General features: G+C 35.2%; 2 protein-coding genes across 2 annotated transcripts; both read right to left on the minus strand.

The window, feature by feature from the left end:
* Positions 1-292: 292 nt before the first annotated feature.
* LOC127545982 (zinc finger protein 665-like) lies at positions 293-9605 on the minus strand. Its single transcript, XM_051973457.1, has 3 exons — positions 9367-9605; positions 8945-9040; positions 293-7061 (listed from the first exon to the last, which is right to left on the minus strand). The coding sequence occupies exons 1-3, from the start codon at positions 9395-9397 to the stop codon at positions 4825-4827; spliced, it is 2364 nt and encodes a 787-aa protein (XP_051829417.1). The 5' UTR covers positions 9398-9605; the 3' UTR covers positions 293-4824.
* Positions 9606-12638: 3033 nt separating this feature from the next.
* LOC127545992 (zinc finger protein 483-like) lies at positions 12639-32072 on the minus strand. The gene is made up of 3 exons (XM_051973467.1): positions 31312-32072; positions 28098-28192; positions 12639-14680 (listed from the first exon to the last, which is right to left on the minus strand). Exons 1-3 carry the CDS (start codon positions 31781-31783, stop codon positions 14639-14641), a joined length of 609 nt encoding a protein of 202 aa, XP_051829427.1. The 5' UTR covers positions 31784-32072; the 3' UTR covers positions 12639-14638.
* Between the last annotated feature and the right edge of the window lie 27732 nt (positions 32073-59804).

Below are 59804 nucleotides of genomic sequence, written 5' to 3' on the forward strand. Positions count from 1 at the left end.
GATTTCAGAGATCATGAAGTCCAAAATCTTTCATTGTACCTATGAGGAAACTAAAGCATAAATCAATTAAATGACTTGCCCACAGGCATACAAATAATTTCTAAAGTAACTTTTGAATCCTTCTTATTAACTCTAGTTATTAAGTCTAGTGCTGCATCTACTACACCACAATGGTTCTTCAAGACTTCAATTCCATCCTCAGTTTCATGCAAATATTAGTAATTCTTTGTAAATGTTAAAATTCTACCAAGTGACAGTATCCTTTAAGTACCACACTTAAATTTTCACAATATTGATTTATAATACCAACCTTTAATGTTTCACCAAAAGGTAATTCATCAATCGAAAGAATAATTTCATCAAACTCCAAGACAAAGGGTATTTATAAAATATTAGTAAAAAGAATTATACAAATTAGCAGTAATAACAACCAAATGTGTTAACAATTTGTCAATTGGTACCAGCAAATTGGACAAGCAAATAAAGATGCTACAAGAGCAATGACATTTCACTTGCACATCAATAAGTAATTTTATAACAATATTCACTTTGGCACTATCAAATAATCATTAATATGTAGACGCATATAGAAGTAAATTAGAATCAACATAGTAAAAGTCAATTCACACACACACACAAAGAAAATTTTAAATAAAAAAAATACTCAATACAAAGATAAAACTGATAACTTCATTTCTAAAAGAAAAATAGATAACAAAAGTGAACTTCAAAAGGAACTTGTAGATTTCTAAGTCATGACTAACACAAAGGGAGGACCAGATATTTTCCCTGATCTTTACCATCTCTCAAATCTCTCCAAAAGAGAAATTATGCTTAGAAATAAAGCAATTTCAGCTGTCTCCATTTGTCTAGTTCACAGATCCATTGTGCTACAGTATAAAAAAGGTTACCAGTGCACCCTAAACTAGACCAAAATATAATTGGAAAAGTTTAACAATAATAAGAAAATACAACCTAAGTAATGTTAATTGGGGTTTACTAAGACATCATGTAGTTCACAGGTTTTTTTCCACTTGGTCTAAAATACAAGGAAATCAAAGGTAAAAACTCCATGAACTTAATGCCTAATTCATGCTTAATCACAATCCTTTTCATTATCCATCATGCTATTAGCAGCAAGGATGTACAAGATAAACTGACCCAGGGGCTTGCAAACCCACACTATGACCCTTCTTCCCCCAACATCTTTCCAGTAAGAGATCCAAATTGCAGATATTTGCTGAGACCATAATAACCAGCGTTGCAACAGAGAGGAGAGAAGAACAGAAATAACAGGGCAGGAACAGTGTCTAGGCTTGTAATAGAGCTCAACTTTTATGTTGGCCACCCTCTCTTCCCAGTGCTATGAACACTCAAACCTAAAAAAGCAGGGATCTGTCTAGGCTACATCATCATCAGTATGGCAATAATGCACTATTAGGCCAAAAAACTGAGGCACGAGACAATGGGCAAGGTATTACATATCTGAAGAAAAAAGAACAACATCCAATTGGGGTCAACTGTCTCTGCAGAATTTAAGGCAGAAACTTAACTGCCAAGACATGTAGATGGTTCAGTGGACAGAAAACTAGATCTAGAGTCAGGAAAACATGAATTCAAATCTAGGATCAGATATTTATTGTGTTATACTGCCTAAGTCACTTAGCCTCTTTTGCATCAGTCTCATTAGGTATAAAATGAGGATAATAACAGCACCTATATCACAGCGCTATTGTGAGACTCAAATGAGATAACATTTGTGAAGTTCTTAGTACAGTGCCTGGGACATAGCAGGTGCTGAATACATGCTTATTCTTTCCCTCCCTCCTTTTTCCTTGATGAATCATGAACTGTTCAGCATTGGAGGAGGCTGAGAACCTTTGAGATCCATCTACCAAAAAAAACCACCAACAGAGGAGAGGGAGTCAGAAAGTGAGCAACAGGGAAAAACTAGTTGAAATTCCCAAACATATCAGGAGAAAAGAAAACCCACAGACCTTGAGCATAAACAGACAAACGGAGAAGATAACAGCAGAAGGAAATGTGGTCTTCCAAAACAGTAAATGAGTTTAGGCATCTATGAATAAATAAAATTTAACAAAAGGAAATTAATTTGATGAGACAGGTGACCCTATAGAGTTTGAGGGGTATATGGAATCACAGCATGCTCTTCCTGAGAGAGTGAAAGAGAATGAAAATGTAAGAACAGAATTTATGGCCTGCATAGCAGAATTACTTGGCAGAGTAGAAAGACTAAAAAGAGTAGAAAGTGGTAAATATCCACAAAAATACAAAAGAGAAGACAACTTATTGGGAATGCAAATACAAAGAGTAATCTGGAAGAAGAGAATCTAAAAGCAATTAACATTAAAAGAAAACATGTTCACTTGATCAAAATATTCTGATGGTAAAGACAAGATGTATAGAGTTAATTTAAGGATTACAGTCTCCTAGGAAACAACTCAAAAATCCTGAATACCACAGTGGAAAAAATGATATAAGAAAACAACCCAGAATTTCTAAATACAGAAAATAAAGCACAATCCAAAGAATCCATAGATGGTCTACAGAAAAAAAACCCAAAGCTGCAACTCCAAGGCATATAATCATCAAATTTAATGATTCCATTAAGATACAACAAATTCTCTGGAAACTAGGAGAAAGACCTTCAAATACAAAAGAATTTCAATTCTGTTCCTACTTGAAAATGCAAGAGAGAATGGAATATATTCTGAAGGACAATGGAGCTCAAGATCCAACCTAACATGACATATCCTGTAAAAATAAACTTAACCACAAATGAAAAAAGATGTACTTTCAATAATAAATGAAGGTTAGTTAAAATGTCACCCCTCCCATTTCAAAGACTATGGTGCTATACTTTGATATTTCAACCAGACAAAAACACTTCTTTATTCAGTCAAATCCTTTACTGAAAAAAAAAATTCAACAATTTACTAGATAAGCTGAAATGATGCAGAGGGAACGCATTTAGATTGGTTAAGAAAACCTGGTTATATTATATGAATCATCTTTCACCTCCTTACGATATATTCCTAGGAATGGTATCATGGGGAAAATGGATACATACACATACCACAAATTAACAGTACTAAATTATATGTGTATGTGCACACACAAACATATTTATCAGCACTTTTTTGTAATACTGAAGAATTAAAATGAAACTAGGTCCCAATTAAGTATATTCTAACTAGTATTTCACTTGTTCACAGAGAGAAATTAGATGGAGCATTTGGAAAAGATCAGAAATCTGGAGCAGAAACATAACAGTGAAGAGAATTCCCAACTATTCATACTTTGCCAAAAGTGGTATGTCTGATAAATTTGTGATTCACCTCAAAAATTATTTCAATGTGCAAAAGGTAGAAGAAACATTATTTCGAACATCCTGGTTAGTATTCTGGGAGGAGAGGAAGAAATGGACTAGTATTCTGAAATAGTTTTGATCAACAAGAAAGAATTGATCTCTGAAATAGAAATGACAAGAGTATTGGAGGCTAGAAGCTATTGAACTTCAAAGTCTGTGATGCTAGAAATTAAAGCCCTTAATATGTGCCCTTAATTCAGCTTTCAAAGGATACAAAAAAAGAACAGCCTAAATGCATAGGAAGGGAAGTTAGCCCATGAGTGATAAAACACAAATACAAAATTAAGATACAAAAAGTCTAATGAGAAACTGTCTGCACAGACTGGTAGAGATGCATGAGAATTGTATCACTAAAGTTCTTTTAAACTTAATAATAAAGCTGGCATTTTTAAGTGCTTTAAGATTTGAAAAATGCTTTACAAGTATTATCTCATAACTACTACTATTATTCTCATTTTCCAAATGAGAAAAGAGCCAGTGGAAGTTAAGTGATTTGCTCAGGATCACATAGCTAATAAAGATCTGAGATTGAAATGAGTCAAGTTTCCTGATTCTGGGTCCAACCCCCTATGACTTTCCTATCCACATTATTTTCAAAAACTATTAAAGAAGATGGAAAAGATGAAAGCCAAAGAGAAAAATCTATGTACTCAAACAAAAATGAAAAGCAGAGAAGATAAATCCAAGAAAATACAGAAGACAATCAGGCAGCATCTCAACTATTTTAAGTTATCAGGGCAGTTAAATGGTAACCTAAGATGCTAAATAAACAAATGAGTGCTGAGGCAGCTAAGCAGTGCAATGAATATACTACTAAGCCTGTAAGCCTGAAGTCAGGAAAACCCGGGTTCAAATTCAACCTCAAATACTAGCTATATGATCCTGAGCAAGTCATTTAACTCTTTGCCTCAGGTTCCTGAAATATAAATTGGCAATAATAGCATCTATCTTTAAGTAACTACTATAGGAATACCTATTCTTTTCCTTTCTCTCTTTACCTCAGCCAACATCAATAATTTGAATTAATATTTATGGGAATGGAAGACTTAGGATTGGAAAATGATAAGCATTTCAAGTTTCAGAAAGTCAAAAATGTAAAATAATCTAATTTCTATTTCTGGAAAAATCATATAATACTTATTAAAGGATAATTTATAAGCCAGAAGGGGGGAAAAATATGCTGTTTAAAGTTGGTGTGGCTTTAAAATAAACAAATTAACTCATTTGTTTTTTTGAAAGGGTACCAAGACCAGTAGAACAAAGAAATACTGTAGACATGAGACAAGTTAGTTTTCAGCAAAGTTTTTTAACTTACTTCATTTGTAATTTACTTGAATTCACAAATATTAAATAAATGCCTATAATGTATAAGGCATTCCTCTGATATGGAATAATAAGTGCTTTGGGTAAAGTCCTTTCCATTTACATTACACTTAAAGTAATTTCACTCCATTATAATTAAGTTGATGTTGAATAAGCTGTGTTTTCCGGCTGAAAGCTTTCCCACAATCAACACATTTATAGGATTTCTCTCCAGAATGAATTCTTTGACGTTGAATAAGGCCTGTTCCTGGGGAGAAGACTTTGTCATATTCATTATATTTACAAGATTTCTTTTCAGAATGAATTCTCTCATGCCTGATAAGTCTCTTCTGCTGGGCAAATGATTTTCCACATTCCTTACACTTAAATGGTTTTGTTCCATCACACTGATGCTGAGTTAAGTGTGTCCTTCCACTAAAAACTTTTCCACATTCAACACATTTATAGGATTTCTCTCTGGAATGCATTCTCTGATGTTTAGTAAGGCTTGTCCTTTTAGTAAAGACTTGCTCACAATCACTACATTTATAAGACTTCTCTACAGAATGAATTTTCTGATGCCGAGAAAGGTTTGTCTTTAAATTAAAAGCTTTACCACAGACATTACATATATAAGGTTTCTCTCCAGAATGAACTTTCTGATGTTGAGTAAGGTTCGCCCTATGAGTAAAGACTTTTCCACAATCATGACATGTATAGGGTTTCTCTCCAGAATGAATTCTCTGATGTTCAGTCAGATAGGCCTGTCGTGTGAAGAGTCTTCCACAATCATTACATTTATGGGATTTCTCTCCAGAATGAATTTTTTCATGTTGAAGGTTTGACTTCTCAGAGATAATTTTCCTACAACCATTAAGTTTAAAGAATTTTTCTCCAAGATGACTTACTTGATGTTGAGAAAGTTGTGTCTTCATAGCAAAGACCTTCCCACAATCATTGCACTTATAGAATTTCTCTACAGAATGAATTTTCTGATGCCTAGCAAGGTTTGTTTTTAGAGAAAAGGCTTTCCCACATTCATTACATTTATAGGCTTTCTCTCCAGAATGAGTTTTTAGATGCTGAGAAAGATTTGTTCTCAAGGTAAAGATTTTTCCACAATCATTACAGGTATAGAATTTCTTTCCAAAATGAATTATTTGATGAATATTAAGTTGTGAACTCTGGATGAAGGCATTTCCACATTCATAACACTTAAACAACTTATCTCCACTATGGGTAAACTGATGCTGAGTAAGGTGTGCCAATTGGGTGAAGGCTTTGCCACATTCATTACATTTATAAGGTTTCTCTCCAGAATGAATTCGCTGATGTTCAATAAGGTTTGCCTGTTTGTCATAAGTTTTCCCACATTCATTACACTTATGGAATTTCTCTCCAGAATGAATAGCATGATGAAGATTAAGCTGTGAAATATGGCTGAAAGCCTTCCCACATTCATTACATTTATAAAGTTTCACTCCAGAATGAATTTGCTGATGTTCTATAAGGTCTGTCTGTTTGTCATAGGCATTCCCACATTCATTACACTTATGGATTTTCTCACCAGAATGAAAAGTATGATGAAGATTAAGTTGTGAAATCTGGCTAAAGGCCTTCCCACATTCATTACATTTATGAAGTTTCTTTCCAGAATGAATTTGCTGATGTTCAGTAAGGTTGGCCTGTTTATCATTGATTTTCCCACATTCATTACATTTATGGATTTTCTCTCCAGAATGAATAGTATGATGAAGATTAAGTTGGAAAATCTGGCTGAAGGCCTTCCCACATTCATTACATTTATGAGGTTTCTCTCCAGAATGAATTTGCTGATGTTCAGTAAGGTTTGCTTGTTTATCATTGGTTTTCCCACATTCATTATACTGATATTTCTCTCCAGAATCATTGGCATGATACACATTAAGCTGTGAAATTTGGCTGAAGGCGTTTCCAAATTCCTTATACTTCAATCTATACTTCCCTATGTAGATTCTTTGATATTTATTTAGTTTTGAATTATCTTTGAAGTTCTTCCCATGCATATCATAGTTACTAAAACTATTTACTCTCTGTTGTGTAGTTAGGGTTGACTTTAGAATAAAGCATCTCCCAAAGTGATTAATTTCAGAGTCTCTTGCTTTATTTGAAGTGTTTTCATGTCCAATTGTTACTTGTTTCAAACGTGTTTCCTGGGGGTCCTGCTGCCTTCCTTGTGAGTCATGACTTTTGAAAATTTCATTGCCCATTTCAGGATTCAAGGAATTGTGCTCTGTAGTTCTTTCTATTTTTGTCTTCTGGGATGATTTATCCAAAGAACATTCCCTCTTTGAATCTGACTCTCTGGCTTCAGGTTCGATGTCCTTGTCTGAAAGAAAATTTAAAATATAAATGTCCCCTTAGTTAGAAGAAAGTTGCTATCATGGTAATGGAATAGCAAAATATGGAAAATATCTCTTCAAATAACTCATACTCCACATTCTAACAGCAACAAAGTACTTTCCTTACAGAATCACTATGAATAATATATTACAAGTTTTATCATCACAAAGAACTCTATTCTACCCACCCTCTACCTTCTTAGTGCCCAGGAAAATAAAAAGAAAGAATTTTGCTTAGCCTAGGATAGAAGTACAATAACATTCTGAACTACAACAGAACTCAGACAGACAAATGAGAAGCAGAGTACTGGGACAGAAGCTGTCCTGTATGTCACTTCGCAAAGATTAAGGGAAAAAACCTCGTATTTATCTGAAGCCAGTCCTATTCTCCAAGAAGTCACTTGGGGCAGAAACTGAGGCCATAAAATGGTGAAATACCAGTGAGAGAGGAGGCTGACATAGCTGTCAGGTCCAACAGTCAGGAAAGACACACTCAAAGGAACAGAAGTAATTGATAGAAACTGGAAAATGAATGGATGCCCATCAATTGGAGAATGGTTGGGTAAATTAGGAGTTAAGATTTTATTTGTCAGAAAGTAATTGATAAGGACTTTGAGGGGAAAAGACTGAAATCTTTCAAAATTCCAGAAAGAAGAAATTCTAATTAAAGATCTTGAACATCAACAGATAAAGTAGCAAGGAAGATATTAATAACAGAAGAAAAAATCTTGAATCTGTAATGTTAAGTATCACTAATGGAACAAAAATGATAATAACTAATTAGAAATGCAAATATAAAGAAGAATAATATAAAAGAAGAAAAGCAAAAAAACCCTACAACATAATTAGCATATGAGCAAAACACAATGATATAGAAGACAGGATATGTAGAGGCAATTAAAGAATTTTAGGTACTCAAGAACATGAATTTAAAAAGACAACTTGAATATCATAATTCAAAAAATAAAACAAGAAAATCACCCAGAACTTACAAGCACAGAACACTTCCCACTTGGACTCTATTATATTATATTTTTCTTTCTTTTTTTTTTTTTTTTATTATAGCTTTTTGTTAACAAAACAAATGCATGGGTAATTTTTCAACATTGACCCTTGCAAATACTTCTGTTCCAACTTTTCCCCTCTTTCTTCCCTCCATCTACTCCCCTAGATGGCAGGCAGTCCCATACATGTTCAACATGTTAAAGATTATACTATATTTTTCATACAACTGTAAGATTAAATCATAGCATTAATTTCACCTAAACATAATACAATACTTTTTACACTTTATCTACAAATAAAATCACAACTCCTAAGCTTAAAATAAAATGAACTAACAAGGAGTTGCCTGTTCCTTTTCATGAAAAATTTTCAAGCAAGGCTGGATTACAAGCAATGGCCATGTTATAGAGGGGATTCCTACTCAAGTATGAGTTGAACTAAAAGGCCTCTAAGGTATCTTTGAATTCTGACATTCATCATTTAACAAGGCAAAGAAATTTAATATGAAGATTATGAAAAGATTTCTGGATTTAAATAGAAAAAACTAATGATGACTTTAAATGCAATTTTCATAATATAATATCGGCTAAAAGCTCATGTTTCATAATTTAAAGGAAAATGACAAAAATAAAATATCTTAACTTCTGAGTAGCAGTTTCTTCACTTGTATTGAGCACACATTACTTGCTGGTAATGAAAATATATGCAACAGCTCAAACCAATTGGTTTTACTCCTCCTCCAAAAACCTAGAAAGTTTTGAGGAAGGGTTGTTGGAAAAACATTTTATAAATGTTTTCTCCCTGACTAAACATCTGAGCAGATGCTGGTTATTAATTCCCATTTGATAGTTTTTCATTTACGCACTTGGACAGATGTTTCTTGAGGCTTTGTTCTTTAACACACATGGCACTTCTCCATGCTCCAAATGGAAGATCACATCAGGTTTAGAAACAGAAAGTCCTATATGTGAAAAAAAAAAAAAAAAAGCAAAATTGACATTCACACCAGAGAAGGAATCATATAAGAGTATAATCCAAACCCTTTAATAGTTACAGAAGACTCAAAGGGTACAGCAAAAGATTTCAGAAGGATACTCAATAGTAGATTTTTAAAAGTTAAAGGGATAATGGGCATAGAATTGATTTCATTTCAGAAAAACACTAAAGTCCTCATCCAAAGTACAAATCTCCCAATCCCAGAGGTATCTCACATTATACAGACTCTAATCACTGGTGAAGCAAAAACATCCCAGAGTAAAAACTGAGAGTCACAAAGGAAAGATTTACCAAGAAAGGCCAAGTTATTATAGTTTTCCATCAGCACATCCTTATAGAGGTCTTGCTGACCAGAGTCCAATTGTGCCCACTCTTCTGAAGTGAAGTCTGGAGCCACATCCTGGAATTTGATGGTTTCCTGAAAGAGCAAACATATTTCTGCTTGCCTGGTACAAACTCCTTTATAATCCTAGTGATGAAGATGGCAGGACTAGAGAAATTAATAGGGTACACAATAAGTAATAGACATTTTAGCCTGCAGACTGATTTTGAATCATCTATCTATAGTATACATAATTACTTATTGTAAACATGAAAGAAGAATATGTACTGTACTTTTAAGGAATACTGAATTAAAAAAAAAAACAATGAACCCTGTTAACCAATATGAACTTATATTTCATAATCAGCATTATTGTTTGTTTTGCTAAAGGATCCTTAGGTGCACATAGTATGTGGACAATGCTATTAACCTAGTGAAAAAGTAATTGATGCTTTTCTTCCAAAATTCCATAAGGCCACTGATTTAAGACAATTCATAAGATATACTTGGCTAATAGAAATCATATTGCTTTATGATAGTATATGATAATATATATCAATCATATTTCAATATTAACTTCTAATTGATACAATATAGCAATTATATTCAACTATGAAAGATTCATTTTTCAATAAAAATACAAGTCTCACACATTTTCTAATTAGAAAAATTTTCTCATCATGTATTTATTAACACATACTCAGGGCTAACACTGTGCTAGGTGTAAAGGATACAGGCTTAGGAAAAACCTATCCCTGCCATTCAGAATTATAGTTTTTTGGGAATAAAAATAATTAGGGACAATAAATGCAAAATGTGCAATAAAAATAAGAAGTAACTGGAGGGGGCTAAGTGTGAAGAGTGCTTACAATAAGGGATACTAGATATATGTATAGAAGAATATATATATATATATATAGAGAGAGAGAGAGAGAGAGAGAGAGAAGAAAGAGAGAATACATATATTCTATACATAGAAGGTAGCATCTGAGCTGAAATTTGAACGCATCTAGAGATTTATGAAAACTCTAAGTGATGAACAAGGACATTTCAGTCATGAAGTCTATATGTCTATGAAAGGTGCAGGTAGAAGATGGAATTTAACAAAAATAACAAAAGGCCAGGTTGACTAACATGTAGAGCTTCCATGTTAGACCCTGATTATTTAGGCTTTGATTTCCATTCTTATTTATATATTGTAAAGCCTAGTTTATATTATCAGTAGAACATAAACTGAGGAAGCGTGAGATAAATTAGGAAGGAGCATAATCAAGATAGTCTAGTAGGAATGTGAGATTTTAGTGTTCTATTCATGGCAGAGGCACATGAGGGTGATTAGGGAGGTATAAGGTTCTATGAACTGGAAAAGCAAATGGGGGGGAAGGAAAAGGAAGAAAAGGAAATTTGTATTTATATAGCATCTACTATGTGGCAGGCACTATAGTAAGTGCTTTACAAATATTATCTCACTTGAACAGGAAGATTGTTAAGTTTAGCTAATTAGATGGGGCTTCACAATTTAGTATTTGGACCAGACCAAAGGTCACAAAAACAAGTGTGCTCCAGAAATGGGATCCAAATATATTATTTAAGACTACAATATAAAATCTAAGAGGCTGTGATTTTGGTATTAGGGGACTGTTTTTGATCTACCAAAGAAGGATAAAGTAACTGAAGTTTGAAGTATGATTAAGAAGGACAAGCAAAAGTTGTTGTTCAAGGAAATATGACTAGAGAGACTGATTATGTAGAGGAATAAAGGTACCTACAGTATAGGCATCCAGGACTAGAGGAATAGAAAAGCTAGGCCTCAGAACTCCGATAGAGGAGTGGGAAAGTAGGAACAAGATACTAGGTTCAAAACCTGTCTTGTTCATTCACAATGGAGTACTGGAACCTAAGAATGAATAATAGAAATGTGAACTGAGTATTATAACTCATGAGGATGAAGATACTGATAATTCTTAACAACAAAACATTATCTGACTCACAAGTTTCTTCAAGGATAAGAATAGATAAGCTATTGTAATATTTTGAAATTTCTATATGAAAATGTTTCAATCAGATATTTTCTACAGAAAGCATCTTGCTCTTCTAATAGTCAACCATCTGCCTTGGCCACAAACAAATAAATCTTTGGGAAAATCTCACTATAATAATAATTGCAATTATAAAAGTATTCAAATGGTTCTAGAATCTCATCTATTTGGATGTTCCCTCTAACAGTGCATATCACAACCCATCTACACTGGGCTATCCCCTACGATTCTTGTTCACATCCTCACATAAACACATCACAAAGGGTTCATCCAAGGTGTTAGGGGATTTTCTTTTTTTTCTCTTGATATCTTACTAATATTATTAGGAATTCAAGCTGTTTAGCTCATATTTGTATATTGTGCTTCCCCCCTCTCCCCAAAATTACAGAGGTATTGATATTTTATTTTTACCATTGCTATAATTCAGGTAGCAAGATGGCCTAAGGGAGAACTCAGGACATAGAGTCAGGAAGACCAGAGTTCAAACTCTCAGACTCAGATACTAACTGTATGACCCTGAGCAAGTAATTTAACCTCTTTGTTAACTCATTGGTAATATGGAGGTAATAATAGAACCAACTTCCCTGGATTGTAAAGATAAAGTGAGACAATTTCTAAAGTGTCTTGCAGAGGGAGCTAGGTGGTGCAGTGGATAGAACACCAGCCCTGAAGTCAGGAGGACTGGAGTTCAAATCCGGCCTCAGACACAAATACTTCCAATTGTGTGATCTTGGCCAAGTCACTTAACCCCAATTGTCTCAGAAAAAAAATAAAAATAATTAAGTGTTTTGCAAAACTTAACGTACTATATAAATGTTAGCTGAATGGATACAGCACTTGCCCTGAAGTAAGAGGACCGGATTTCAAATGTAGCCTCAAACACTTACTAACTGTTTGATTCTGGGCAAGTCACATAATGCTGTTTTGCTTCAGTTTTCTCATCTGTAAAATGAGCTGGAGAAAGAAAGGGCAAACCACTCCAGTTATCTTTGTCAGGAAAACCCCACAAGAGGTCACAAAGAGTCAGACACAAGCAAAAAGAGTCCAACACAACTGAAATGACTGAACAACAATAAAATCAATATAATCATTATATTGGCAACTTGAGATTTGTATATCTCTTCACTTGCTTATCTCACATATCTTCAGCATCTCATATGTCTTTTTTTTTTTTAATAAAAAGGATGTTTTTCTTATTTACAGATTAGGTGAGAGGCTTGAAAGATCAGGTTGGCATTGCTGTCAAGATGGAATCACTTTTTGTACTGAGATTGCTCTGACTGCCCTTTGTTTCAGATAAACCTGACAAACACTTTTAGGGATGAACCTGAACCCCTACAAGATACCAAAATTTCTGAAGCTGTCAACCACATCATAAAAGTCAGTTGCATCTTCTTTTCCCTCTAAGAGGACATAAGATTTATGGAGAAGTAAAGGAGGAGGAAGAGAAATGGAATAGAAAGAGAAAATGGAAGAGGAGCAAGAGAAAAAATGGAGGAAGAGGAGGAAAAGAAGGGGAAATGGAAAAACAGAAAATGAAAGATGAGGAATGGAGGAAGAGAAGGAGAAAGTAAAGAAGAGGTGAAGAGAAAACAAAGAAAGAAGAGGAAGGGAAATGAGAAACAGGAGGAGGACAAAGTGGAGAAAACAGGTTTAGACATCTACTTTAAGGTCTGATTTCTTTTGGACCAAATTTTTTGTCAGTTTTTGAGTTCCATAATGACAAAGGTATCTTTACCAATATAGAAGAACACAAGCCATAATAAATTAACAGATATTGTTAAAGAAATTATTTTTTACTAGAGTCTATTGATGGAAGAATCCTATATTTTCTTTGCCTTTACAAAGCACAAATAAGCATATCTATCTAGATATGCTTCTCCAACTACAGCAAGAGACATGGCTTCCCTTTATGGCTAATGTTCTTTTCCAAGTTTCAGGGCAAAAAATATACACATGAAAAATAATCTCGTGAAATTACAGCCACTTAGTAAAGATAGAAGGAAATGTTCCCAACCACTTTCTCTTGCACCGAATGATATGAAGGAAATGTAAGTCAAAGCAGGCAGTGAAAGCATTTTGCTGGAGTCCTGTAATGATAAGAATTTAATCTTTTTTTGGGTGCTTCTCTAGAGCTTGTATGTGAAAGTCAAATTTTTCTATTCAGTTTTGATCTTTTCATTATGAATATTTGAAAATCCTTTATTTCACTACATATCCATTTTTTTCCCCTAAAGGATTATACTCAGTTTTGCTAAGTAGGTAATTTTTGGTTGTAATCCTAGTTCCTTTGCCCTCTGAAATAACATATTTCAAGCCTGCCAATCCTTTAAGTTAGAAGTTTCTAAATTTTATGTTATTCTGACTGTGGCTCCATTATATTTGAAAAGTTTCTTTCTGGCTGCTTACCATATTTTCTCCTTCACCTGGAAGTTCTGGAACTTGTCTATAATATTCCTGGTAGTTTTCATTTGGTGATCTTTTTCAGGAAGTGATTAGTAGTTTCTTTCAGTTTCTATTTTATCTTCTGGTTTCAGAATATTAGGACAGTTGATGATGAGGCTCTTTTTTTTTAAATCATGGTTTTCAGGTAATCCAATAACTTATTTATTTAATATTTTTTCTCAGTTACATTCAAAACAAAATTTTTTTGACATTTGTTCTTAAAAATTTTTTTTGACTTCTAGGTTCTCTCCCTTATTCCCACCCACAATTAAGAAACCACATGTGAAATTATGCAAAATATTTCCATAAAAGACAAGTTGTGAAAGAAAACATAGATTTCTCACTTTAATGAAAATAAAACCCTCAAGAAAAATTAAGTTTAAAGAGAGAGAGAGAGACAAAGACAGAGAGAGACAGAGAGAAAGCGAGAGAAAGGGAATGATGCTTTAATATGTATTCAGACACAATCAGTTCCTTCTCTAATTATGGATAGGAATTTTCATCATAAATTCTTCAGAATAATCATGGATGATTGTACTACTGAGAACAGCAAAGTCACTTACAGCTGATCATCCCACAATTATGCTATTACTATGTAAACAGTACATTTTACTTTGCTTGAGTTCAGAGTACTTTCCAGGCTTTTTTTTTTTTTTCTTCTGAGAGCATCCTGCTCATCATTTCACATAAGACAATATTCCACCAACAAACACATACCACAGTTTATTGAGCTAGTCTCCAACTGATGGGCATCCCCTCAATTTCCAATTTTTTTTCCTTTTCCTTTTTCTTTTTTGCCCTACGAAGAGAACTATTATGAATATTTTTTTACATATATGACATTTTTTTTAATCTTTTGGCATTCATGCCTAGTAGTAGTATTGTTAGATGAAAAGATATGAATGAATTCATAGCCCTTTGAGCACAGATCATATCTTTTGATCATTTATTAATTGGGGAATGGTTCTTACTTTTTACAAATTTGACTCAGTTCCCGCTATGTTTTAGAAATGAGGCCTCATTAGAGAAACTTGCTTTGAAATTCTTCTCACAATTATTAATGCTAACAGCATTTACCCCCATTTATTCTCTCTGCTTTCTCCCTGTACCTCTTCACAAGTGTGTTGGTACCCCCTCTTCCCAATATGCCCTCTCTTTTATCACCCTTCCCCCATTCCCCTAACTTATTCCCCTTCTATTTTCTTGCAGAGAAAGACAGATTTCTATAGCCCTACTGAATGTTTGTTATTTTCTCTTTGAACCAATTCTGATGAGAGTAAGATTCATTCACTCTTCTCCTCCCCTTCTTTCCTTCCATTATAAAAGCTTTTTCTTGTCTCTTTTTAATTTATTTTTAAAAGCTTTTTATTTTCAAAACATGTGCACAGATAATTTTCAGCATTCACCCTTGCAAAACCTTGTGTTCTAAATTTTTTCCCCTCTCTTCCCTCCATCCCTACCCTAAATGGCAAGCAATCCAATATGTGTTAAATATGTGCAATTATTCTATACATATTTCCATAATTATCATGGTGCACACGAAAAATCAGATCAAAAAGAAAAAACATGGGAAAGAAAACAAAATGCAAGCAAAGAACAAAAAGAGTGAAAATGCTTTGTTGTGATCCACATTTAGTCCTCACAGTCTTCTCCTTGGGTACAGATAGCTCTCTCTATCTCAAGTCTATTGGAACTGTGTTGCCTCTTTTTTGAAAAGTCAAATAATTTGCACTATTACATTTCCTCCTTTTTATTTTCTCCCAGTACATTCCTCTCTGACTCCTTAACTTCATCATTTAAAAAAAAAAAAAAAAAAAAAAGATATTATCCCTTCATATTCAACTCACCTATCCCCACCTATTTATACATACATACACAAACACACTCTCCTTCTGCCATAATGATAAAGGTCTGAGTTACAAGTATCATCCTCCTATACAGGAATATGAACAGTTAACTTTATTTAATCCCTCATGATATCACTTTCCTGATGACCTCCTTATGCTTCTCCAGAGTCCTGTATTTGAAAATCAAATTTTCCATTCAGCTCTAGTCTTTTCATCAAGAATGCTTGAAAATCCTCTATTTCACTGAATGACCACCTTTTTATCTGAACGATTATACTCAGTTTTGATGGGTAGATAATTCCTGGTTATAATTCTAGCTTCACTGCTCTCAGGAATATCATATTTCAAGCCTTCAGATCCTTTAATGTAGAAGCTGATAAATTTTGTATTATCCTGACTGTGATTCTATTATATTTGAATCATTTCTTTCTAGATGCTTGCAATATTTTCTCCTTGACTTGGAAGTTCCAGAATTTGGTTATAATATTTTTGGGAATTTTCATTTTGGGATCTCTTTCAGGAGGTGATCAGTGGATTATTTTAATTTTTATTTTACCATATAGTTCTAGACACAATTTTCCTTAATTTCTTTTCTTTTTTTTTCCCCCCTTGCTGAGGCAATTGGGGTTAAGTGACTTTCTCAAGGTCCCACAGTCCCCTTCCTAGCTGTGTGTCTGAGCACAGATTTGAACTCAGGTCCTCCTGACTTCAAGGCTGGTGCTCTATCCACTGCACCAACTAGCTACCCCTTTCCTTGATAATTTCTTAAAAGATGATATTCCAGACTTTTTTTTTTATCATGACTTTCAGATAGACCAATAATTTTTAAATTATCTCTCCAGGATCTGAATGGTGAGGAGGGTCTCTGTTCCATTGGGGCTATAAGCTCTGATGTGTTAGTGCTCCTCTTAGCCTTGGGACTGTCCCCTAGGATTGCAACCCAGATTTGCAGATGGGCAAAGCAACAGAGTCCTGTCTCAGTCCTAGCAAGAAGACCCTCTATTATCTCTTCTGACCAGTTCATTGCGCCCCCTTACTGTCTGTGGGCTGAGAGCTCTAGAAGCTGACACTGCTAATTCAGTGGCTCCCAAAAGCCCACCCCATGTTTACTCAGGCCAGGAAAGTGTTGGCATGACTTGCAGTGAACTGATGCAACAGACCTTTCCTGCTGTCCTTCTAAATTGTCATGGATTGGAAAATTGTTTCCCTCTGACTTTTTTGTGGGTTCTGTTGTTCTAGAATTTGATCAGTCATTATTTAAATGCATTTGGAGGGGTTTGAGGGAGAGGTCAAGCAAGTCTCTGCCATCTTGGCCCCATCTCCTATATATGGTGCTTTATAGAGATTTGAATAGTATTTTACATACAGAAACTCCAGTATTACTCATACAACCCAGGATTTCAAAAGGGAAGTAAAGACTACTCTTCACTTGCTTTGAGTCATTGCTTAATTCACAAAAACAAATTGAAAATTTTCTTGGAAATTCTAACTATTTGTAAGTTACCAGACAATGCTTTCTTTCTTCAGAAATCACACTGAATACTACCAGGTAAGTTATATTTCTAAGAATACTGCTGAGAGTAATTTTTACTATAATCAAGTTGAACTTGCCTAACTACCATACTAAATCCGTGGATTCTCCCACCTGTTCCCTATTTCACAGTTTTAAAAAATTTCTTCTTTTCAAAAAGATTAGCAAGATGTGAGACTTGTGGAAAGTACCTATTTAAAGAGTACAGAGGTCTAAGAAAATCCTTTAAATATGATAAACGAAGCGAATGGAAGATTGATGGCATCAATGGTGGACTGAAGCCTCCTGAGGTAAGGAGTCCCAATTTACTTTCCGTTCAAGAGGAAGTAAATTCAGAGTATGGGAGGGACATGACCCAGAAATAGGGATAAGTAGACCAATCTATTCCTAACAATTTCACATAACTATATAGTCAGCCTGACATAGCCATGATTACAATATATAGTACCATTCTGAAAAACAGAAATCCTAGAGTTGACTTTGATACTTCTCTATTCTTTTACCCTTTCCAATGCCTTCTCAAAAGCCTTAAAACATTATCCAATGCCCCCTGAATAAAATTCAAAGTGCTCAAGTCAATATTCAATATTCTCTGCAAACCTAACTCCCATTACTATTTAACATATCTCCTACTCTAGCCAGAAAAGTATATTCACTCTATTATATATAGCATATCTTTATCTTCTCTGATATGTTTGTTTTGTTCCTTTCACTTAAAATCGATTTCTCTATACTTCTTAGTCAAATACATCCATTTTCTTCATGATCTTCATCCTATATTGCAATATACTCAATCTCTCCCTTAACTAATAGAACTTCCTTTCTGGACTATGCATTACAGGACTTAGTTATATCCTTTCTTTTATTTATTTTTCTTTTATCCAATCTCTGGTCTTGCCATTAAAATGAGGCTATGGTTTCACTGATTCCAAGGAACATGTTTATTTTTTTTTATATCCATCAGAGTGACTACACCTGCAATAAGCATATAATAAATATAAATGAAAGTTGTATAGAAAGGGGAGATACAGTAAAATAAAGGAATATTCCTATAAAGTCCATCATCCTCAGCATAGAAATAAGGGATTTTCCCTATAGAATTCATCATCCTCAGTATAGGTTCAATTTAATGGAAGAAAACAATAGAAAATTGAATCTTCTAAAGCACATAACAAACAAATGAATGACTAGATATTTTTTGCATTTCCTACATCCAGAACCTTTCCAAAACAGAAATTATCTGCCAAAGATGAAGAAACCTCATCAACCTCTAAGGTCAAAAGAAGATTTTTTAGAAAGCTGTAGAAGTTTGCTCGAGCAGTTTGTTCAGAGCCAACCAACAATCAGTGTTGTGTTGTTGCTCCACAGTGAAGAACCAGTCAGGGCTACAACAGACAAACTACTGTTGTAGCATTAGAATTCTGTGTTGCAAAAAAAAAAAAAAAAAAAAAAAAAAAAAAACCTCTGCAGAAGAGCAGAAGAGAAGGACCTATATTTAAATTAGGGGAAAAAAACCATCAACCCCACAAACCCCTTTCTCTTAGAGCCTCAGAGACTCAAATCAACCTCATAATACTAGATGGCAGCTCTCTGCTGGTGGGATGGATCAGAAAAATGAGGAGCAGGACAGGACAGTGAGAAAAGACATTTGGAAAGGGGGTAGGAAAATGTATGGGAGAACTCTGGCAAGCCTAAGGGAAAGAGCTCAGTATCCAATTGTGCCAATTCTATCAATACCCAAAAGTCATTTGGGGCAGAGATTTAGGCTAGCAAACTGTGAATTTTCCAGTGTGGGAGAAAACTAAGATACTTGAAGATCCAAGGAAATCACCATCAGAGAGGAAGGAATCAAAAATGAGAAAAAGAGGAAAATAAGGAGAAAAAAAAAATCAATGACATTACCAAAGATTTTAGGAAGAAGAAAACTCAAAAGACCTCGAACATAAGCACCTTAAATCATTGGAGAAAACAGTAACAGTAGAAGGAACTATAACATTCAAATCTTGTAAACAAGACCGTGTAAAAGAAAATCCAGGTATCTATGAATGAATATTGCAATATAAAAGGAAAGCATGCAACATTTGGTGAAACAGAGAACCCAGTGGAATTTGAGGAGAACATGGAACCATAACACACTGTTCCTGAGTAGTTTAAAAGGGAAATGAGAATTATAAAACCAGAATTAATGACTTGTTCAGCAAAAATAATGGGCAGAACAGAAAAGAAACTTAGGGAAAATAATAAATTGGAAATCTATCTAGAAGAAACAAAAATAACATTAAAAGATACTATGCTCACTATCCAAGGAAAACATATTTAGATCTCAAAGACAAGGGAAAAAATCCTCAATATCATAAAGCAAAAAATAATACAAGAGAACTGTTCATTCCTTTTGAACACACACACACACACACACACACACACACACACACACACACACACACATATACAAATACCAAGAAGAATTAAGATTCTTTTAGTTTAAAAAAAAAAAAAAAAGAAAAAAGAGGAAAAACCCAAGACTGCTAATTCCAAGACACATAGTAGAAAATTTCACAATTTAATTCAGAAACAAGTTCTGCAAACCATCAAGAAAAAGATTGCCAAAATCAAAGAAAAGGTAATTTAAATAATACAAAACTATTCTGCACCCACCAGAAAATGTAGGAGAGAATGGAATAATGTGTTCCAAAGAGCAATAAATCTCATAATGCAGGCCTAAAATAAGCACAAAAGAGGGAACTATTAAAAATTAGGGGATAAAGCAATAAATTAGAAACCAAAAAAAAACATATAAACTATAAAAACTAAAATCTGTTTTTCTGAAAAGACTAACAAAATTCATTAATCTTCAGCTAATACCATTAGAAAGAAGAGGATCACAACAAAAACAGTAAAAATAAACATAATCATCAAGATTTATGTACAGATATGTAGTAATGAAACTGAAAACATAGAAGAAATAGAGGCAGATCAATAAAAAGTACCCAGATTAAACAAAGATCAGAAAAAGATCTTAAATAATCCAGCCTCAGATGAGGAAATAGAACTGTACCATATAAAAAGTTTGAGAGAAACAGATTCTGGTAGTTAACCATTTTATTAAACATTCTAGCACTTATTAATAAAAAGGGTCAGTGAGATTCTCGAAGGCCAAAGAGCTCTCATGGAACACACTCAACACTTACATGCCCTTGAAAGAATGGGTGTTCTTGAAGGTGGAAATCACCTCTAATTGGTTAACAAGAAAATGAAGAGAGCCTATTTAAAAATAACAAAACGGGTTACATGACTTAGATCAAGAAATTTACTTCCAAATCATAACCAACCTTGGGCAGTCTAGACAAAGGATTTACCTCCTTCCAACCTGCCTGACTTGAATTTAATGGACTGGAATTAAGCCTTAGATTAAATTTATTGCAAGTTTTCTAACTGGCTAAAGCCCACAATTTCCAACTAGGAAAAATAGTCCAGTCAGGGTAAATTTGGGAGAAGGTCAGGGATAATAATAATTTGTTACCTAATAATCATTTCTCTCAGATCTAACTGTAAAGGAATCAAGAAAGATAAAATATCTGATGGATCTATAGAATTCTATCAAACTTTAAAGAACATTTAGTATCCACATTTCACAAATTATTCTTAAAAATCGAGAAACAACTCTGCCAGAATCTTTTTATGAGACAAATATTGTCCTAATATCTAAACCAGGGAAAGACTAAACACAAAAGGAAAACTATAAGTCAATATTAATGAATTTTGATTCAGAAATTTTAAACAAAACCGTGTCAGATTACAATTTATCCAAGAAAGCATTCATTATGACCAAAGAGATTTAATGCCAGAATGTTCAAGTGCAAGAATGGTTCAACACTAGGAAAAGAATCAACATAATTAATCATATTAAAAACCAAATCATCAAAAAACAAACTGCATGATCATTTCAATAGATTCAGAAAAAAATCTCTGACAAAGTACAGCATTCTTTCATGCTAAAACTTCTACACAGTTTAAATACTTAAGAACTTTTTTTAATATCATAAAAAGCATGCATCTAAAAGCAAAAGGAAGCATCATATACAATGGAAAAACCTTTTCCAATAAATACAGGAGTGAAGCAAAGATGACAACTCTCTCCACTATTATTTAACATAGTTCTGAAAATGCTAGCAACAGCAGTAAGAAAAAGAAACTCAAAGCATAAAGATAGTTAGGAAGAGATAAAAAATATCTCTATTTCCTAATGATATGATGGTATGCTTGAAAAATATAGTATTTGAAACAATTAGTAGTTTAAGCAAAGCCATAGGCTATAAGACCTCAAAACCACAGGCAATTCTGTTCAATGACAAAACCTAAGTGAACAGGGAGCAAGCTAAACATCTGGGCCCTCACTCCTAGTAATAAGGGACACAGCATCATTTGAAAAAAAACCTGCCAGATCGAAAATTATATTATAAAGCAGCAGTTACCGAAACCATCTGGTATTGGCTAAGAAATAGACTAGTTGATCACTGGAATAGGTTAGGTTCAAAGGACAAAACAGCCAATAACTTTAATAATCTAGTGTTTGACAAACCCAAAGATCCCAGTTTTGGGGATAAGAAAGTATTATTTGACAAAAATTGCTGGGAAAATTGGAAATTAGTAAGGCAGAAACTAGGCATTGACCCACACTTCACACCATACACCAAGATAAGGTCAAAATGGGTTCATGACCTAGGCATAAAGAATGAGATTATAAATAAATTAGGAGAACATAGGATAGTTTACCTCTCAGACCTATGGAAGAGGAAGGAATTTATGACCAAAGAAGAAGTAGAGATCACTATTGACTACAAAATAGAAAATTTTGATTATATCAAATTGAAAAGTTTTTGTACAAACAAAACTAATGCAGACAAGATTAGAAGAGAAACAATAAACTGGGAAAACATTTTTACAATCAAAGGTTCTGATAAAGGCCACATTTCTAAATATATAGAGAATTGACTCTAATTTATAAGAAATCAAGCCATTTTCCAATTGATAAATGGTCAAAGGATATGAACAGACAATTCTCAGATGAAGAAATTGAAACTATTTATAGACATATGAAAATATGCTCCAAGTCATTATTAATCAGAGAAATGTAAATTAAGGCAACTCTGAGATACTACTACACACCTGTCAGATTGGCTAGAATGACAGGGAAAGATAATGGGGAATGTTGGAGGGGATGTGGGAAAACAGGGACACTGATACATTGTTGGTGGAATTGTAAATACATCCAGTCATTCTGGAGAGCAATTTGGAACTATGCTCAAAAAGTTATCAAACTGTGCATACCCTTTGATCCAGCAGTGTTTCTACTGGGCTTATACCCCAAAGAGATACTAAAGAAGGGAAAGGGACCTGTATGTGCCAAAATGTTTGTGGCAGCCCTGTTTGTAGTGGCTAGAAACTGGAAAATGAATGGATGCCCATCAATTGGAGAATGGTTGAGTAAATTGTGGTATATGAATGTTATGGAATATTATTGTTCTGTAAGAAATGACCAGCAGGATGAATACAAAGAGGCTTGGAGAGACTTACATGAACTGATGCTAAGTGAAATGAGCAGAACCAGGAGATCATTATACACTTCAACAATGATATTGTATGAGGATGTATTCTGATGGAAGTGGATTTCTTTGACAAAGAGACCTAACTCAGTTTCAATTGATCAAGGATGGACAGAAGCAACTACACCCAAACAAAGAACACTGGGAAATGAATGTAAACTGCTTGCATTTTTGTTTTTCTTCCTAGGTTATTTTTACCTCCTGAATCCAATTCTTCCTGTGCAACAAGAGAACTGTTTGGTTCTGCACACATATATTGTATCTAGGATACACTGTGACATATTTAACTTGTATAGTACTGCTTGCCATCTGGGGGAGGGGGTGAAAGGAGAGAGGGGAAAAGTCGGAACAGAAGTAAGTGCAAGGGATAATGTTGTAAAAAAAATTACTCAGGCATGGGCTCTGTCAATAAAAAGTTATAATAATAATAAAAATAAATAAATAAATATTTTTTAAAAAAAGAAAAGAAAAGAAAAAAAAAAACCTACCAGTAGGAGCTCTGGGGATGCCCCCTTGCTGAGAAGCCCCAGTGAAGAAATAAAATGTCCAGGATCCAACAGCACAAATGCTAACTGCACATGAAACTTGTTGGGGATAAGTGTTCTCTGTCTCCTGCTTCCTCCCACCCAATTGCTGTATAAGTAAAAGAGAGATGAGAGAGAGAGAGAGAGAGAGAGAAAGAGAAAGGCGGGGGTGGGGGGGGAGTGGGCGGCGGTGGGTGAGAGGGAGTCATTGTTGCAGTCATTATTTGTAGCATTATTTCCAAATGCCTGTATTTCCGTGAAGAATATGAATCCAAGAAGCAAAAACAGAAAGGAAAATATTACAAGTAGCTACAAAATGCACAAAATATAAGAGAATTAACTTAGAAAAGCACAAGAAAAACTTGTATAGATTCAGTTACAAAGTGCTTCTTAAAGAAATAAAAAACAGGGGCGGCTAGATAGAGCACCAACCCTAAATTCAGGAGAACCTGAGTTTAAATCTGGTCTAGGACACTTAACACTTCCTAGCTATGTGACCCTGGGCAAGTCACTTAACCCCAGTTGCCTCAGCCAAAAAAAAAAAAAAAGAAAAGAAAAAGAAAAGAAAGAAAAAACACCTTAAATAGCAAGAAGAATATTCAGTACTCATGACTAGGCTGTGCCAATATAATAAACATGCCAATTTTACCAAAGTCAATTAACACTTTTAAGGCTATACCGACTAAATTGTCAAGCACTCTATAGAAATGCATTTGGAAAAACAAAATTTCTGGAATATCAAAGGAAATGATATAAAGAAACAAGAATAAAGGAGGAATTGTTTCTAGATCTCAAAATTACATTAAAAATCACCAATAATCAAGACTCTTTGGTATTTGTTAGAGAGAGAAAGAGAAAGAGAGAGAGAGAGAGAGAGAGAGAGAGAAATAAAGAACACATATTAAAGAGAAAATCAGAACCCACAAACATGCTTGACAAAATAGAAAACAAATTATCTAGGAAAAAACTGCCTTTACTGAAAGCTACTGGGAAAACCAAAAACAATCTGGCAGAAAGCAGATTTAGGATATTTTATACTACTTTCCACAATATATTATAAATGAATATGCGATCTTAATATAAAAAGATCACACTTTTAAAAATTAGAAGAGCAGTATTCATATATCTCTCACAGCTCTGGGTAAGAGATATATTCTTAACAAAAAAAAAAAGCTAGAAACAATTATAAAAGATAAAATATGTAACTTTGAATATTACATGAAACTGAAAAGCTTCTGCAAAGACAAACTTAATGCGTCTAGGATAAAAAGCAAAATAGTTATAGTATGCTCTCTTCCTAATGTTTTATTTTCCATATTTATTAAATATTGTTAAATATATAATTAAAATAAAAATATATTTTAAATGTTAAAAAAAGGTGAAGTGGTTGATTAAAAAAAAAACTTTATCAAATTTCTCTGGTAAGAGTTTAGCATTCTAGAAACTGGAAATTGAATGGATGCCCATCAATTGGAGAATGGCTGGGTAAATTGTGGTATATGATTGTTATGGAATATTATTGTTCTGTAAGAAATGACCAGCAGAATGAATACAGAGAGGCTTGGAGAAATTTACATGAACTGATGCTAAGTGAAATGAGCAGAACCAGGAGATCATTATATACTTCAACAACGATATTGTATGAGGATGTATTCTGATGGAAGTGGATTTCTTTGACAAAGAGACCTAACTCAGTTTCAATTGATAAATGATGGACAGAAGCAGCTACACTCAAAGAAAGAATACTGGGAAACGAATGTGAACTATTTGCATTTTTGTTTTTCTTCCCAGGTTATTTTTACCTTCTGAATCCAATTCTCCCTGTGCAACAAGAGAACTGTTTGGTTCTGCAAACATATATTGTATCTAGGATATACTGCAACATATCTAACATATATAGAACTGCTTGCCATCTAGGGGAGGGAGTGGAGGGAGGGAGGGGAAAAATCGGAACAGAAGCGAGTGCAAGGGATAATGTTGTAAAGAAATTACCCTGGCATGGATTCTGTCAATATAAAGTTATTATAAAATAAAATAAAATATATACTTAAAAAAAAAAAAGAGTTTAGCATTCAATGTGTATAACCAGTGTTTTGCACAGAGCCTGACACATAATAGGAGCCTACTAAATGTTTACTGATTGATAAACAATAAATATATAACAAAATTAATTTCTTAGTAAATAAGTGGTTAAAAGATATGAACAGATAATTCTCAAAAGAATTGCTAAGCCAATAACTTTAATAATATAGTGTTTGACAAACCCAAAGACCCCAGTTTCTGGGATAAGAATGCACTATGTGACAAAAATTGCTGGGAAAATTGGAAATTAGTATGGCAGAAACTAGGCATTGACCCACACTTAACACTGTACACCAAGATAAGGTCAAAATGGGTTCATGACCTAGGCATAAAGAATGAGATTATAAATAAATTGGAAGAGCATAGGATAGTTTACCTCTCAGACCTGTGGAAGAGGGAGGAATTTATGACCAAAAGAGAACTAGAGATCACTATTGACCACAAAATAGAAAATTTTGATTATATCAAATTGAAAAGTTTTTGTACAAACAAAACAAATGCAGACAAGATTAGAAGGGAAACAATAAACTGGGAAAACATTTTTACAGTCAAAGGTTCTGATAAAGGCCTCATTTCCAAAATATATAGAGAACTGACTCTAATTTATAAGAAATCAAACCATTCTCCAATTGATAAATGGTCAAAGGATATGAACAGACAATTCTCAGATGAAGAAATTGAAACAATTTATAGACATATGAAAATATGCTCCAAATCATTATTAATCAGAGAAATGCAAATTAAGACAACTCTGAGATACCACTACACACCTGTCAGATTGGCTAGAGTGACAGGGAAAGATAATGTGGAATGTTGGAGGGGATGTGGGAAAACAGGGACACTGATACATTGTTGGTGGAATTGTGAACACATCCAGCCATTCTGGAGAGCAATTCGGAACTATGCTCAAAAAGTTATCAAACTGTGCATACCCTTTGATCCAGCAGTGTTTCTACTGGGCTTATACCCCAAAGAGATACTAAAGAAGGGAAAAGGATCTGTATGTGCCAAAATGTTTGTGGCAGCCCTATTTGCAGTGGCTAGAAGCTAGAAAATGAATGGATGCCCATCAATTGGAGAATGGTTGAGTAAATTGTGGTATATGAACGTTATGGAATATTATTGTTCTGTAAGGAATGACCAGCAGGATGAATACAGAGAGGACTGGCGAGACTTACATGAATTGATGCTAAGTGAAATGAGCAGAACCAGGAGATCATGATATACCTCAACAATGATACTGTTTGAGGATGTATTCTGATGGAAGTGGATCTCTTCGATAAAGAGAGCTAATTCAGTTTCAGTTGATCAAAGATGAGCAGAAGCAGCTACACCCAAAGAAAGAACACTGGGAGATGAATATAAACTGCTTGCATTTTTGTTTTTCTTCCCGGGTTATTTATACCTTCTGAATTCAATTCTCCCTGTGCAACAAGAAAACTGTTTGGTTCTGCACACGTATATTGTATCCAGGATATACTGTAACCTATTCAACATGTAAAGGATTGCTTGCCATCTGGGGGAGGGGCTGGAGGGAGGGAGGGGAAAAATCGGAACAGAAGTGAATGCAAGGGATAATGTAAAAAATTACCCTGGCATGAGTTCTATCAATAAAAAGTTATTAAAAAAAAAAGAATTGCTAAGGATTCACAACCACATTAAAGATTGTTCCAAATCATTAATAATAAGAGAAATGAAAATCATACAACCTTAAGGTTGTTTCCCAACTTGCAAATTGGCAATGAAAAAAATGGGTAATAGTCAATGTTGAAGGGGTTGTGGAATGATAGGTACACCAAAACATGTTGATGATGCTATTAAATGGTACCACCATTTTGGAAAGCTATGTGGAATTCTGCAAATACAAAGATTAAAATGTTCATACTCTCCAAAACATTACTTTGGGTATACCCCAAAAGAACCATCAATATGAAGAGAATCACCTTATAATCCAACATAGTGGTACTTCTTGTGATAATAAAGAATCAGAAAAATAAATAAATAGATAGATAGATAGATAGATAGATAGATAGATAGATAAATAGATAAATAAATAAATAAATGAAAGCAAAGTAGATGCCCATCAATTCAGGAATGGCCAAATTGTTAAATAAAGTATGTGATGAATACAAAGCAGCACAGAAATATCTACATGAACTGATGCAGAGTGAAATAAGCAGAACCAAGGAAACAATACATGTAATAACTACAGCAATATAAATAGAAAGAACAACCACTTACCAAAAAAACAAGAGTGAATGTAACAAGATCAAATATCATTCAAATGAAGAGATATGAGAACACTTTCAAACCACTCCTTCATGGAGGAGTTTATAGTTGTTATACTATGTTTTAAGACTTTTGCAATACATTGAACAGCTGGACTAATTTTTTTTCCCTTTAAAAAAATATAATTTGTAATATGAGATGAGACTCTCTTGGGATAACTATAAAGATGTAGGAAACATCATCAATAAAAAATTTATTTGAAAAAAAAACAATAGAAATTTGCATCTATGGATAGGTCTTTCCTTTGATGTAGAAAAACTAAAGGGCAAAAGGATGGAAAAATATCTATATTGAACCTCAACATTGCATTGCAGGAAAGAGAGAAGACATTTCAACCCACCTGAAATCTGGCTACAGGAAATACAGAAGATAATCTTGCTTTCTCTGTGCCATCATCTACTTTCTCTTGGAGAAAAGAATCCTGAGAAATCAAAGCTAGGTAGACAAGAGAGCGGAAAAATGATGAGCAATTATGCTGTAACAAATTCAAAGCAAATGATAATATTACATGGGGCCTTGACTCTTTATATCCCTATTTTGAGAGCAGGTTTTTAAGAACTGGTCTATTGAAATATCCTTTCTAAGGCCTAGACTATTATAATAACCTTCTGGTTGGCTTTCCTGCTTCTATTCTCTCCCCCACTTAATTTACCCTTCATTGAGCTACTAATTTGATCTTCCTATAATACAGTTTGACCAAGTTATCCTCCACTCCTACTTGATAAACTTCAGTAGCTCATTCAAATTCCTAAAATAAAATTTTAAATTGTTTTGCTTGTAAAATCTTTTATAACCAAGTATACCAGTATTCTTGTACTTTTTTTCCCTCCACATACTTTCTAATAAAGTGATTCTGGTCTTCTTGCAGTTATTCACCCAAGACTATCTATTTCCCAAATCATGGCATTTTCATATAATGTTCTTAGGCTTGGAATGTAGTATTTCCTCATCTCCACCCTCAGACTTCCCTGACTTCCTTCAAATCTCATCTAAAATCCTACATTTTCTAAGAATACCCTTGAATACTACTGCCTTTCTTTTAAAATTATCTCACCCTATATATGTATACCCTATATACAACTTATTTATACCTAATGGTTTGTAAATTGTCTCCTCCGTTAGATAGTGAACTCTTATTTTTGTCTTCCTTTGTCTTCCTAGTACTTAGCCAAAAGCTAGTACCATAGCAGATTGAATGCTTGCTGATTTAAAGAAAAAATGTTAGTTTGAAAATCAATATATATGGACTAACATCACCATTCCATGTTGTAGAATCAATTATTTTACTAAAAAAAAGTTTCCCAGAAAACAGTACATATTACACAGCAAAACAACAGCTAGTGATAACAGCACAGTCTAAGGGTAAGAAGACCTGAAATTTAGATCAAATCACTTCCTAGCTGTATAAATTTGAGTAAGTCAATTGATCATACTATATTTTAAGTTTTTCTCATCAGTAAAAGCAAGCTACTCATTTCTACTTCACTCATCTCACAGGCAATTAAAATATGAAAAAGCAAGATAAATAGTTTTATTGCTGAGCATTGTCTATCATTCTCCACTCCCTCAAAACAGACCAATGTCAGCCTTATTCTGCCTAAATATCTATACCACTCAACTATACCACCTGCTATACCTTCTTGAAGGCTCATTCTGTTTTTAACATATTAAACCTCATGTTAAACTTAATTTCACGCCCCATCCACCTCTATGAAATCACAGAAACTTCTTTGTAGAAGACCCTGAATCCTTGGTCATCCACACTTGTACAAAATGTATCTTCTCTCATTTTCTCTTTCCTCCAACACACCGGGCCAAGATGAGTAGCTAAATTTCTTACCTTTCATTGATGCTTCCAGACACTCCTTCTACTATGCTTACTCTGTAACATGTTCTATGGTTTATTCTTTCCAAGCATATGACCTTGTCTTTCCTGGTGACCATTACTGCAATGGCATAGGGTTCCTACTCTTTTTCTCAAGGGATTCACTGCCTATTTCACAATCTTCCTCGCTTTTCCAACCTATGTCCTTATATTTAGACTTCAATTTATATGACATTCTCTTAGATATCTTTGCTTACCAGTTTATCCACTTCAACAACATACAGAGATAGCATGTCCTTGATTTCACCATGATACCCACCATTCATCGTAACTCTGAAATTCCTCTAACTTCTTCCATCTCTCCCTATGCCTTACTCTTTCTAAATCTATTCTCTAACCTCACCACTTCCTGTCATTCTTAATTCTCCCTTATTTCACAAGATTATATTAGCCCTATTCTCACCTTGTTTACTTTTCCTTAAAATTCTGACCATTTAGCTAGCCATCTTACTGTCCTTGATCCTTGAATCTCACATCCCATTGTCCTATTGCCACTCAGCTTCTTCCAAACCTAGCCCTGGAGTACTTTCCCCATTTGATTTCTGAGCTCCTACCATCGTACTTTTATATGCCCAAAGAATTCAAACAGCAGTCCTGACTGGGTCAGCTACAAATGTGTTATGCAATCTCAACTCAAGCTTCGTTGCTATGTTATCTTTTATTCTTCCCTAATAATTTACTATCATACTCCCTACAAAGATTGTTTTCAAGACACTGAAGCCACTCTCCACTATTTCTTCTTCTTAACATAGGACCTTGCCTCATAATTCCCAGAAAAAATAAAGGCCATCTGTCGCTAGCTCCCTCTTCCCATTTCATATTTCAAACCTCCTCAAAAGCATACATCTCCCATTCTCTCCTCCCCTGAACTGGTTTCAAAGGATAATCTCCTTCCTGTTGCCAACTTAAATTTCTAAAAAATAAATAAAAACTTTTTTATAATCGTATCCCCTCAAATTATTGCTCTATATTTCTCTTCCTACTCACAGTGAAATTCCTAGAAAAAATTGTCTATACCCATTACTACCTTGAAGTCTAGCTTACATCCCCACCATCTGACAAAAATTGTCCTTCACTGATAATATTTTTAATTTTTTTTTTTTTTGGCTGAGGCAATTGGGGTTAAGTGACTTGTCCAGGGTCACACAACTAGGAAGTGTTAAATGTCTGAGGCCAGATTTGAACCCAGGTCCTCCTGATTTCAGGGCTGGTCCTCTATCCACTGTGCCACCTAACTGCCCCACCAATAATATTTTTATTGCTAAATCCAATAAAGAAACTGTTTTTCACTAAAAATCTCTTTATTGCCAAACCCAATGGGCTTTTCTTAATCTTCATCCCTCTTGACCTTTTTATGCAGTATTTAACAATGTCATCCATCTCTTCCAGGATATCCTCTTTTCCCTGGCTTTGTGCATCACTTCTGCTGCACTATCCTACTATTTTAGTTAATCCTTCTTAGTCTCCACCTAATGCACATGCAAATACCACAGATTTCCATCCTGACCCTTGCTCCTTTTTTTTTGGCTTTATACTCCCACTCAGTGATATCTGCTCCATCTCCATCCATCCAGAGACCTCCTTCTCTCTAAGGATCCCTCTATCTATTTTCCCTACTCATACCCTGAAGAGACCTTGTTTTCTTCTTCCATCCTTCTACAGCTCTTACCTTCCTCCTCAAGCATTTGAGTCAAATCTTCTGCCAAAGTGACTGCCTCCTCAATGTTCTCTGGATGCTGGGACTTCACCCAAATTCTGATCTCACTGGGCAAGATAGTCAGGAATTGCTCCAGCACCAGCAGCTCCAGGATCTGATCCTTTGTGTGAATTTCTGGCTTTAGCCACTGCAGGCAGAGTTCCTGGAGTTGGTTCACAGCTTCACGGGGTCCAGCTTTCTCTGGATATGAAAAACCTCTGAAATTCTGGCGAAATGCTTCAGAGTTAGTTTTTTCTCTTTGTAAGGTGGTTATCTGTTCCCTGGAAACATTTCTATTTTGTTCATGTTGAGAGCTCAGAGACATGATGATTTTGTTATTCAGAGCTGGCATCTTTCCATCTAGGATTGACACCATGGACTTCAAATCCATCTTCTCACTTGAAAGCAAGTTCTCTTCAGATTTAGGCTGATCATCTATACACATTCCTGAAGTTTGCTGTGGGCAGAGACATATATATCATAGTTAGCTTGTGGTACCAAGATTTGTCAGTCTTACCTACAAAGGATCCTGGGGGCACTGGATGGCACAGTAGATAGAATCTGTACTGGATCCAGAAAAATCTCGGTTCAAATCCTGGCTCAGACACTTAATAGCTTTGTGATCTTAAACAAATCACTTACAATCTCTGCTTCAGTTTATCTCAATTCAAATGAGGATATTAATGTAAAATGAAAATAGTGCCCCCCAAGATTGTTATGAGGATCAAATGAGAATATAATTCTAAAGACCTTAGCACAGTGCCTGGCACATAGTAAGCACTATATAAGTTAACTACTACTACTAGTCAAAATATTTTAGAGATACCCAGTTTTCCAAAGCAAGCTATGCCCTGAACTTGGTGTAACAATAATACTTTGCACTCTGGATGATCTCACCCTCTGGCATTGCTTTCACAGGCATCAGGTGTTCACTGGGGGACTTATGATTTTTAACTCCCCCATTTCCCTTAGAGTCAACATCCATTATCCCTGACATAGTCACAATCTCTGTTCCTGGTACTCCTGTTCCCAATGTAGAACTCTGCTTCTATATCCTACAGAATAATAACCCCCCAAGACTTGAGAAGAACTGTTTCCCCAGGACCCATGGAAAAAGCAACTCAAGACCTAAAAATGATTATATAATGGTCCAACCTAGTATATATATAACTCTACCCTTCCTCAGCAAGCTAAGCATTTCTCCTTAAAAGGTGGGGCTTCCACTTGCAAATGCTGTTTTCCTCACTCTGAAATTAAATTTCCATTTGTTTCCTGTCACACTGTCTCTGGCCTGTTTTGTGTAGCTTCAGGCATCAACAGGTTAGATGCCAATTCTGGTCCAGTCAACTAAATAGTTATAGACTGTTACAAAGATTGATAAGTGATTATGGACATATAAATGGCCTAGAAAGTAATTAGTAGCTAACAGTAGAATACTGTTGGGCTAAATACATATAGGAACTCCTAGTTATACAGTGTTTTTATATTTACAGAATAGTTTTTTCTTACCTTATGGTATTGTCAATACAAGTCTTTGCATTGTACAGCTGAAGAAAATTAGATTTATTTACATTAATGGACTTAACCAAGGTCATACAAAAAATAATAGAACCAGTTCTTGAACAAGGATCTTAAACAAAAATCAGTGCTCTTCACACTAAAACTGTTAACCTCTCTATAGAAATACATATCTAACAGAAAGAAAAGAAACTCTCCCATATCATCTAAACTACTCAGAATTGAAAAATAAATAGTTAAATAATCATATATTTTTCTTCTATTAATCTACCATAGAACCTGATAAAATATTTTGCACACAGTATGCCATAACTGTCATTGATAAATATCATTTGAAATAGACATGTCAAAAAAGATGGCAAACTGTTCTTAATCAGTGAATCCATAACTAGAACAAAATGCATTTATTTACAAAATATCAAATTAAACCATTTTTGGTTTTTGAAGGAATAGGAGAAAATATTGTGCTGGAAATATTTAATTGTTCTGTTCAAAACCTACAATGTAATGCCAATATGCTAATATTGCTGTTAATAATAACTAAGAAAGGTAGTATTTGGAGAAAGTTCTCTTACCAGAAATATCTAAGTCATTGGCAGTTTCAAGTAAACAGACCTATGTAAAATAAAACAACAACAACTTTAAATTATTTTAAAGCCAACATCTAATTCCAAAAGTTACACCGAAAGGGTCCATCAATAAACACCTTATTGAGCTGATTACATGCTAGACATGTAATTCCCATTAAGAAATGGGAATGTGAAGAAAGGCAATGTAAAGAAAGGAAAAAGCAGTCTCTATTCTTAGGAGGAGGCAAAAAGGAATATAAAAGTGTAGAAATGAGGTATGTATAGAATTGATGAAACAAACTCAGAAGGAAAAGAACAATAACTTGAGGGGTTATCAGGATAGGCCTTTTTCAGAAGCTGGGATTTGAAATGAGTCTTTAATGAAACCGAGAAAACAAGTTGGGGGAGGAAGACAACAATCCAGGCAAATGAAAGGATAAAAAGACTGGCTATAAGTGTTGTAGAAAACTAGATATCAAATCTGGTGTGGGAAAGAAACAGCAACTATTCCAGAGTGGCTGGAGAGTAGTGTGAAAGAGGAATAAAATATATTGTCACATTTGACTTTTTGTGATCCTATGGACCACATTGTCCACAAAGATACTTAAGTGGTTTGCCATTTTCTTCTCTAATGGATTAAAGCAAGCAGAGATTGTGACTTGCACTGAATCACACCTTTATTTGTCTAAACAGCATTTGAACTCAGGTTTTCCTTACTTCAGGCCTAGCATATTATCCACTGAGCAACCAAGCAGTCCAAATAAAGTGTAAAATCAGAAAATGTGGTTGGTATAATTGACAGACTCATGCACAGAGGGTATCAGTTAGCTCAGCTGTTGCAAATTCCTCGTGGGGGAGAGGCTTAACCCTGAAGATGTAGCAAATTTGGATCTGGGAGGAGCCAGAACATAGTTACCACAGCAACAGTTAAGTTGTGAAACGCTTTAAACACCAGGCATAAGACTTAATACGTGATCCTAGAGGTAATAGGGAGCCACTGGAGTTTACTGAGAAAGGGGGTGGCAACACTTTTTGGCATGACACAACAGAGGAAACATTTGAAGCCATTTTAGGTTATTTTAAGAACTTATATACTAATATAACTAAATTCTAGTCCTCAAGAAAAAAAAAAAAAAGGAAAAAAAACATTTTTCTGAAACTCAAAAGAGACGGAAGGAAAATATAAGGAAGGCAGGTGAAGGCAAAACTGAGCCCAGGGTCGAGTTTGCCTCAAGGATCACACACTTCCAGCACGGAGCGGACAAGTCAGCCTGCACCCAACAAAGTCAGAGACCATCAAGAAGCCTTTTCCCAAATATAGGCAGGATAAAAGATCGACCCTCCCTCCTCTCTCTTCTTTCTGACCTTTCCTTTTTCTACCTTTTTTTCTTGCTTTACTCCAATTATATACCTGGGCAGACCCTCTCTCTCTCCACGGTGAGAGAGGGGTCTCGGGCGGAGCCTGAAATTAACCCTGGGAAGACACCTGGAAGCCCTGTGTACGGAAAGCAAGTAGGAGCAAAACTAATCACCAGGCGGAATTTGCCTCGAGCTTCGGCCTCCGGCATTCACTGGCTCTCCTTCGGGGTACCCCAGCACTACACCCCTCCCCCAGCCTGAGAACCCGCCTCACAGCGATTCTCAAACTACTCTAGGTCTTCGAGTCGCTGGGCCCTGGTCACCTGTTGGTTGAGTACCCCTTACTTCACCGCGAGGTGGACCACACTCCATGAGCGCGCGTCTGAGGGCAACTTAAGTGCGCGCGCATCCAGAGGGGCGTGACCTAAGCCCACTCTTCCCGGGAACTACGATTCCCAGAAGACTCCAGGCACACACTATTTAGGAGCCGTTTCTGGTACATGACAAAAAAACATAAAACAACAAAAACAAAAAGCACCACCACCACCACCACCACCACCAAGGTGTACAGTCAGAAAGCTTTTTTTTTTTTTTTTTTTTTTTTTAAATTTTCTCATCTCCAAAATGAAGACGTTGGACTAAAATATCTAAATTTCTTTTCAGGTCTCATGTTATGTCATAATGAAATTTCTTCTTAGCACAGTGACTGATAAGTAACTAATTATGGGCTGACTGATTTTTTAGACTAAGAAACTAAGGTAGAGAGAGGTTGTAATTTCATTGGAGTCACAGCTAATAAGAGAACTGGGATTCAAACTCAAATCTTTTTGAACTAAATGCCTTCTAAGGTCTCATCCAGTTCTAAATTTGTTTTGTGATCCTGTTTGTTTTGGGAATAGTGGAAATGCAGTAAGAATATACGTAGTCGGGGCAGCTAGGTGGTACAGTAGGTAAGAGCACGAGCCCTGAAGTCAGGAGGACCTGAGTTCAAATTTAACCTCAGACACATAACACTTTCTAGCTATGTTACCTTGGGCAAGTCACTTAACTTAACCCCAATTGCCTCAGGGTGGGAAAAAGAGAAATATAGCTAGTAGTAAAGGTCATTTTCATGTTTCAGGATAAAATTCAAAGTAGAACTACATTTCCCATGATACTTTGCTATGCCTAAAAGTAGAGTTGTTACACTAATACTATTTTAAAATGTAATTGTGAGGAATGGAAAGATAATTGAACAATGCATATTAAAGGCAGCAAAATCAAAATTAATATTTATGCATTTATGAGTGTGAAGACTGTATGCGGGTGGGCATACATCCCCCACCCAACTTTTAACCAATTGGCCCATGGGTGCACACCTGCTTTTAACTTGAGTGTCATGGAGTCATTCAGTGGGATTCTCTAGATTATTCTTCCTGCCTATCCACCCTTTTTCCAAGACAGACTTTTAATTCCTGCCAGGAAGGGAAACAGAAAGTGGAGGCTTCAAACCCATCAAAGGGAGAGGGTACTGGGATAGAATTATATCTGCTCTCATAAATATTAGTAGCCTGGAGGAAGTAATTTTTCAAATTCAAGCTAATTTCCAATCCTTGTTTTATTACTGGAAGAAGGAGGAGTCCAAACTTTATATCCTATGCCAATGCTTCAGTCAAATTTGAGACCTGGTTTAGTTTACCTCTCAGATCTGTGGAGGAGGAAGAAATTTGCAACCAAAGAAGAACTGGAGATCATTATTGATCACAAATTGGTAATTTTGATTATATTACGTTAAAAAGTTTGTGTACAAACAAAACTAATGCAGCAAGATTAGAAGGAAAGCAATAAACTGGGAAAACAGTTTTACACTCAAGGGTTCCAATAAAGGCCTCAATTCAAAGGCCAATATATAGAGAATTGACCCAAATTTATAAGAATTCAAGCTATTCTCCAATTGATAAATGGTCAAAGGATATAAACAGACAATTTTCAGATGAAGAAATTGAAACCATTTCTAGTCAAATGAAAAGATATTCTAAATTGTTATTGATCAAAGAAATGCAAATTAGTTAACTCTGAGATACCACTACACACCTCTCAGATTGGTTAAGATGACAAGAAAAGAAAATGATGAATGTTGGAGGGGATGTGGGAAAACTGGGACACTGGTGAAGTTGTGAACTGATCCAACCATTCTGGAGAGCAATTTGGAGCTATGCCCAAAGGGCTATCAAACTGTGAATACCCTTTGATCCAGCAGCGTTTCTACTAGCATCTACTAGCATACTAGCAGGAGAGGAGAAAGAGAGCAAAGAGTAAGGGAAAACAGAAGGGGGAAAGGACAAGGAGAGGAAGATGGAGGGAGGGGGAGAGAGAGAGGACATTCAGCATCATGTTAGGAAAATTTATGCTTAAGTCCAGCTGCTGACAAATATTAACTACATACCTAGCAATTAGTTATTTAATCTCTCTTTGCTCTAGGCAATTCTCTAAGACAACAAGTTACAGTAAAGATGTCAATTTATTGGTAAAGGAAGTTTCTCACAGGAAGCTCAGTACAGTAAAGAAATTACCTATCCAGTTCCTATTCTATATTATAGCTCTAGTAGATTATAGGCCTAACAGAATCTTACTTGTCATAGAAGATTTTGGAACTGAATTGATTTGCTGTGGCTGATGACATTTTCCTTTAAGTCCTTTTGAAAAAAGCTAATCTCTTCAATATCTAAGATGGGAGCTATATTGGGGCAGGGGGTGTGATGGGGTGTGAAGAAGTGGTTATGATTTCATAAAGATTAACCACACTGTTAAGGAAAAAACAAAATTCAAATGAACTTCAGCAATAAGGCACACAAAGAAGGTAGCATCACTAAACTCAAACTACTAAATTGCATCTGCTTACTAATCAAAAGAACAGAGGGTAGATAGGAGGACTTAAAAGAACTTTTTTTTTAAGCAGGTCAAAGTAAGGCAAAGGCTTGTCTGAACTTGTTGAAATGGTAATTTCTGTTCATATCATTCAGTTCTAATCTCAAACTCAAAGTGAACTTGTTGATGTGTGATGTCTGAAAAACTTGTCAATGGTCATCAATTGTTTTTAATACTCTTAATACTTCTGGTTCTTTTATCTAAACTTGTAATTTCATTAGTGTAAGGTGCTGCCTGGTGAGGGGGAAAAAACTTCCTTTTGCCAAGAAACTCTCTATCTCTCTATCTCTCTCTCTGTCTCTGTGTATGTCTCTGTCCTTGTCTTTCTCTTTTTTTCTCTTTCTCAAAATTATACTTGTAATATGAGTAGAACAAAGAATTATTAGCTGTTACTTACTTGCTTTCAGCCAATAACATATATGACAGTATTTGGGTCTTTTGGGGATAAGGAACTCCCTGACCACTTTTGGCCATACATAGTTAGGGATTATGCTACATTCTCAAAACAAACCATATTACATAGTTTTAGAAAATTGTTTTTACTTATGGAGGTACTGACAAATTAAATGATCCACCCGGGGTTACATAGTATTGTCAGTGGCAAGCATTATCTTTCAGGGAAGAAGATGGCCATTCAGTGATTCAGGTGAATTTCATCTATTTCTGATGAAAAGACCAGACCTGAATAAAAAAATTGATCTCCAAATACAGATCTCAAGAGAAGCATAAAAAGGTAAAAAGAAAGAACTCTTGAGAACTATATTTTTGTTACGGTTATACTTAGTGTGGGAATGATTTAATTTTAATATGATAATATGAGAAATAAACTAGATATGGAAAGCAGAGTATGCTAGAAAAAGAGGGAAAAGGAAGTAAAATAAGGGAAATTTCATCTCATGAAGAGGCAAAGAAGACCTATTATAATTGAAGGAAAGAAGGGAGGGGGATGAGCATTGTATGAATATTACTCTCATCAGATTTGGCTCAAAGAGAGAATATCAGACATATTTGGTTTCACAGAGAAAATGGTCTCACCTTATAGGAAAATGAGAGGGGAAAGGGGAAAAGAAAGGGGAAGGCTAATAGAAGGGACAAAGAAGTAGGGAAAAGGTGTAAGAAAGGAAGAAGGGCTTTAAAGAGAGAGGGCTGTGTGAGGGAAGTTGTAGTCAGAAGCAAAATACTAGGAAGGAGGGAAAAGGGGAAAGGAAAAAGAGAAACATAACTTGGGGTAAATAAGATGGCAGGAAATACAAAATTAGTTATTTTAACTATGAATGGGAATGGGATAAACTCTCCCAAAAAAACAGAAGCAGATAGCAGACTGGATTAAAAATCAATTTGTTGTTTACAAAAACAACAACAACAACAACAACAACAACATTTTAAACAGAGTAATACATATAGAATGAAGGTAAGGGACTGGAGCAGAATTTATTATGCTTCAGGCAAAGTAAAAAAAAGCAGAGATAGCAATCCTGATTTCAGATCAAGTAAAAACAACAAAGGACCTAATTAAAAGAGATAAGGAAGGAAACTATATTTTGCCAAAGAGTACCATAGATAATGAAGCAACATCAATACTAAACATATATGTACCAAGTGGTATTCCTAGATTACCTAGGAGGTATTCCTAGAGGAGAAGTTGAGAGAGATGCAAGAAGAAATAGATAACAAAACTATACTAGTTGGGGGTCTCAACCTTGTGGTCTCAGAACTAGATAAATTGAACCACAAAATAATCAAGAAAGAAGTTAAGGAGGTAAACAGATGTTAGAAAAATAATGATAGATCTTTGGAGAAAATTGAATGGAGATATAAAGGAGTTTACTTTTTTCTTGGTGGTTCATGGAATCTATACAAAAATTGACCATATATTAAGACATAAAACCTCAAAATTAAATGCAAAAAGGCAAAAATAATACATTCTTTTTTTTCAGATCATGATGCAATAAAAATCACATGCAATAAAAGGCCAGGGGAAAATAGACCAAAAATTAATTAAAAACTAAATAATCTAATCCTAAAGAATGGATGAGTAAAACAACAAATTATAGTCACAATCAATAACTTCATTCAAGAGAATGACAATAATGAGACATCATACCAAAATTTGTGGAATGAAGCCAAAGTGGTTATTAGGAGAAATGTTATACCTCTAGATACTTGTTTGCAGAAATAGAGAAAAAGAATATAAGTGAATTAGGCTTGCAAGTAAAAAAACTAGAAAAAGAATAAATTAAAAATTCTCAAATTTGAACCAAATTTGAAATTCTGAAAATAAAAGGCAAGATTAATAAAACTGAAATCAAGAAAACTATTGAATTAATAAATAAAACTAACAAACTAATAAAACTAACAAACTAATTTAAAAAATTAACAAAATAGATAAACCCTTAGTTAATTTGATTACAAAAAGGAAAGAACAAAATCAAATTGTTAGTCTCAAAAATGAAAAGGGAGAACTTTCCACCAATGAAGAGGAAATTAGAGCAATAATTAGGAGTGATTTTGCCAAACTACATATCAATAAATTTGATAATCTAAGTGAAATGGAAGATTATCTACAAAAATATAAATTGCCCAGGTTAACAGGAAGAGGAAAGAAATTATTGAAATAGTTTCATTTTAGAAAAAGAAATAGAAAAATTTCCCCTAATGAATATTGGTGCACAAATCTTAAATAAAATATTAGCAAAGAGATTACAGAAAGTCATTCCCAGAATAATATACTATGACCAAGTAGGATTTATACAAGGAAATGGTTCAATATTATGGGCTTAATGGGCCATATTAACGGGCTGGTTCAATAATAGTAAAATCATATGATTAGCTTAATAGATGCAGAAAAACATAAGATAAAATCCAACATCCAATCCTATTAAAAACAGTAGAGAGTACAGAAATAAATGGACTTTTCCTTAAAATGACCAGTAGCATCTATTTAAAGCCATTAGTAAGCACAATATATAATGGAGACAAACTAGAACCATTCCCAATAAGATCAGAAGTGAAACAACATTGTCCACTATCACCATTACCATTCAATAGCATTGGCTATAAGAGAAGAAAAAGATTAAAGGAATTAGAGTAGGTAATGAGGAAACCAAATTATCACTCTTTGCAGATATGATAGTATACTTAGAGAACCCTAGAGAATCAACTAAAAAACTACTAGAAACTTTAGCAAAATTGCAAGATATAAAATAAATCTACATAAATCATGAACATTTTTATATATTACCAACAAAGTCCAGCAGCAAGAGATACAAAGAGAAATTCTCTTCAAAATAACTATCGATAGTATAAAATATTTAGGAATCTATGTGCCAAGGGAAAGTCAGGAACTATATGAATACAACTACAAAACACTTTCCACACAAATAAAGTCAGATCTAATAAGTTGGAAAAATATCAACTGCTCATGGGTAGGCTGAGCAAATAAAATAAAAATGACAATACTATCTACATTAATCTACTTATTAAGTGCCATGCCAATCAAACTCCCAAGAACTCCCTGGACATTTGTTAGGTAGTGTGAGAAGCTAGGAATGAAATGCAATGGTCTGTGGGGTGGGAGTGGTATAAAAATGTACTGAAGCCAAAGTTTACAGAGATACAAAGATTACAGAGATAACTAGGGTACAAAAGCAGAGATTAGCACAGCATCATTTTACATCTTACTGAAGGCTCACTCAGACTCTGGGTAGTACTTTGCTGGTATACTTTTGCCCCAGTAATCAGTTTCCCTCCAAACAAGTGAGTTTGAAGTCCTTTGGGATATGGATCAATGACCTCATCTTCTGAAACTACTTCTGCTGGGTATGGAATAGAGCCCAAGCATCCTACAGAGTTCCAATTTGGAGGATTGCTGAGCCTGAAAGGCGCCGAGGTTGAATCAGGTTTCTAAAGCTAGTCAGAACAGCTGTTTAGTGCTGACCAAAGTCTACAAGAAAACACACCTAACAACAAAGGTTAGGAACAGAAAATGACTGGTTGAGGAGATCTCTAGTTGGAGAAATTCCTCTTGTTAGGACCTTCAGAAATGTTTAGAGAAGATTCATTTTGGAGTTTGTAGATTGGTCAAAAACTTATCTGGTAGGAGTGACCTTGCATTCAGTTGATAAAAGAAAACCCAGAATTAACAACTGAAAGGAGAGGGAGTCAGGTTTACTCTCCAGAGATCTGTTTTCAGCTATCTACACCAGAGGTCCTTTTAACAAAAGCCTACTCACCAACAAAAGACATGAAAGTACTATTAAACTCCATCTTCTAAAACCTGTTCAAAGGAGGGATACTCGTCTAGGAAAAGACTGAGAGACTTTATACTTTTAGCTCACGTGGGGATTTGAGCTAATCTATCTCAAAGTCTTGCTTTTTGACAGAGATCTCTTAGATCTTCTTAGATCTGTGTTAAGGGCTATATCCCTTGATTAGTCTAGAAATTGCCTTTGCATTAAATATAACTTCAGTTCCCCAGAGCACTCTTCTTCTTGGGAATCTTGGCTCCTCTTTTTGCTTGACACCCCACTATGTATGGTACCCCACTTCTAATCATTATCTCAGCTTTAAATGGGTCTTTTGTTCTTAACTAGGCTTTTGTTAAAAGGACCTCTAGTGTAAGTCTCTGAAAACTGAAATCTCTAAAGAGCACACCTCACCCCCTCTCCTATTAATTGTTACGTTCTGGGGTTTATTTATTTTTTTATCAATTGAATTCAAGGTCTCTCCTAGGACATATGGAAGCAGACAACACTGGTGAGCATTGGTCAATGATGGTCACTTCCCTTTAGTCTATCCAATGAAAAGACTTGGGTCTTTTGCTATTTAACTAGCTTTCTTGTTTCTTGCTTGTCAGATCAGGCACATGTTGGAAGCTGAGGTGTTTCCCAAGTGTGCTGGATCTCTCCCTTCAAGGACTAAATAAATGCTTTCTCTTTGTACCTGAAGATGTCTCTGATTAGTTAATTTGGGAAAGGGGGTCTAGCACCCATCCCACACAGAGAGAAATTGATTGTTGGAGCAAATAGATCCCAGAAAAATACTCCCCAAGATCTGAATAGGCCCCCAGTAAGGTGCAAACTGATCCTATGCTAATATCTACTATTGTGCCTTGGAAACCAACTTTGTATCCCTGTGGTATTACCAAACTTTGATTTCAGTTCATCTTTGCACCATTGACACCCACAGGACATGGTATTTCACTCCTAACTTCTGGACACTACTTAATATCTCAGGATTTAGACTCTAAAATTTGAGCATTGGTTTGCTTCTGTTTAGAGACCCCTAACCCCCTTTTCAAAAGATTTCTTTAACAAATTAAAAGAATAGGAAAATAAGGTCTTGGGTTAGACTGGCAGAGAAAAAGTGAAATATTGATGAAATTGCTCTCTGGGGCAGGACACTGATAAGAATCAATTTAGCCTTGTGGTCCCACTCTCTGTGGAGGTTTCCCCCCACCCCCTCTATCCTGTGAGTGGTCCCACCTTTTATATCCTTTTTTGTTTTTTTTTTAAATGTATATTTTATTTTATTTTATAATAAATTTATATTGACAGAATCCATGCCAGGGTAATTTTTTTTACAGCATTATCCCTTGCACTCGCTTCTGTTCCAATTTTTCCCCTCCCTCCCTCCACCCCTTCCCCTAGATGGCAAGCAGTCCTATATATGTTAGATATGTTGCAGTATATCCTAGATACAATATATGTTTGCAGAATTGAACAGTTCTCTTGTTGCACAGGGAGAATTGGATTCAGAAGGTAAAAATAACCTGGGAAGAAAAACAAAAATGCAAATACTTCACATTCATTTCCCAGTGTTCTTTCTTTGAGTGTCCATCATTTATCAATTGAAACTGAGTTAGGTCTCTTTGTCAAAGAAATCCACTTCCGGACTTCCGGTTAAGATGGCGGAGAGGAGGCTCACAGCTGCATAAGCTCCACGCTTTCTCTCACTATCCACTTCATTACAAGCCTCTGAATCAATGCTTCACTGAAAAAAATCCACATATAGTTACCAAGAGAAGCCATCCTTGAGATTTGCCAAGAAAGGTCTGTCTTTACTGGAGGGCTGGGACGGTTTTAGATCGGGCGCAGGCTGAGGGCAGCGGCAGTGAGAGCCCGGGAGCAGACTGGAGAGGGGGTGGGGAGTGATCGCAGCCGTCTCTGCAGGGAGAGCTTTGCTACAGGTTTGGATACTTTGCTCCAGCAGCAAGTCAGCAGCCCAGCAGAGAAGCTAAAAACACCAGGGCTGAAGAATACAACCCCAAACAGCTGGAGTCTCTCGGGACCTGGCCGTCCCCCCCTTCCCCCCCCACAGTGACTCAGCACGCTCTGGGCTCAGGCGCACACAGTCCTGCTAGTGCCTCGCTGCTGCCCCCTGCAGTCTGTAGAGGAAGCTCGATAACATACCCAACCCCTCCCCCAAAGAAAGACTCCAGTTTTTTCTGTTTTTCTTTGGTAGTTTGTCTCTGATTAATAGACAGAATGAGCAAGAAGCTGAAGAGGACTTTAACCCTTGACAGCTTCTACACAGATAGAGAGCAGACTCTAAATCCTGAGGAGACTAAAAACAGGCAGTCCCCAGGTGAATCCCCAAAGGAGGAGATCATCTGTTCCTCAGCACAGATGAACCTCATAGAAGTGATTAAAAAGGCTCTCACAAGGGAGATAGAAGAAAAATGGGGAAAGCAGAGTGAGGCTTGGCAAAAGGAGAGGGAAGCTTGGGAAAAGGAGAGGGAGGCTTGGCAAAAGAGCCTGGAGAAAGTTAAAGAGAGAGTGGATAAAGAAGTAAAATCCTTGAAAAATAGGATTAGTGAACTGGAAACAGAAAACAGCTCTCTAAAAAACAAAATTGGCGAAATGGAAAAAAATTCCACAGAACAAAAGAACTCAATTGGACAATTAGAAAAAGATTTTTAAAAAGTGAGTGAAGAGAATACTTCACTGAAAATCAGACTTGAACAAGTGGAATTGAATGACTCGAGGAGACAAGAAGAATCAGTCAAGCAAATCCAAAAAAATCAAACAATGGAGAAAAATGTGAAATACCTTCTGGGGAAGACAACAGACCTGGAAAACAGATCCAGGAGAGACAATCTGAGAATCATTGGACTTCCAGAAAAACATGATGAAAAAAAGAGCCTGGACACTATTTTCCAGGAAATTATCAAAGAGAACTGCCCAGAAGTAATAGGAACAGAGGAAAAAATAAACATTGAAAGGATTCATCGATCACCCACTGAAAGGGATCCTAAAATCAAAACACCAAGGAATATAGTGGCCAAATGCCAGAACCCTCAGATGAAGGAAAAAATATTGCAAGCGGCTAGAAAAACCCAATTCAAATAACAAGGAGCCACAATAAGGATCACCCAGGATCTGGCAGCATCCACATTAAAAGATCGAAGGGCCTGGAATATGATATTCTGAAAGGCTAAGGAACTTGGTATGCAACCAAAAATAACTTACCCAGCGAGAATGAGCATCTTTTTCCAGGGAAGAAGATGGACATTCAGCGAAGTAAGCGAATTTCATCTATTTCTGATGAAAAAACCAGAACTTAACAAAAAGTTTGATCTACAAATATAGAACTCAAGAGAAATCTAAAAAGGTAAAGATTAATCTTGGGAACTATATTTTGACTATATAGATGTATAAAGAATACATGTATACCTTGTTCTAGAAATTGATGTGGAAAGGACATTGTATCAGAAAAAGGGTAAAGTGGGGGTAGTACATCTCATGAAGAGGCATAGGAAACCTATTATATCTGAGAGAAAGAATGGAGGGGGATGAATATAGTGGGTATCTTACTGCCTTCAGAATTGGCTTTAAGTGAAAAATCTTAAGACATATTCAATCTATGGTGAAACTTCTCCCACCTCATTGAAAAGTGAGAAGGGAAAAGTGAAAAGGGAAGGAATAAGCTAAGCGGAAGGGAATACGGGAACTGGGAGGGAAAGGGGTAAGATAAGGGGAGGAACTGTAAGGCGGGGGGAGGGATACTAAAAAGGGAGGGCTGTGAGAAGCAAGTGGTGCTCACAAGCTTAATACTGGGAAGGGGGGGAAAGGGGAAAGAAGGGAGAAAAGCATAAACCGGGGTTAACAAGATGGCAAGTAATACAGAATTGGTCATTCTAACCATAAATGTGAACGGGGTAAACTCCCCCATAAAGAGGAAGCGGTTAGCAGAATGGATTAAAAGCCAAAATCCTACAATATGTTGTTTACAGGAAACACACCTGAAGCGGGGAGATACATGCAGGTTAAAGGTAAAAGGTTGGAGCAAAATCTACTATGCTTCAGGTGAAGTCAAAAAAGCAGGGGTAGCCATCCTGATCTCAGATCAAGCTAAAGCAAAAATTGACCTAATTAAAAGAGATAAGGAAGGACACTATATCTTGCTAAAGGGTAGCATGGATAATGAAGCACTATCTATATTAAACATATATGCACCAAGTGGGGTAGCATCTAAATTCTTAAAAGAGAAACTAAGAGAGCTGCAAGAAGAAATAGACAGTAAAACTATAATAGTGGGAGATCTTAACCTTGCACTCTCAGAATTAGATAAATCAAACCACAAAATAAATAAGAAAGAAGTCAAAGAGGTAAATAGAATACTAGAAAAGTTAGATATGATAGACCTCTGGAGAAAATGTAATGGAGACAGAAAGGAATACACTTTCTTTTCAGCAGTTCATGGAACCTATACAAAAATTGACCATATGTTAGGACATAAAAACCTCAAACTCAAATGCAGTAAGGCAGAAATAGTAAATGCATCCTTTTCAGACCACGATGCAATGAAAATTACATTCAACAAAAAACCAGGGGGAAGTAGACCAAAACATAATTGGAAACTAAATAATCTCATACTAAAGAATGATTAGGTGAAACAGCAAATCATAGACATAATTAATAACTTCACCCAAGAAAACGATAATAATGAGACATCATACCAAAATGTATGGGATGCAGCCAAAGCGGTAATAAGGGGAAATTTCATATCTCTAGAGGCCTATTTGTATAAAATAGAGAAAGAGAAGGTCAATGAATTGGGTTTGCAATTAAAAATGCTAGAAAAGGAACAAATTAAAAACCCCCAGTCAAACACTAAACTTGAAATTCTAAAAATAAAAGGTGAGATCAATAAAATTGAAAGTAAAAAAACTATTGAATTGATTAATAAAACTAAGAGTTGGTTCTATGAAAAAACCAACAAAATAGACAAACCCTTAGTAAATCTGATTAAAAAAAGGAAAGAGGAAAATCAAATTGTTAGTCTTAAAAATGAAAAGGGAGAACTCGCCACTAACGAGGAGGAAATTAGAGCAATAATTAGGAGTTACTTTGCCCAACTTTATGCCAATAAATTCGACAACTTAAATGAAATAGAAAAATACCTCCAAAAATATAGCTTGCCCAAACTAACAGAGGAAGAAGTAAATATCCTAAACAGTCCCATCTCAGAAAAAGAAATAGAACAAACTATCAATCAACTCCCTAAGAAAAAATCCCCAGGACCAGATGGATTTACATGTGAATTCTACCAAACATTTAAAGAACAATTAACTCCAATGTTACATAAACTATTTGAAAAAATAGGGTTTGAAGGAGTCCTACCAAACTCCTTTTATGACACAGACATGGTACTGATACCTAAACCAGGTAGGCTGAAAACAGAGAAAGAAAATTATAGACCAATCTCCCTAATGAATATTGATGCTAAAATCTTAAATAAAATATTAGCAAAAAGATTACAGAAAATCGTCACCAGGATAATACACTATGACCAAGTAGGATTTATACCAGGAATGCAGGGCTGGTTCAATATTAGGAAAACTATTAGCATAATTGACTATATCAATAATCAAACAAACAAAAACCATATGATCATCTCAATAGATGCAGAAAAAGCATTTGATAAAATCCAACATCCATTCCTAATAAAAACACTTGAGAGCATAGGAATAAATGGACTTTTCCTTAAAATAGTCAGGAGCATATATTTAAAACCATCAGTAAGCATCATATGCAATGGGGAAAAACTGGAACCTTTCCCAGTAAGATCTGGAGTGAAGCAAGGTTGCCCACTATCACCATTATTATTTAATATCGTATTAGAAACACTAGCCTCTGCAATAAGAGTCGAGAAAGATATTAAAGGAATTAGAGTAGGTAATGAGGAAACCAAACTATCACTCTTTGCAGATGATATGATGGTATACCTAGAGAACCCCAGAGATTCTACTAAAAAGCTATTGGAAATAATTCATAATTTTAGCAAAGTAGCTGGCTACAAAATAAATCCCCATAAATCCTCAGCATTTTTATACATCACCAACAAAACCCAACAGCAAGAGATACAAAGAGAAATTCCATTCAGAATAACTGTTGATACCATAAAATATTTGGGAATCTATCTACCAAAGGAAAGTCAGGAATTAGATGAGCAAAATTATAAAAAAGTCTCCACACAAATAAAGTCAGACTTAAATAATTGGAAAAATATTAAGTGCTCTTGGATCGGCCGAGCGAACATAATAAAGATGACAATACTCCCTAAACTAATCTATTTATTTAGTGCTATACCAATCAGACTTCCAAGAAAATATTTTATTGATCTAGAAAAAATAACAACAAAATTCATATGGAACAATAAAAAGTCGAGAATCTCAAGGGAATTAATGAAAAAAAAATCAGATGAAGGCAGCCTAGCTGTAGCTGATCTAAAATTATATTATAAAGCAGCAGTCACCAAAACCATTTGGTATTGGCTAAGAAATAGATTAGTGGATCAGTGGAAAAGGCTAGGTTCACAAGACAGAATAGTCAATTATAGCAATCTAGTGTTTGACAAACCCAAAGCCCCTAACTTCTGGGAAAAGAATTCATTATTTGATAAAAACTGCTGGGATAATTGGAAATTAGTATGGCAGAAATTAGGCATGGACCCACACTTAACACCATATACCAAGATAAGATCAAAATGGGTCTATGACCTAGGCATAAAGAACGAGATTATAAATAAATTAGAGGAACATAGAATAGTTTATCTCTCAGACTTGTGGAGGAGAAAGAAATTTGTGACCAAAGATGAACTAGAGACCATTACTGATCACAAAATAGAAAATTTCAATTACATCAAATTAAAAAGCCTTTGTACAAATAAAACTAATGCAAACAAGATTAGAAGGGAAGCAACAAACTGGGAAAACATTTTCACAGTTAAAGGTTCTGATAAAGGCCTCATTTCCAAAATATATAGAGAACTGACTCAAATTTATAAGAAATCAAGCCATTCTCCAATTGATAAATGGTCAAAGGATATGAACAGACAATTTTCAGAGGATGAAATTGAAACTATTACCACTCATATGAAAGAGTGTTCCAAATCATTATTGATCAGAGAAATGCAAATTAAGACAACTCTGAGATACCACTACACACCTGTCAGATTGGCTAAGATGACAGGAAAAAATAATGATGAATGTTGGAGGGGATGCGGGAAAACTGGGACACTAATGCATTGTTGGTGGAGTTGTGAACGAATCCAACCATTCTGCAGAGCAATCTGGAATTATGCCCAAAAAATTATCAAATTGTGCATACCCTTTGATCCAGCAGTGTTTTTATTGGGCTTATATCCCAAAGAAATAATAAAGAAGGGAAAGGGACCTGTATGTGCCAAAATGTTTGTAGCAGCCCTGTTTGTAGTGGCTAGAAACTGGAAAATGAATGGATGCCCATCAATTGGAGAATGGCTGGGTAAATTGTGGTAGATGAAGGTTATGGAATATTATTGTTCTGTAAGAAATGACCAGCAGGATGAATACAGAGAGGACTGGCGAGACTTACATGAACTGATGCTAAGTGAAATGAGCAGAACCAGGAGATCATTATACACTTCAACAACGATATTGTATGAGGACATATTTTGATGGAAGTGGATTTCTTTGACAAAGAGACCTGAGTTTCAATTGATAAATGACGGACAAAAGCAGCTACACCCAAAGAAAGAACACTGGGAAACGAATGTGAACTGTCTGCATTTTTGTTTTTCTTCCCGGGTTATTTATACCTTCTGAATCCAATTCTCCCTATGCAACAAGAGAACTGTTCGGTTCTGCAAACATATATTGTATCTAGGATATACTGCAACATATCCAACATATAAAGGACTGCTTGCCATCTAGGGGATCTAGGGGAGGGGGTGGAGGGAGGGAGGGAAAAAAAATCGGAACAGAAACGAGTGTCAATATAAAGTAATTATTAAATAAAAATTTAAAAAAAAAAAAAAAAAGAAATCCACTTCCATCAGAATACATCCTCATACAATATCGTTGTTGAAGTATATAATGATCTCTTGGTTCTGCTCATTTCACTTAGCATCAGTTCATGTAAGTCTCTCCAAGCCTCTCTGTATTCATCCTGCTGGTCATTTCTCACAGAACAATAATATTCCATAACATTCATATACCACAATTTACCCGCCATTCTCCAATTGATGGGTATCCATTCAATTTCCAGTTTCTAGCCACTACAAACAGGGCTGCCACAAACATTTTGGCACATACAGGTCCTTTTCCCTTCTTTAGTATTTCTTTGGAATATAAGCCCAGAAGTAACACTGCTGGATCAAAGGGTATAGACAGTTTGATAACTTTTGGGGCATAATTCCAGATTGTTCTCCAGAATGGTTGGATTTGTTCACAACTCCACCAACAATGCATCAGTTTCCCAGTTTTCCCGCATCCCCTCCAACATTCATCATTATTTTTTCCTGCCATCTTAGCCAATCTGACAGGTGTGTAGTGGTATCTCAGAGTTGTCTTAATTTGCATTTCTCTGATCAATAGTAATTTGGAATACTCTTTCATATGTGTGGTAATAGTTTCAATTTCATCATCTGAAAATTGTCTGTTCATATCCTTTGACCATTTATCAATTGGAGAATGGCTTGATTTCTTATAAATTTGAGTCAGTTCTCTATATATTTTGGAAATGAGGCCTTTATCAGAACCTTTAACTGTAAAGATGTTTTCCCAGTTTGTTACTTCCCTTCTAATCTTGTTTCCATTAGTTTTGTTTGTACAAAGGCTTTTTAATTTGATATAATCAAAATTTTCTATTTTGTGATCAGTAATGGTCTCTAGTTCATCTTTGGTCACAAATTTCTTTCTCCTCCACAAGTCTGAGAGATAAACTATTCTATGTTCCTCTAATTTATTTATAATCTCGTTCTTTATGCCTAGGTCATGGACCCATTTTGATCTTATCTTGGTATATGGTGTTAAGTGTGGGTCCATGCCTAATTTCTGCCATACTAATTTCCAGTTATCCCAGCAGTTTTTATCAAATAATGACTTCTTATCCCAAAAGTTAGGATCTTTGGGTTTGTCAAACACTAGATTGCAATAGTTGACTATTCTGTCTTGTGAATCTAACCTTTTCCACTGATCAACTAATCTATTTCTTAGCCAATACCAAGTGACTGCTGCTTTATAATATAATTTTAGATCAGGTACAAGTAGGCCACCTTCATTTGATTTTTTTTTTCATTAATTCCCTTAAGATTCTCAACTTTTTATTGTTCCATATGAATTTTGTTGTTATTTTTTCTAGATCATTAAAATATTTTCTTGGACGTCTGATTGATATAGCACTAAATAGATAGATTAGTTTAGGGAGTATTGTCATCTTTATTACATTCGCTCGGTCTATCCAAGAGCACTTAATATTTTTCCAATTATTTAAGTCTGACTTTATTTGTGTGAAAACTTTTTTGTAATTTTGCTCATATAATTCCTCACTTTCCTTTGGTAGATAGATTCCCAAATATTTTATGCTATCAACAGTTATTTTGAATGGAATTTCTCTTTGTATCTCTTGCTGTTGGATTTTATTGGTGATGTATAAAAATGCTGAGGATTTATGGGGATTTATTTTGTATCCTGCTACTTTGCTAAAATTATGAATTATTTCTAATAGCTTTTTAGTAGAATCTCTGGGGTTCTCTAGGTATACCATCATATCATCTGCAAAGGGTGATAGTTTGGTTTCTTCATTGCCTACTCTAATTCCTTTAATCTCTTTCTTGACTCTTATTGCAGAGGCTAGTGTTTCTAATACAATATTGAATAATAATGGTGATAGTGGGCAACCTTACTTCACTCCAGATCTTACTGGGAAAGGTTCCAGTTTTTCCCCCATTGCATATGATGCTTACTGATGGTTTTAAATATATGCTCCTGACTATTTTAAGGAAAAGTCCGTTTATTCCTATGTTCTCAAGTGTTTTTATTAGGATTGGATGTTGGATTTTATCAAATGCTTTTTCTGCATCTATTGAGATGATCATATGGTTTTTGTTTGGTTGGTTATTGATATAGTTAATTATGCTAATAGTTTTCCTAATATTGAACCAGCCCTGCATTCCTGGTATAAATCCTATTTGGTCATAGTGTATTATCCTGGGGATGATTTTCTGTAATCTTTTTGCTAATATTTTATTTAAGATTTTAGTATCAATATTCATTAGGGAGATTGGTCTATAATTTTCTATCTCTGTTTTCAACCTACCTGGTTTAGGTATCAGTACCATGTCTGTGTCATAAAAGGAGTTTTGTAGGACTCCTTCAATCCCTATTTTTTCAAATAGTTTATTTAGCATTGGAGTTAATTGTTCTTTAAATGTTTGATAGAATTCACCTGTAAATCCATCTGGTCCTGGGGATTTTTTCTTAGGGAGTTGATTGATAGTTTGTTCTATTTCTTTTTCTGAGATGGGACTGTTTAGGATATTTACTTCTTCCTCTGTTAGTTTGGGCAAGCTATATTTTTGGAGGTATTCTATTTCATTTAAGTTGTCGAATTTATTGGCATAAAGTTGGGCAAAGTAACTCCTAATTATTGCTCTAATTTCCTCTTCATTAGGGGCGAGTTCTCCCTTTTCATTTTTAAGACTAATAATTTGATTTTCCTCTTTCCTTTTTTTAATCAGATTTACTAAGGGTTTGTCTATTTTGTTGTTTTTTTCATAGAACCAACTCTTAGTTTTATTAATCAATTCAATAGTTTTTTTACTTTCAATTTTATTGATCTCACCTTTTATTTTTAGAATTTCAAGTTTAGTGTTTGACTGGGGGTTTTTAATTTGTTCCTTTTCTAGCATTTTTAGTTGCAAGCCCAATTCACTGACCTTCTCTTTTTCTATTTTATACAAATAGGCCTCTAGAGATATGAAGTTTCCCCTTATTACCGCTTTGGCTGCATCCCATATATTTTGGTATGATGTCTCATTATTATCGTTTTTTGGGTGAAGTTATTAATTATGTCTATGATTTGCTGTTTCACCCAATCATTATTTAGTATGAGATTATTTAGTTTCCAATTATGTTTTGGTCTACTTTCCCCTGGCTTTTTGTTGAATGTAATTTTCATTGCATCGTGGTCTGAAAAGGATGCATTTACTATTTCTGCCTTACTGCATTTAAGTTTGAGCTTTTTATGTCCTAATATACAGTCAATTTTTGTATAGGTTCCATGAACTGCTGAAAAGAAAGTGTATTCCTTTCTGTCTCCATTACATTTTCTCCAGAGATCTATCATATCTAACTTTTCTAGTATTCTATTTACCTCTTTGACTTCTTTCTTATTTATTTTGTGGTTTGATTTATCTAATTCTGAGAGTGCAAGGTTAAGATCTCCTACTATTATAGTTTTACTGTCTATTTCTTCTTGCAGCTCTCTTAATTTCTCTTTTAAGAATTTAGATGCTACACTACTTGGTGCATATATGTTTAATATAGATACTTCTTCATTATTCATTCTACTCTTTAGCAAGATATAGTGCCCTTCCATATCTCTTTTAATTAGATCAATTTTTGCTTTAGCTTGATCTGAGATCAGGATGACTACCTCTGCTTTTTTGACTTCACCTGAAGCATAGTAGATTTTGCTCCAACCTTTTACCTTTAACCTGCATGTATCTCCCTGCTTCAGGTGTGTTTCCTGTAAACAACATACTGTAGGATTCTGTCTTTTAATCCATTCTGCTAACTGCTTCCTCTTTATGGGGGAGTTTACCCCGTTCACATTTATGGTTAAAATCACCAATTCTGTATTACTTGACATTTTGTTAACCCCTGTTTATGCTTTTCTCCCTTCTTTCCCCTTACTCCCCTTCCCAGTATTAAGCTTGTGAGCACCACTGGCTTCTCACAGCCCTCCCTTTTTAGTATCTCTTCCCCCGCCTTAGAGTTCCTCCCCCTATCATACCCCTTTTCCTCCCAGTTTCCATATTCCCTTCCACTTAGCTTATTCCTTTCCTTTTCACTTTTCCCATCTCACTTTTCAATGAGGTGGGAGAAGTTTCACCATAAATTGAATATGTCTAAAATTTTTCTCATAAAGCCAATTCTGAAGGCAGTAAGATACCCACTATATTCATCCCCCTCCATTCTTTCTCTCAGATATAATAGATTTCCTTTGCCTCTTCATGAAATGTATTACTCCCACTTTACCCTTTTTCTGGTACAATGTCCTTTCCACATCTAGTTTCTAGAACAAGGTATACATGTATTCTTTATACATCTTTATAGCAGAAATATAGTTCCCAAGATTAATCTTTATCTTTTTAGATTTCTCTTGAGTTCTATATTTGTAGATCAAACTTTTTGTGAAGTTCTGGCTTTTTCATCAAAAATAGGTGAAATTTGCTTACTTCGTTGAAGGTCCATCTTCTTCCCTGGAAGAAGCTGGGTAAGTTATTTTTGGTTGCATACCAAGTTCCTTAGCCTTTCAGAATATCATATTCCAGACTCTTCGATCCCTTAATGTGGATGCTGCTAGATCCTGGGTGATCCTTATTGTGGCTCCTTGATACTTGAATTGGGTTTTTCGAGCCGCTTGCAGTATTTTTTCCTTCATCTGGGGGTTCTGGCATTTGGCCACTATATTTCTTGGTGTTTTGATTTTAGGATCCCTTTCCGTAGGTGATCAAGGAATTCTTTCAATGTTTATTTTACCCTCTGTTTCTATGACTTCTGGGCAGTTCTCTTTGATAATTTCCTGGAAAATAGTGTCCAGGCTCTTTTTTTCATCATACTTTTCTGGGAGTCCAATGATTCTCAGATTGTCTCTCCTAGATCTGTTTTCCAGGTCTGTTGTTTCCCCAAAAAGGTATTTCACATTCTTTTCCATTGTTTGATTTTTTTGGATTTGCTTGACTAATTCTTCTTGTCTCCTTGAGTCATTCAATTGCATTTGTTCAATTCTGATTTTCAATGAAGTATTTTCTTCACTCACTTTTTAAATATCTTTTTCTAATTGTCCAATTGAGTTCTTTTGTTCTATGGAATTTTTTTTCCATTTCACTAATTTTGTTTTTTAGAGAGCTATTTTCTGTTTCCAGTTCACTAATCCTATTTTTCAAGGATTTTATTTCTTTATCCACTCTATCTTTAAATGAGTGAGATGACTTCTCCAGACTCTCTTGCCAAGCTTCCCTCTCCTTTTCCCATTTTTCGTCTAGCTCTCTTGTGAGAGCCTTTTTAATTTCTTCTATGAGGTTCATCTGTGCTGACGAACAGATGATCTCCTCCTTTGGGGATTCATCTGGAGACAGTCTGTTTTTAGTCTCCTCAGGGTTTAGAGTCTGCTCTCTATCTGTATAGAAGCTTTCAAGGGTTAAGGTCCTTTTCAATTTTTTGTTCATTTTGTCAGAGAAGAATCAAAGACAAACTAGCAAAAAGAAAAAAAGAAAAAACCCATAAATGGAGTCTGCTTTTTTGGGGGGAGGGGCTGGGTGGTGTTACCAAGCTTCCTCTACAGACTGCGGGGGCAGCAGTGAGGTACTAGCAGGATTGTGCAGCGCCTGCACTCTGAGACTCCGAGAGTGTGCTGAGACACTGTAGGGGAGGGGTAGCCAGGTCCCGAGAGACTCCAGCTGTTTGGGGTTGTATTCTTCACCCTCGGTGTTTTTAGCTTCTCTGCTGGGCTACTGACAATCCTGTAGCAAAGCTCCCCCTGCAGAGACAGCTGAGATCACACCCCACCCCCTCTCCAGTCTGCTTGGCTGTGAGCTGCTTCCTGTGCTTTCGCTGCCGCTGCCTGCCCTCAACCTGCGCCCGATCTAAAACCGTCCCTGCCCTCAAGCAAAAACAGACCTTTCCTGGCGAATTTCAAGGATGTCTTCTCTTGGTAACTATTTGTGGGTTTTTTTTTTTTTTCAGTCAAGCATTAATTCAGAGGCTTGTAATGAAATGGATTCTGAGAGAAAAACACGGAGCTTACACAGCTGTGTGCCTCCTCTCCACCATCTTGGCCAGAAGTCTCCCCACCTTTTATATCCTGTTAAAAATCCTAATCATGACCATGAAGTTAAATTTCTCCTATAAATCTGTCTATGGTCCAGACCATATTTGTTGCAACCCTTTGGGTCTGTCTGCCTCCTGATGTCTTTCCTTAATTGTTCCCCCATGCCTCATAGTGTCTTTCTTCTTATAGCTAGCTAACTCTTTAAGCCAGCTAAGGATACATCCCAATCTTATGGGAGCTAATAACTAATTATTAAAATCCCTTTCTTTGCTATGTACTCTCCCAACTCTTATTTCATATTTACCACCCTGATATCTATTGAATCCCTTCCTTTCGTCTATAACCTCTTTCAAATAAACTTACCTTTTGCCAAAGAAAATTCTTCACATAACTGAACTCCAACATTTGGTACTCTCCTAAATTTTATTATCTGGTGCCTACAAACCACATTATTTGATGCCTTCAGTACATCACTAAATGCTTCAGAGTAGAAATGTATGGAATAGAGAGAGAGAAGGTATGTATGAATGTATTAATTCTTTTTCTGTATTTTATTTTCATTATTTCTGTGTTTCCCCTATGACCTGTATAATATGTGCAGGCTCATATTTACTTGAGCCTTGGCCAGCTAGAAACATATTTACTTAACCTGAGCTGATGACATTTATTGGTATTTTACATTTATCGCTCTTTAGTCTATTAGCTGGACCACTGTCTGCTTGATTAAGCCTGAAGGCCTGATTTTCTGTTTCCTAGAAATCTGGAGATTTCAGGGAAACAGAAACCTTCCATTCTAATCTCTCCAAAGAGCAACAACCAATTAGATGCCTCCCCCTCCCCTTCTCAATGCTCTCTTACTAGTGATGTAATTTCTTGTATAAAAGCTATGTATCTACTACTTCTTTAGCCCTCCTACCGAGAGCTTTCTCTTTCTTATCTCTCAATGGGACGACTCATCCTCTGGAGGTTTTCAATAAACAACTTTTCTTCCTTCTACTGAATGATCTCTGAGTAGTCATTTTGGGTAAGGGTCTTTTAAATCCCTCATAGAAATAAAAGGTCAGATATGTGTCTTGGGAAGATTACTTTGGCAGCTATATGGTGGATGATTGGGAGAAGAGAGAGACCAAGAGAAGGGAGGCTTTTATAATAATGCAAGTGAGAATTAGTGAAAGCCTCTTGAACTGTAGTAATTAAATCATGAATGAAAATAAGCTGCAGAGTAATTTTTTGAGGCTTCCTGAAAGTAGAAAATGACAAATTCCAAGCAGGAAATAACCAAATTCATGCAATTATAGGGGAAAAAAAGAATCCTATATGCATTTTAGAACTGACATACATCTATATATCTACATATAGCTGACATATATAAAGCTGAAAGAAATGATTATTAATAACCAGTGATTTGGGGAGACCCAAAGTTCCCCTCTTTCCTTAAGATTCTGATTTCATGCAAATTAAGATAATTCTGAGCTACCACTACATAGCTGTCAGATTGGTTAAGATGACAGGAAAAGATAATGAGGAATGTTGGAGGGGATGCAGGGAAAACTGGGACACTGATGCATTATCGGTGGAGTTGTGAACAGATCCAACCATTCTGGAGAACAATTTGGAACTATGCTCAAAAAGTTATCAAACTGTGCATACCCTTTGATCCAGCAGTATTACTACTGACCTTATATCTCAAAGAGATTTTTAAAAAGGGAAAGGGACCCACATGTGCAAAAATGTTCGTGGCAGCCCTTTTTGTAGTGGCTAGAAACTAGAAATTGAATGGATGCCCATCAATTGGAGAATGATTGGGTAAATTGTGGTATTTGAATGTTATGGAATATTATTGTTCTGTAAAAAAATGACCAGCAGGAGTATTTCAGAGAGCTTGGAGTGACTTACATGAACTGATACTAAATAGAATGAGAAATGAGCAGAACCAGGAGATCATTATACACTTCAACAACAATACTATATGAGGATATATTCTGATGGAAGTGAATATCTTTGACTAAGAGAAGATTTAATTCAGTTCCAATTGACCAATGATGGACAGAACCATCTACATCCAGAGAAAGAACATTGGGAAATGAATGTGGACTACTTGCATTTTTGTTTTTCTTTCCCAGGTTATTTTTACCTTTCTGAATCTGATTTTTCTTGTGCAACCAAGAGAACTGTACAGATGTGTACACATATATTGTATTTAAGATACACTTTAATATATTTAACATGTATGAGACTGCTTGCCATCAGGGAGAGGGGGTGGTGGGAGGGAAGGGAAAAGTTGGAATAGAAGTGATTGCAAGGGACAATGTTGAAAAATTACCCATGCATATGTTTTGTCAATAAAAAGCTATAATTAAAAAAAAATAAGATCCTGATTTCAAAAGTCTAGATTCTGGAAAACCTCATGTTCCAAGTTCCTCTTGTTCCCTATGGCAGTTTTGAATGGTCTAATACAAGGGGTTAAGAAGAATCTGATGAGCAACCTGTACCTGTGTGATAATTAAATTATCTTATAGATTGTCACTTTTAAAATCTTTGTAACTTATTGTGAATCTCATAATATGACATTTTTGGAATAAATAATCCTTATGTAAAAAAATAATATGAAATGTTTGAAATAAATAGCTCTTTGTGAAAGATAATACTAAATCTTAAAACTATAAATTAAGGTTATGATATTATTTGAAAAAAAAATCCAGATGTGATAGAATTTGTTCTGGCCTCATTTTAAGTGAAATTATTATTATACTATTTGGATCAGAAAACTTGTTAGTAAGTTGAGTTATCCTAATTAATGGGATTTGTAATGTATTAAAGAAAAGTGCCTGACATTAATTTCATAATTCATAATTTAGAAATATTATTAGAGAATTTGTTCTTCTTTAATTCTTTTGGGTTATGGATTTAGTTGCTAAAAAACTGAAGTAAATGTTTACAAAAAATAAAAAATGGGGGCAGCTAGGTGAAGCACTGGATAAAGCACCAGCCCTGAAGACAGGAGGACCTAAATTCAAATCTGGCCTCAGACACTTAACATTTCCTAACCGTGTGACTCTGGGCAATCAACCTCAATTTGCTTCAGCAAAAAATAAGTAAATAAATGAAAAATTGGTAACATTAAGTTCTTGCTTTATTTTAAGATTTCAGGATGTAGCCCATACTTAGATTGAAGTAACTCCTTCTGTGAAAGCTCCAGAAGGTTTTTGCCCAGGGAAATTGACCACCCCTGCCAGCATTAAATCCAATTCTTTAAGTGTCTTGCCTTGACCAAAAGCAGCCATTCAACTTAGAATCTCATAATATTTTAGCCCAGCACACTTTAAGTTAACTTAACAATAACAATGATGAATTTAAACTGTTTGTAAAACTTTATATATGTTTGCTAGTATGTGCAGCTTAAAATTCCTGCGAGTATGGGAATTGGAAATTGGAATACTTTGAGGCAGTTTTTTATCTCAAAGACAAATAAAGGAGGCAGGGGATTGAAATTGAATTCAGCTCTTTAAGAAAGTGGAGGAAAAGGTTACAGGGATTTAGGAATTGTCTTTTAGTGGAGGAAAAGATGGGAGGAGAATATATGATTTATGGATAATAGTCTTTTTTTTTTTTCTTTTAGTATGTTGAGTACTAGGCATTGTAAATTAAAATGTTACCATTAGAAATTATAAATCTGGATTTGATTTGATTTAAACCAAAATCTGTCCTGCAGGAAATTTTAAAAAGAGTCTGTGTTCTCTTATCAGGATAATTATAGTAAATTAGAATCTAACACAAAAGACATTTGTTATTT

Source organism: Antechinus flavipes, chromosome 1 (genome assembly GCF_016432865.1).
Source record: "Antechinus flavipes isolate AdamAnt ecotype Samford, QLD, Australia chromosome 1, AdamAnt_v2, whole genome shotgun sequence".
NCBI lineage: Eukaryota > Metazoa > Chordata > Mammalia > Dasyuromorphia > Dasyuridae > Antechinus > Antechinus flavipes.

What these genes read in the sequence shown, in the direction of transcription:
- LOC127545982 (XM_051973457.1), bottom strand. Translation starts at nt 9,397, where the DNA reads ATGGAAAACTATAATAACTTGGCCTTTCTTG. An exon ending in TAATAACTTGGCCTTTCTTG is followed by an intron (nt 9,041 to 9,366) that starts GTAAATCTTTCC and finishes TTTCACATATAG; the next exon opens with GACTTTCTGTTTCTAAACCT. An exon ending in CTCAAGAAACATCTGTCCAA is followed by an intron (nt 7,062 to 8,944) that starts GTGCGTAAATGA and finishes ATTTTCTTTCAG; the next exon opens with ACAAGGACATCGAACCTGAA.
- LOC127545992 (XM_051973467.1), bottom strand. Translation starts at nt 31,783, where the DNA reads ATGTGTATAGATGATCAGCCTAAATCTGAAGAGAACTTGCTTTCAAGT. An exon ending in TCAAATGCTTGAGGAGGAAG is followed by an intron (nt 28,193 to 31,311) that starts GTAAGAGCTGTA and finishes TTGTCTACCTAG; the next exon opens with CTTTGATTTCTCAGGATTCT. An exon ending in TTCCTGTAGCCAGATTTCAG is followed by an intron (nt 14,681 to 28,097) that starts GTGGGTTGAAAT and finishes TTCTCTTCGTAG; the next exon opens with GGCAAAAAAGAAAAAGGAAA.